At 40.1% G+C, this 72,089-nt stretch overlaps 4 protein-coding genes and 2 long non-coding RNA genes across 8 annotated transcripts; 3 read left to right on the plus strand and 3 right to left on the minus strand.

Moving 5' to 3' along the window:
• Positions 1 to 13,344: 13,344 nt before the first annotated feature.
• Positions 13,345 to 17,787, minus strand: LOC116802237. The gene is made up of 3 exons (XM_032726067.1): positions 17,608 to 17,787; positions 14,067 to 14,242; positions 13,345 to 14,002 (listed from the first exon to the last, which is right to left on the minus strand). Exons 1-3 carry the CDS (start codon positions 17,663 to 17,665, stop codon positions 13,715 to 13,717), a joined length of 522 nt encoding a protein of 173 aa, XP_032581958.1. The 5' UTR covers positions 17,666 to 17,787; the 3' UTR covers positions 13,345 to 13,714.
• A 1,263-nt stretch (positions 17,788 to 19,050) lies between these two features.
• On the plus strand, positions 19,051 to 21,415 carry LOC116802239. 2 transcript variants are annotated; one of them, XR_004362604.1, is made up of 3 exons: positions 19,051 to 19,386; positions 21,057 to 21,217; positions 21,280 to 21,415. It is a non-coding gene; the product is annotated as an uncharacterized LOC116802239 (long non-coding RNA). The 2 variants fall into 2 exon arrangements; XR_004362603.1 differs by lacking the exon at positions 19,051 to 19,386 and adding an exon at positions 20,646 to 20,985.
• A 5,093-nt stretch (positions 21,416 to 26,508) lies between these two features.
• On the plus strand, positions 26,509 to 27,272 carry LOC116802238. Its single transcript, XR_004362602.1, has 3 exons — positions 26,509 to 26,842; positions 26,914 to 27,074; positions 27,137 to 27,272. It is a non-coding gene; the product is annotated as an uncharacterized LOC116802238 (long non-coding RNA).
• A 7,124-nt stretch (positions 27,273 to 34,396) lies between these two features.
• On the minus strand, positions 34,397 to 38,910 carry LOC6618989. 2 transcript variants are annotated; one of them, XM_032725958.1, is made up of 8 exons: positions 38,663 to 38,910; positions 38,309 to 38,567; positions 37,960 to 38,178; positions 37,683 to 37,895; positions 37,318 to 37,623; positions 37,009 to 37,266; positions 34,605 to 36,930; positions 34,397 to 34,524 (listed from the first exon to the last, which is right to left on the minus strand). In XM_032725958.1, exons 1-7 carry the CDS (start codon positions 38,870 to 38,872, stop codon positions 34,616 to 34,618), a joined length of 3,780 nt encoding a protein of 1,259 aa, XP_032581849.1. In that variant the 5' UTR covers positions 38,873 to 38,910; the 3' UTR covers positions 34,397 to 34,524; positions 34,605 to 34,615. The 2 variants fall into 2 exon arrangements, with proteins under 2 accessions (XP_032581849.1, XP_032581848.1); XM_032725957.1 differs by lacking the exons at positions 38,309 to 38,567; positions 38,663 to 38,910 and having other exon boundaries at positions 37,674 to 37,895; positions 37,960 to 38,165.
• A 15,182-nt stretch (positions 38,911 to 54,092) lies between these two features.
• Positions 54,093 to 54,558, plus strand: LOC6618992. Its single transcript, XM_032725960.1, has one exon. It carries the CDS (start codon positions 54,182 to 54,184, stop codon positions 54,521 to 54,523), a length of 342 nt encoding a protein of 113 aa, XP_032581851.1. The 5' UTR covers positions 54,093 to 54,181; the 3' UTR covers positions 54,524 to 54,558.
• A 6,785-nt stretch (positions 54,559 to 61,343) lies between these two features.
• On the minus strand, positions 61,344 to 62,708 carry LOC6618993. The gene has a single exon (XM_032725959.1). The coding sequence runs from the start codon at positions 62,626 to 62,628 to the stop codon at positions 61,627 to 61,629; it is 1,002 nt and encodes a 333-aa protein (XP_032581850.1). The 5' UTR covers positions 62,629 to 62,708; the 3' UTR covers positions 61,344 to 61,626.
• Positions 62,709 to 72,089: the final 9,381 nt, after the last annotated feature.

Raw genomic sequence — 72,089 nt, forward strand, 5'->3', positions numbered from 1 at the left:
AAAAAAAAAAGCTGAAGAAGTGATGTAAGTGGTGGCATACGATTTTTGGAGTGTGGGGTGAGTTTTCCTTTTCGTTCTTTGGTGGGTGGGGTGTGTGGCAGCAGCGACCAAAGTATCAAACAAAATTTTTAATGTCTTCGTCCGAGTCGACCATTTTCTTTTTTTTTTGGTGTCTTCTGCCTGAGCACCTTGTTAAAAAGCCCGCGAAATTCTACAGCCCAACATTCCCACCCTCTTTGGGAAACGGCCTTTGATTTTTTCCGAAGTTTTTTAACTTTTTTTATTTTGGTGGCTACTGCTCTTCTTCGCTTGGCTCATTAGGAATTTTTCTTCGCCAGTTTGTTGGAAAAGCGATAAAAATTTTAGAGGCCCCCCGCCAAATGGTGTTTAATGATTTATGAATAATCGCCATTTTGCATTTGAGTGGTGGTAAGTCAGTCAGTCAACGCACACCCAAAAAAAAAGTCCATTTACACGTTTCGCTGGGAAAGGTGAAGGCTACTTTTTTTATTCGATCTTTTTGTTTTGGGCGGGGTTGACTACAATTTTGCGGCTCTTATCAAAGTTTTTGGTGGTTTTGTCTATATTTTTATTTGAATTTTTTTTTTTTTTTTTTTACAATTTTTCCACTTAGAAATTAAATATTTTTGACAAACAACAGGCGTCAAATTTCGTGCTGTTGGGGGTGGGATGACAACCTTGACAATCAAAAGGGAAAGTGGGAAAATTGGTGAGACCGCTAAAATGAATTGCTTGGAAATTACGATGTTTACCTAATTGAATTCGGCGCTTACTGCTGTATCAAGAAAAAATCATACATGTATAGAAGTCATATATCTTGCGTGTCTTTATTAAAATTTCCATTGAAAACAATGTCAGTGCATAAATTCAGTTCCCCTTCCTCAAATCCTGTTTAACATCCGATGAGGCATTCTTTAATCATCAATTAACCCACACCAATCATTTCCCCAGCGGTTAAGGAGATCAATTTCGATTCGAATCAAATTCCAAATCGCACAAGTCAGCTGCCATTTAACTCCTGACAAAAAGATCTTGCAAAAAAAACAAGCAGAAGAAAAGCCAGGATAATAAAAGTATCAAGCCACACACATGTCACACTCGCATTTGCCTATCAAAAAGTTTTGATCTTTGATTGTCTGGCTGGGCTTTCTACCTAATTTGCGACACCGAGAAGCCATCTCCCATTTGAATTTGCCACCCAACCCTGGCAGTTACCTTAACCCTCAATCACCCCCCGTACGCTAATTTCGCTCCACAGACGCTCAAACGCTTGGAAAACGCGAGAAAACCGCATGCAAAACGCGTCACATGCAGTCACTAGGGAATTAACGCCGCACACACGCACACTCACACACACGACCCTCACACTCCTCAAGAATATTTTGCATGTACTTGCAGAAATTCTACGTCCAAAGCGGAACAAATTATGAGACTTCACTTATAAAATCTTAAGGATATATGTAAATAAGTTAAATATTATTGACATAAAAATGCACACATGCACTTTACATTACTTTAGATTCATTTCAAAATGAAGGAATTTATATATATGTAAATGCATTTCTCTCTGTGCACTCTTCTTTTGTTTAAGCTGGTGGCAATCTTCTTCCCATTGACGACACCCCTGGCTTTATTTGCGCAATATTTTTCTGATAATAACAAATTCGCGAATATGTTTATCTGCGTTTTTATTGCCGTCTGTTTTCGTTTGCGTTTCCTTTGCCGTCTGCCCATTTTTTCTTCGCCTTCCGATTTTCTCACGTCTTTTTTTTCAGGTATTTTTTTATGTTGTATGGGAGCTTTCGTTTGGGGTTTTTATTTGGATTTGTCCTTTCTGCACAGGTCTTCCCGCCTTCGTATATTTTTTAGCATGCTACTAATTCCATTTGAGACGTAACGAAAACGAAAATGACATCAATTTATTTGTATATTGTTGTTTACTTGTTCCCCATTGTATTGCCCCCGCTTTCCTGGTTTTCCCACCGCTTTTCATTGGCCGGGACCGCCCTTGGCTTTTCATTTCTTGGTGACAATATCTTGAGGGGGCGTTGGATAAAAATAGAAGAGGGTACAAGATTCCATCGCCAATTGTTTGCCAAAGTCAGTTAATTGTGTTTCCTCCTTTTTTTTTAACAGGTTTTTTTCTTTTTTGGCGACACTGAAAGCGTGGGTGCATTCGATAAATTTCTGAGCTTTAGTGAGTTTTTAATTGTAGCCCTTTATCTTTTCTTTTCTGTGATTATTGAACAGTAAATAAATTTTACCATACTTTTCGCAATTTAAAATGGATTAAAAAATTTTTTTATTGTCTATTAGTGTCATTGAGATTCCCTTGTGCGCTTTGCATTTTATAACTAGATTTTTTTCATCATTTTGACTTTTGGTTTACCCATTTGCGGCGTCTTTGAGTTTTAAAATGCAAACAATAACAACAATTACACCCAAAGGATCAGTTGAAAAGTCAATAAACTCTCGCGGGCAGAATATATTGGAAAATAGGAAAAAAGGAAAACGCGGAACCGCAAAATAACCGCAAAAAGTAAACAACGGCGGAGAGCTTACTTTATACTTTACCCTTCCGCAACGCCCCCGATAAATAGCCACTATATATGTTTGTGTATATAGATATTCCTCGCCCTTTTTCCAACTGCCCCCGTGGCGCAACCTTTTCGAGAATTTTTTTCTCCGTTATTTACAAAAACCATAAATCAATTGGACACGCCAAACACACCCAGACAAACAAACAAATGCAAATCTATTTTTAAATGCGAAATAATACGGAACCCAAAAATAAAGTGGTCGGGGGGAGTGCGAGAAGGCAAAGCAGAAGACAACCCCTGAGGTTCATGCGTTGAAAATCGCGAAAAACCCGAGAAACCAAGTAAAAAAGGCTGAAAAAAAGCCAATGGTCGTAGGAAAATACCGAGAAGGGAGGGCTGAATAAAAGTACATGGAGAGGAGGTTGGAAAACAAGGAAAAGCGGGGCTGGTGGCAGGACAGTGGGCAAAAGGCCACGCGGGAAAAGCCGCTGATACGACATGTGGGAAAAGTCGAAAAGTCAATGGTAAAAATCAGGAAATAGTGAACACTGCGATAATGTAATACCCTGTACTCACTGAACTGTTAAATAAGAAGCCATATGTCTGTCTATGAGAATTTTTAGTTGATTGAAAATAGTTTTTCAGCTTTTAATAATAAAATACCTAAGATAAAATGCTTGTGATACCTTGATGATGCAAAAACTGAGCAGCACTGCAAAATACCCTGTACGCTTCAACTTAAAGCGTAAGGGGCATTCAAATATAGTCAGAAAGGAGGGCGTAAGGTGTGGTAAGGAGTGTGGCAGATCGACGGCTGAAGATGCGCCGCCCGCTGGCAATAAAAGAGAAACACGAACAATAAAAATTTTACATTTCACAGGCCCAAAAGGTGAGAGGAAAGCTGAAGAAAAAAGCAGGAAAAGGGGTGTTGTTGCAGGCGCACCGTGAAATGACACACTTTAAGGTCGAGTTGCGGTCTACCCAGAAAAAAAAAAAACCGAATAATAATAATAAAATAAATAAAACAGCAGAGTCCACTTCGTTTTACCCCACGGGGCCTTCAGATTTTCTTTGCTTTTCCAGCCCGAAGGAGAAGGAAATGTGGAAAACGTGAGCGGAGGCCATTGTAACATTAGTTTTGATAGACTTGCACGCATGTCCTTTTCGCCATCCTTGGACGTCTTTTTGTTATGCAAACAAATCAAGCGCAAGAAATGCCAGACACAAATCTGATTTCCGTTTGACGGCCTTTCACTTTAAGTCCCTCACATCTAAATACTTTAACCCTTGGCAAACCCCCGTATTCTTTGGATGGCAAAGTGGCTGGCTTATTGGCTTTCGACAAAGGGTTCCATCTGGGGTTCCTCAAAAAGGGCTACCGTATGCTAAACAAGTTCTTACCACAACACTCCTCAATAAATTGCAGGGATTACTCCTACATTTTTTGGAGAAGATATGGATATGTTGAAGAACTCAGATAGCCAAATCAGATTCTATCTGCATATGGAGACTGTCATTTTCCCGGTGCAGAATTAGTAGTGGAAAAGTAGTTGGTGCTTAAACGCATGACACGACAGAGAAAGGTATAGCTAGGGAAAAAGAAGAAAAAAAAAAAAGAGGGAAAAGACTTTCAAGCAAAAAAATTGATGGTGCGCACTTATTCAAATTAACATAAATCAAAAGAATTTTCAGTGCAGAGAAATGCAAAAGAAAGCTAAAAAAAATGGAATGAGGTGGAAAATGGGAAAATGTATTTTAAAATCCAGGGTGTTACAGTACTGTGTAACTAAAATATATCCGATCTTGATTGAACCAACGTGGGAGGTATCCAGAATATTGATATTAATACTTACCCCAAAAACTGTTGCGATGTAATAAAGTCCTAGCTACTAACCGTAAATTATTTATTTAAAAATATATTTTGTTTTTTTATACTTAAAGAATATGTTGAATATGTTGAAGGGTTTTGGTTCTGTTGAATTCTGCTTATACAATTCCATTATACCAATTCCATAAGATTTTCCCAACCGATGCGAAACCTCGAGGACTTTCCGTCGGAAAACCTCGAAAGTCCACGTCCGCTTTTCCAACTTATGTCGTTCTGTGTGTGACTAACGCAAACATTTTTGTGATTTTTCATCTTCATCTCTGTTCGCTCGTTTTTTCACACCTTTTGCGGCTTCGCTTCATTCGCCGTCGCATTTCCATTTCCATTGCCACTTCCGTTTCCGTTGATTTGTTGCTAGCGCCCCTAAAAAAAGGAGGGGCGTGGCAGGAAGTGGCTGCTTAAAACGCCGCACGCAGAAAAGGAGTAAAAAAAGCAAGAAAAAAAACTAAGTGTTAGAAGAAGCAGCAGCTTCAGCTTATGCTGCACATAATTTGTAACCATTTCACACCCTTCCTCTAAAATAGGTGGAGTTTTTTGTACTTTTTGGGGCGAGAAGGTGGATCTCTCCAAATTGCTCCAAATTTAAAATAAACCAAAGCCAGCTCCCCAAAAAATATCACTCTCCACCTCCATATAAACCTTATAACATTTCAAGCTCATTCTTCTAGCTGTTTCTCCTTCTAAATATTCTTCATTCTTTGCTTTTTTGTTTTTTACATATATATGCGAATATAAATGAAATTTTTGTTGTTTGGACGTGACACATTTAGTTTGAATATATGGCAACTCAGTCGTCAGTCAGACGAGCATCGGAACGTAGATGGTTTTGCTTTTGCGAGGGGGTAAAATGTTAGGGGATGTGGGTCGAACAGAAAAAAAGGGAAGGGGGTTGACTGACGACTGTTGATGACGTAAACGCAATTTGGTTTACAAAACAGAAAGAAACTGTCAGAAACCAAAGATGTCGATGGTTTTATTTTTTTCGCAGGTGTGGCCAGTGGCGTTTCATTTACAACTAAGCTTCGTTTGTCTTTTAAGTTAAAAGATGCAATACTTATATACTAAAAACGAATGGTATTTGAACGCAATATTTGATATAATACAAGTGACATTGATAAACGAGTTGAGCACCTGTTTAAATCGCAGTTGTGTATTATGAGTAAACCCCTTTTAGTAGCTTTATTCCCCCATTCGATTGCCTGACAAATGTTACACCTTCGCATACAGCTCAACCCTTGAACCCCAAATATTATTATGATTTCAACATCTCCGCTCTCGTGTCTTTGGCAGGCAATGGCAGAAAGAAGTGGCAAAAATCCAACATAAATCACAAGCACTCAATGTCAACTCAATGAACTGCTCATGCATGCAAGGACCCCTTTCCATTTCCCCCTCTATCGAATCCCTGGAAAATCCAGCAAAGTGAGTGCAAGTGGAGCTGGCATCGCGTTATTTGTGGAATTTTCTCGAGTACATTTCGATGATAAGGAGCAGGCTACAAGAGCTAGGGAACCACATGTGAGAGTGGTGGTGGATAAAAGGGCGGAAAAGGTCCTTTCCACTGCGCTTTCTTAACAATTTGTCATGCATGGAGCGCCAAATATGCCGAAAGTAGAAAAATGTATTAAAAGCAGCTGCGAGTCCTGGGTGGAAGTCCTAGAAATGCCACAAATAAATCATTTCTTTTTGCCATCTTGAGATATGTGTACAGATAGCGGTGAGTATCTATATACAGCATAGGTTAAGATAATAAGAATATGAGCAAATAAAAATATATTACCTGTAGATATTTTATATGTAACTAATATATATAAAATATAAAATAAATTATATATATGCAGTTTAAACATTAATTCATTTTAAAAGAACATTTGATGTCAAGATGCGCATCAGTTATCATGTAATACATTAGCCGAATTAACCTCCATCGTCTGAGCTTGTTAGTCGGTTCGGCTTTTGATTCGAATTGGGATGACTGTCTGAAGTAGTTTCGGTTTCGCTAGCACTCGAAATATTTTCGCGTGTCTCGTACAAATGTCAAATGCACACACACCCACGTAAGCACATACAGGCGCACTCGCACATAAATCAAAAAACGAAGGGATTGTGGCAAACGTATTGAAATGTAACGCATTTATTTTCATTACAACAACCCAAGCCCGCAAAAGTATGCTATGCAAAAATATTAGGCTGCGATGCGTCGCTAATGTGACAGACAAAAAAAAAAAAGGGGAAAAGAAAAGCGAAGCGAAGAAAAAGGGCTCGGCCATAAGCCACCGTTGCGATATAAGCACTTTATTGGATCATCAGACTTATTTTGATATGTGACCAAATAAATATGGGAAGAATTCAAGGGCAGGGGAAAAGTGTGAGCCATTGACATTTTGCAGCCATAAATTCTTGTCAGTGGGGAAGAGACATATCAACTTTATTCAAGTTATTTTCATTTTTGCATACTTGTACCGCGCGCATCTCGAGCACGTCTCTTCGCCGACTACTTTTTGACAAATCTACTTAGGCATTTCTCCTTGCCTTCGGTTTGTTTATTTATGTTTATTTGTGATTTATTTCGATAACATAAGAAATATCCCCAACATGCCGGCATGTGTGTGCTGCCTGTGTGATAATGGCATGTCTATTATATGCGAAAGGCATGTCTGAGCTGTAAATTCAAATGCTTGAATATTCAAATCACCTTCAGCGCTCATGAAAATAGGATCAGAGATCATCAAGGCCTTACTTTGATTTCCGTAAAACAAAACCCTTGGGAAAATAAATTACAACATTTATACATATTTGATATTTAATATATTTTATTTACCAATCCAAACGCATTACAAGTTCCAGCCAAAATGCCTTAAATGCTCAGCGTACAATTACCGTAAGACTCGTAAAAATTTGTCAACATTTGCATATCAATTGCCGCGAAGAAAATACATTAAAAATTATACACTAATAGAGAAAATCAAGTTAAGGACGACATCAACTTATCTTATCCACCCAGTTTTCTCCGCTTTCCCATTTGCATGCTTCATTAGCGCGGTCCGCGGAGCTCTGCGAATTAAAAGTAATGTTAATTGCGCCCCGCCGACTGCGTTCATCCATAATCAATTTTGGCCGCTGGCCCAGCAGCACAGGAAAAAATTATATGGAAAAAAAAACCGAAAGGAAACGCACAAAATATGACATAAAAATTTTTCATTTCCTTGAGGAAAAATGTAAGCAGCAACAAAAAGAAGCGTGAAAATCGACAAGCAGAGCATCGCCTGGTGGATTTTTCAAGCTCAATTCCCAGCGGACGACGAACTTTGGCAATGAAGTAGAAAATGAAGTAGCGCCACGCCCACTTTGCCCACCATTTTCCCCCCTCATCCACCAACCCACCACCTCTCTCAGTGGGCCAGTGAATGTATTCATCAATGCAACACATTTGCATATTTCGGGCGTAAAAATTAATCACTAATTTTAATACGCAACGAGGCCGAAACAGAAAGAGAGAGTGAGTGGGCTTTCGAAAAAAAAGAAAATCGAAGGAAAACCAAAGGAAAACCTCGCCCCCAAAACTTGTTAAGTGGGCAACACTAATGTAGCAATTTTGAAATTGATGAAAAAAAAGAAAGATAGCCAGATGTAAGGTAAACAAATTGCGCGATGGGGCGTAGTCATTTATAAGAGAAAAGGACCCAAAGATATTTCCTGTTCCCCTCATAATAATAAAAAATAAATAAATGGAAAATGAGAAAACGCAGCTCGAACATAAAAATGACCATGGCAATAGCAGCGCCAGCGAGACCAGTAAAATCGCCGAGGGGTTGGAAAATGGTTGGGGAAAAGCTCGGGTGAATCTATCTAGTCTATCGAAACGCTCGCCGCATTTTACCTGCAGCACTTTGATGGCCACGCGGATGGGCGGGATGGGCTATTCCTCCATTAAAACTAATGGGAAATTTGCTATAATTTGATTTCAGAGACCGAGAAGAAGATGTTACTTGGTCCTTGACGGCTCAGATAGATTGAAGATAGAAAATTGCTTGAGATTTGATTAATTGCAAATTGGAAATGAATTGGGCAGGCAAATCAATGACAAGACGCTAGGAATTTTGTGGCACGTAAAGCGGCACTGAAGATAACTGGATATTTTAAAAGCAATAATTGTTTTTAAACCATTTTTAATTTTCATATTTCTCCATATATTTATATTTAGCTATACAAACATTTAAGCCAATTGAAGTGAAATGCAAAATGCCAATTACTCCCCCTTATCTCCTTGCATTTCTCCTACCCTTTTTTTGGTGTGAAAATTTGAGTTGCTTATTCCAGGCGGGACGTCTAAAAAGGGGACCAAGCTTGAGGTGGGTGGGTCATGAGCGTGAGGTCAGGGGTCAGGGACCAAGGTGCACGGGAAGTGGCAACTTGAGTCTGGGCCAAGTACACGCGCCTGCACATGCGAAATGAGAAAACTTTTCGACCACAACATCGACGTGGTGGCAAGCGTTAACAGCCGGCGGCCCACACAACTACAACGCAAATACAAACACCAATGCTCGTGGAAAAGCGCCAAAAACCCAGCCACTGCCATGACCCCTTCTACATATTCTCCACCTCATCGCCGCCCCCTTTTTTCACAGTGCATCGTTGTTGTCTGCCCGCAAAAGATTGCTTTTAGAAATTTATAGTTTCAATAATGTGGCGACCGCGTTCCACGAACCGTTGCATTGTTAGTGGGTGGCGAATAGGCGGTAGGTGGTAGGTGGTGCAAAATGAGGAGGGGAGTCGGATAGGAAAAACAACCGTGCATGTGTGTGTGTGTGAGTGTGCATTCTCATGTGTATTTTCAATTTACGCGTCCATAACTTCAAGTTTTGCAACTTTACCTACCGAGCGAGCAACACCAGAACAAGTTGTCGACGGGCCGCATATCGAACACTTGAACAGCAGCCGCACACACATACAACGTACACACACAATGAAGCGCACTCACACTACTGCAGAGCTATAGTGTTGCAGCTGAAATCAGAGCTAAGATTCTAGCTTTACCGAAGACAAATCTGCACTGGGAAAAAGAAGATACCGAAAAGACAGGAAAATTGATATTATGTCGGAAGTACTCCCACTTAATATTTCAACGCTTAATTGGTAAAAAAAATAAACAAACATGTAGTTCTACATTTCCATGTGACATTGTTATGTTGTGTTTTGTTATGTGTTTTTTTTGAGAGTGCACAATCTGGAGATGGGACTTGGGACTTAAACTGCGACCGAAACTGAAGCAGTTGCCGTTTCCGCAATTACAAAACTTCCGCAAAAATAACAAAACACTCGCGCGGCAAGCCCCGCTGAGTGTCGACGAGGGGGCAGAATGGGTGTAAAAATGTTCGGGGAAAAGCTGGCAGCACATGTGAACCCGGCCCAGCAAACACACACACACTTTTCTGTGCATTTTTCTGGGACAGATTTTAATTTCTTTATGCAGAAAGGGCAAGCCGGTGGGGTTAAGTAGGTGGATGCTGCAGAGTGGGGCTACCAAAGGGTTAAGCACCGCCGGACAACTTTGTCTTTGTGCATTCGCAATGAGACAACACAACCGGTCGCATCTGTTGCCAGTCAAACTGCAAGTCAATTCGGTAAAACTGAACCACCCCAAAAGAGCAAGAATCTGATGGATGTCCTATTATTCTCCCCCGTGCCCCCGCAGCTTTTGCCACTGATTTTTTTCCCAGTTTTCTGAACTGTCATTAGTTGGCTGCCGCCCAGGAGCCATTAGCCTCGTTATCCCAGCTCAATTTTCTCGTTACCTACCATATTTTTATCCATATAGATAGTATACGCGTCTTGCATCAAAAGAAATTGATAATCTCTTAATAAGCCGAGAGGCAAACAGTCTAAGAATATTTTTCCTTAGCCGGAAAACCAACAAACAGACGACTTCAAAAGGAGTTTCCCCAGACACGTGTGTGTGTGTGTTTGTGTATGTGTGTGTGGGTAACTGAGATCCCCGATACTATTTCCCCGACCCAAACCCAAGATTCTCGGACAACTCCCTTTTGACACGCACACAAATCACTTGATTCAATCATCTCGAAAATTGATAACATGCTATTTACAAATGACATCACTGAAAAAAAGCAAACTCATTGAGGGTCTGCCACAAATTATTTATAGGCCAACGGCAAAAAAAAACAAGATACCCGAAAAAATTAGGACACGTGCCGCCAGTTGACCAGCCTCTTGGCCACGCCCCCTTTTTAGTCTCGGGTGAAAGTTGCACTGGCCAAGTGAAAGTAAAGCCTTGTGACCGCACACGGCACGCACCCAAAAAAAAAAACAGCCCAAAATAATGATAAAGTCTAGTGTCCCAACTATTAGATATCCTATACTTGACATTCCTTTTCAATAGTAGTTTTGTTTTCTATTGTTCTCTATAATTATCCAATCCTTTCTAGAATTCGAAATAACTACAACAATAAACAATCTATATTTTTTTATCTAAGTTCCACCAAGAATTCAAAGATACCCTCGCTAATACAGAGTATTATAAAAAAGAAAAACAAGAGGCAAGAACATTGTACCACCCCTCCTCTCAAGCAGCCTCATTTGGGATGCGTTGCACGCTGAGCTTTTCATTTCAATTTGAACGAATTTTTTTGCGGCCAAAACAAGGAGGGCAGAGTAAAATTTGAGGGGGATGCAGAAGGCTAACCATCACAATCTGAACAATCGGCGCAATCGGACAATTGATTCGAACGCATTTGCGTGCTTGCCTCAAATAACTGCAAATTATTTTCAGTCTTTCTTATTCTTTTGTTGTGTGTTGTATTTTTTCGGGGATTCCCCATTGTGCCATCAGCCTCATCAGGCGGCAAAATGCCAAAATGGGGGGTGGTCATGGAATCAAGTTAAGTGATTCGCTACGTGATGCTCTTTTGGGGCCAAGCATCGTAAAAAGGTTCCAGCAGAAAGTGGAAGTGGACAAAAAACAACAGAATGTTTTACCAAGAAAATCTGAGTGCAAGCAGCCCAAGAAAAATCACAAAAAATATGCCCAAAAAACTTATCAAATTAAATATAAAACACTAAAGTATTATGGTAATTAAATCTAAATTTAATATCATAATCCCAGTAATAAGCACACATTTAGAATTTTACATTTTAAATACATAAGATTTCCCAGAATTTAATTGAATTTAAATCATATCTAGTTTTCTTTGTCTGAAAATGTATTGGGTAGGAGTATGCTTCGTTTCCCTTTGGAACGAAGCCCCCCACCAATATCAAACTCTCATTATGACCCAAGGCTGGACGATCCATTGAGCATTAAACAGTTGACCAAACTTTAATTAAGAGCACAACGAAAACAGTCAAACAAAACCCACAGAAAAAGCCAAACAATGGAGGGGGGCTAAAAGAAAGACCTAACCGAAAAGTCAGCAACACTTGAGCCAAATGTCAAATACACAAATATCCGAAATGCGAATGGAAATGGAAATGGACATGAAAATGAAAACGAAACGAAAACGCCCTCCGGGGTGCATTTGCCAGCCAAACTAAGTGACCGGACCCTATAGGACGACCCGATTGAATAGAAACTATAACGAGACAAACAATAAGTTGGGCAAAGGAAAAGGTTAACACTCCATAACCCCAACCCCCACCACCCCTCTCTATTATGGTATTGATAGCTAAGCATACGTATGTTAGTTTGTTCTGGGTAAACCGGAGACAAAAAATGGACAAAGAGTTAAGGCCAAGTCAAAGTGACAATAACAAGCGCAAAATGGACACCACTACTGGCTGATGATGATGATGACAATAGACCGGGATCGAGGACTTTCTGCTCCTTGGGACGACTTGACATCCGGCATAAATGTCAAACGCTAACTTTGGCCGCAAATCTAGATGCTTGGGTCAATGCTTCGAGAAGAAAGGACAACCGATGACCACCAGCGCAGCAGCAGGGCAAATATATTCATGACGATTTTCGAGACAGGACCTGCACAAGTCCATCAGTTGCTAGGCCGAAACTTAAATATCTATATGTACATATATATAAATATATATGTGTACACCCATCGCATTTAAGGCAAATCTCGCATCCGCATCCAATTCCCATTCCCATCCCAAATCCAACCAAGTGCGTCGCTTAATTACAAAACGAACAACGCATAAAAACCAACAGAAACCGGGTTCGTCGATGGGCCACCTCCTACATTACCCCCAAGGAAGGACACTATTGTCTAACGGGACTCAATGCCATACCATGCCGTACACTGCGAGAAAATGTATTACTTCAATGAGAGATAAATACAAATTCAAATATGCATATGCTCTAACCCAGTAGAAAATAAATATTGCTGGCATTTAAGTCAAATCTTTATTGCATAATTTGAGTGCATAAGAAAATGACCATCGCGTTTTTGGACAGTTTAGTATCCCGTATCCCCCCACACTCTTTCACTCGCCGTCTCATCGTTTGACATTTGCAATATTTGACATTCAAGTAAAGGCATAAATTTGCCTTTAATGAAATCCAAAGGCGTCCTGGCCATGGGGATGTATCTCTCTATATGGCGGGGTGTCTGCACCATATGAATGTGGTTAAGGGGGGTGCTGGCCGAAATGGGGGTCCTTCGGTCCCATATTTCGTCCCCTTTGACGACCATTAGGCGGCCAACCGCAGCGACAGCTGGCAGGGCCAGCAAATTACAACAGCGGAAACGAGTAGAGTCTATTGAGCGGCCATTGAACATGATGGCAGGAACGTGTCCTTGGCTTTGCTTTTTGAATCACAATCGGTTTTAGGCTCCATTTTAAACATGCTAATACAATAATACCATTAAAGTGGTTTTCTTGAAACACCACCCAAAAGAAAAAGAAAAAAACTACAAAAGCAGACAATTTCATTGTAACAGTGTTATATTCATACAATTCGAAAGGAAAAAAAAAATTACATCAACAATTTTGGATAGGAATAGGAATTAAGGAATACCCCAAATCTACTGATACATCTCAAAAATGGGCCCTACATTTTTTCATGACGACGGATTTTCATAGTGTGGAGTCGATGGATATACTATAGACATCACATTGATCGACTCTTGATGTGCATTTCCTTATAAAAGTATTTGACTTTTTAAAAATATATATTAAAACAAATATTTAGACTTCGCTGTGATCTGGAGAAGTATTTGTTCGATTCAAGGGAGGATATACATTCTTATTCATCTCTGTGTGTTGAGGTGCTTCCGAGTCCTTTAAGTATTTATATTTATTTATCCTTTTTCTCATAGATAGTAGCGAGCTTTCTAATTTCTACTTGAACTCTACGGTTTTGCATTCTGGGATTTTTCTTTGTAGCTTTCATTCCATTGTGATAGGGAAATAGGCTATGTGCAGTATCAGTAGCATTCAGAAAATATTTTTGTGGTTGCTCGACATCCTCCATAACCTTTGGTGCCTTGACCCCCTTCGCAACTTGTGGTGGCTTGACCTCCTCCTCTTCATTTACCCGTACAGGTTTTCGATCTTTGTTACAAGCAGTTTTCCAAAATAAAGTCTAGTATTTTCGATTAAACAAATAGGATATACAGATACAAATAAAATAAATAAATCCAACTTACATTGTACTTTTGCACACTCATCATGAAAAATATAAAGATACTTATAAGACCAATGGCACATGAGGTCAATCCAAACACTAGCATCTGATCATAATGTGTCTCCTGCGTATTCATCATATAGTCATTCCCCATGCCTAGCTTCAGAGCAATCCTTCCTATAAAGCCTTTAAAGCCCTCTGGAATACATTAATCATTTGTATGGTAAAGCACGGGTAATAATAATAATATACGATCTCAAGTGGAAAGTTAGTGTGTTTAAATGGGTGGTGTTTTAGTGGGCGTGAATTCCTTGAATGGAAAAAGAGATTTGCAATTAAAAACTTGAAATCTGTGCAGCGAAGGCAAATAAAATGCAATTAGCAAGATTTGAATTAATTAAGTAGTAAGTACAGTCGTCACCGGCTACGGCAAACAAGTTGATATGGAAACCCCAGGCTCGAAGTTTCACATTATTAATAGCTGAAAAGTAGTGGAATACGGAAACTGGGTGTTGTGGGTGGGAGGCGAAGACGTGTGCCAGACAACTCATACACAAACACATGGAACAGTTGTCTTTTGTTTATCTTGCGCACAGACATAAGAAAAGTGGGAGGTGGATGTGAGAGGTGGACTACCCTTGCAAGGACGAAAAGGAGCAAAAGCAGCGGCAGCAGGAGCAACAACAGCAAAGTGCAATTATCGCAAAATACCTTAAGGTTTACATCGTCAGTGTGGCGGGAAAGCAGGGAAAATAGGAAAATTCACAGTGGCCCACAGGTGTGCCTCCATCGCCGCCACCGTCACACGTTTCCCCGCCCACACTGTCTGCTGGTGTTTACCCAAGTGCTTTGTATTGAAGTGCATTTTGGCATGTAATTTGTAGTTCTTTGCTATTTGATTTTTCAAGCTGCGAGCTTAACCCAAACCTGGATCACTTCCAAAGTTAGTAAATCGTTTGCCACAGGGAACCCCACGTAATGAGTATCGCCGGAAACTTCATTGATTTAACAATTAAAAGATCGCTTATACCGTCCAGCAATTCTTCCCAAGCAGCGATCAAATTTGTAAGATGATCAGCACAAAAACGAGTAAAACGACGAATGGTGGTGGTACAACACACAAAATCAAAAAAAAAAAAGGTGATATGGGAAGAGGGCCTTTGAAGTTCGATAATTGCAAATTCCTTGTGCATGTTTCAGTTCACATCAAATCGTCGCGCAATGATCGGATTTAAATCAGCGGCGACTGTGGCGCAACTAAATTGATCTTTTATCGCTTCAACGACACTGCTGCTCGCGGGAATCGAGGATCGTTTCGTATCAGAGATCGGAACGGAATGAAGCGGAAGGGGGATAATACTCCTATGGGATCGGATTGGATTGGTTCGCTTCAGTTTGGCTTTGAGGGGCTCTTGGTAGCCGGCGCGTAAGAGCTTACAAAATACGACAACGCACAGAAGCACATAACTCAGCTGATGGAGCAAAAGGCAATGCGAGCCACGAAGTAGTACGAGTAGTGCACTGGAAAAAACTTACTGCCATAAGACATATATGCATATTCCGGTCAGAATTGAGAAATAGTAAGCAATCACACAGCTAAAAAGCTGCCAAAAGTGGGCAAATTACTATATTAATTTCTTTCGGTGCAACACTAAAGCAGCAACCACTCAACCGATTGGAACATGAGGATCGACGACGACGACGACGACGACGTTCACGCGCTGGGATTAAATCGGAAGTTATGCGAATGTCAAAAGCTCGTCTCGTCTCCCGCCCCTCGAGGAGCCTTGATTGGTGTGGAAGCCACGAGATTCAGAGATGCGACCGATGAAGAGATGGCCATTCGGTTGCCGGGAGAGTGATGAAGTAAAAATTGTTACCGTATCGAATGCGGATTAAAATCAGCTAAACAAGTTGCCAGTCGCATTGGTCGCTCAATGTCTGTCGATCCTCCTCTCTCGCTTTGGCTCTTCCACAGCTTCTACAGCTTCTACAGCTTCTTTTCACTTTTAGCCATATTGATGGGCCACGAAGAGGGTCAAAGCGAATCGATAACGAATCAATTAGGAGTTGTTCGTGGACGAGTATGGGGGTAATTTAAAAACGCATTTAACTGGGCATATTAATTAACGGGTTATTAGGTTGCAAGTGTAACGCTTTTCCCTATATAAAATCTATATTACTAGTATGCCCAATTTTTAATAAACGCCAAGAAACGAATCGAAATCCTACTTTTTACTTCTGTTTCTTTCTCTAATCAGCAACATTTCAAGTGGCTGGGCAGGAAAATAAATAAAAAGAAATCGGTCGAAAATGAAAGGGATTAAACAAATAAATCACTTGGCTCCGTTTTCAGGACATTTTCGTCCAGATTTTTCACAACGAGAGGGTGAAACCAAAAGGGCAGAACAAAAAAAAAGGGTTGCCCACACCAATTAATGAGCTAAAAATTGTGCAGCATTGAATGAATTGGAAAGGATAGAGGCGAAGGATTTGCCGCTGTCCCGCAGCAAAAGAGCAAAATTAATGAAGATATTTCGCTGTCGTCGGACAAAGAAGGTGGGTGGGGGGCAGACTTTTGAGTTGAGGACCAAGAAAAAATCATTTGATTTTTAATTACGCTGATTTTTTATATTAGAACGGAAACAGCTTGGAATAGCAAACACCTTGGAAATTAACACGCCCCAAGTTGAAACGAGAGACTCGTCGACGACGACGGTTCTTGGTGACTGGTGACTTGGCCACTTGAGCCACTTGGATCGAAATATCTCGGGGGTCTGGAAAGTGAGTCCGGTACGGTACGGCCGTGGATTCGCGGATGGCACTGCCAACTGGCCCTGGCACGCACGAAAGGGTTTCAACTTAATTAAACCGTTTCTTCTTTTTTCGTACTTTTATTTTTCCCTCTTTTGACGCAATTGAAAATTGTCGGTAATGTGCCGGGGGGAAATGTGTTGAATGAGAGGGGGGAGGGGGGTTCTAAACTGGCAACTGTCATCGTATTGGCCACTGCGAAAAGTGGGCACAAATTGACATCTAAAGTGCTTAAAATTTTCTTTAATTAAGTGTGACAAACTGTGGGCAAAATAAGCCAAGACGGCTGATGAATGCTTTAGATGATGAATGATTTAGAGCAATGTCATTCGATTTTCTTTTTACCAAAGTAGGCTTTTAAATATGTCAAATGAATTAGAAACACGAATTTTACGCGTACATTTTTGTTTGCCAAAACCAGTTCGTTTTACGCAAATGACTCATTGGGTACTCATTGGTATACCAATAAATAACCAAAAAGTAAGAACGAGGATTGAGAAGCCAGCGAAGATAGGAAAAAAAAAAAAACGCGGATGAGGAACAGTAGTTGCCCACGCAGAAGCAGATAATGCGGACGACACTCAATGGTAGTAATTTGGAGCTCGTAAATAAGAAAAGCGCAGCATTAATAGTTGCTGATTAAGGAGCGCCGACGATAAATAAAAAATAAAGTATTTTGGATCCACGTATAAGAAGCGAACCCGAATAAAAGCTGGATTACGTGTACTGAAACTAGTGTAAGAACTTACCGAAGGCGCCTTCCGGGGAATTTGAGAAATGTAAGTAATCACGAAAAACCCTTTCCATTTTGTTTGTTTCGTTTCCTTTTTTCACTTTGGAAAATTATAAAACTTTTTTACTTTCCACTAAACTAATATATATTTTATGGTTTTTAGAGTACCCGTCCTTCTCTCTTACTTACAATTCTACGACTGACCTATAAGCCAACATTTTCCCCATATTTTTGGAGAAGTTAAAATTCAGGGCCAACTTAATTCACACAAAAATTGTAAGCAGCAAACTGAGTGTTTTAGCAAACAAAGAAACACAATTCAAAAATTCCAAATATTCATTTATATTATTCGTTTAAGTATTCCAAATGCCAGAACTACATATGTAGATCCAGCACTTCGCCAAATTAGCCAACCAAAAGGGGCAGAGGCAATTGGTCCCTATTCGACATAAATAATAATCAATTTGGTATCAAATCGTACCACCAAAAGACGACAATGTCCTTGCCGAAAAGCGAAAGAAAAAAAGGAGAATCAGAATTGATGATTATTGCTTTTTGACAGAGATTCGCCAAGGCGACAATAAAAACAAGCCGGGGCAAAGGGAAAGTCCATACTCACATGTCCTTATATGAGGATTCGTGAGTTTTTGTGTTAGTATCAATAAAATAGCCGCACACACACCCGAAAAATGGAAGGCCGAAGGAAAAATATTTATGTGCATGTTATAGTAAGTGCAAAATAATAGCCGGCGGTCGAAATTAGGGGGGTGGAGTGACGAAAAAAAAAGGGGGTGGAAATGGGGATGGGAAATGTGAATGTAGTGGCAAAAAGGACACAGACACGTAGCACGCAGACTAGTACTAAAATTGTTTCAACAATTACGGAGGAAAATGATATGTGCTTCTTTTGGTGTTTGCGTGGGTGAAGGCATATGTGTGCGTGAGCTTCTGTATGTTTTGTGTCTGTCTGTGCGTGTGTGTGTGTGTTGGCAATAATGCACTCGACACTTTTATTTCTTTTTCATTAGCCAAGAAGCGACTTTCTCTTCTTTCCTTTTTCTTGGCGTTTGCCATCTAATTCCCTTCCACATTTTGGGTCGTGACCTACACATGTGTGTCTCGCCACGCCCATCGACAAAACAAAATTGGGGAAAGAGGCACTGAAACAAACACATTTCCAACATCTGAAAGACATGTCAATAGTAATTTTCTTATACAATTTCGAATGATCCATATTCAAAAGATTTTTTTATATATCTTAAGCTGGCATTACCTTTTTGATATATTATACGTATAATGCCTGATGGTTGGTTTAAGGGTCATGCACATATTTATATATGACATATTTATATATATGAAATCAAGTAGGCATTCATAAAACAAAATACCTGATCAAACTATCTATGCTTTTTACTGTCACTTTTAAATTTCCACCTAAGCTCGTCGCACAAAACAAAATTCAGTGAACAACAAGATCTCGTAGGGATAACAACTAAATTCAACAAGACAAACATTCAAATATTTCGGATCATTTTTTGGCTTTTTTTAATACAGTATTTGTACTTAGTTTTAAATTAGGTTTAAGCAAAAAGTATTGAGAGAAAGAATATAGAAAACAAATTTCACCGTTTAATATTTAATATTAAGAACACGTGAAGAAGACGAAATCGCTTTATGCTGCTACAACTAGCAAAAACGTAACCTTAAGACGCACGACCATATAGAATCTACACTTTTAATACACACTTTTAACACACACTTTTAACACTTTTCACACATGTAAGAGCTGGAGTAAGTAAGTACCTATCTAAGCTGTGTTATTGTGTGTATATATTTAACCACATGTGTATTTTATCTTGCAAACAGCTAACGTAACTAAGAATCGATGGTTGATGACTCATCCCATAAGAAGACATGAAACATAAATTCGCAGTTAACATTTTTGGAGACTAAGATCAAAATTCATGGAAAAGCAAAGTACTTTGGCAGAGCAATGATATAAGCTCTCCATTGATCAAGTAATATGGTAAGTTGTCAATAACTAGCTCGCGTTGCTCATCTCATAAGACTTTTGCTATATTATTTCAGGAGAAGCATGACACCTGTCATAATCGGCATGTAAATCGGAGCTCCACAACCTCGACCACCTACCAGGCCATTACATTCCATTGGACCACGTCTTTGCTTTTCGCATCCTAGTTGTAAAGAAACAAAAATACACTTTCCGAAGAAGCAAACCTCCTTTTGTCTTTGTGTCTTTATATAAATTCCAGGATTTACGGGGAAGGCGCAAATTGCCCGGCGCTGTCATAATTTCTAATACCCCGAACCCCCAGAAATGTATGGCGCTCCATAACCCTACTTTATTGGCATTATTAGACGCAGTGTGTTTCCCCAATAGTTTGCAATTAGATGGCGGGCAATAAAATTGGCATCAAAATAGGAATAATCGAGAAAAATCGTACGGTCATTCGGGGCATTTTAATTTGTAGAGTTGTAGCAAATAATTGAACATTCCACGCCTTCTATGTTTTTATTATCAACAACAACAGCACACATTTAATAATTATCAATTCTAAAATCGGAAAAAAATCGTATGGTTATTGGAAGTCAATATATGCAAAGTTGAAAAATAATTGATAAATATGTTTTTATACATAGTTTCGTTTGTAAATGAATATTGCTGTATATTCAAAAACAAAAATCAGAAAAAATGTAAGCACATATTTTTATATAATTTTATTAAAAAATTTTAGAGGTATGCCACTTTAAAAAAGTAAATCATGTCTGAAAGACATGACAATAATTATATTTTTTTTACAATTTTGAATGATCCACATTCAAAAGATTTTTTTTATATCTTAAGCTGGCATTACTTATTTTTATATTATACGTATAATGCCTCATGGTTGGTTTAAGGGACATTCATATATATAAATGCATATATATATATATGAAATCAAGTAGGCATTCATAAAACAAAATACCTGATCAAACTATCTATGCTTTTTACTGTCACTTTTAAATTTCCACCTAAGCTCGTCGCACAAAACAAAATTCAGTGAACAACAAGATCTCGTAGGGATAAGAACAAAATTCAACAAGACAAACATTCAAATATTTCGGATCATTTTTTGGCTTTTTTTAATACAGTATTTGTACTTAGTTTTAAATTAGGTTTAAGCAAAAAGTATTGAGAGAAAGAATATAGAAAACAAATTTCACCGTTTAATATTTAATATTAAGAACACGTGAAGAAGACGAAATCGCTTTATGCTGCTACAACTAGCAAAAACGTAACCTTAAGACGCACGACCATATAGAATCTACATTTTTAATACACACTTTTAACACACACTTTTAACACTTTTCACACATGTAAGAGCTGGAGTAAGTAAGTACCTATCTAAGCTGTGTTATTGTGTGTATATATTTAACCACATGTGTATTTTATCTTGCAAACAGCTAACGTAACTAAGAATCGATGGTCTGATGACTCATCCCATAAGAAGACATGAAACATAAATTCGCAGTTAACATTTTTGGAGACTAAGATCAAAATTCATGGAAAAGCAAAGTACTTTGGCAGAGCAATGATATAAGCTCTCCATTGATCAAGTAATATGGTAAGTTGTCAATAACTAGCTCGCGTTGCTCATCTCATAAGACTTTTGCTATATTATTTCAGGAGAAGCATGACACCTGTCATAATCGGCATGTAAATCGGAGCTCCACAACCTCGACCACCTACCAGGCCATTACATTCCATTGGACCACGTCTTTGCTTTTCGCATCCTAGTTGTAAAGAAACAAAAATACACTTTCCGAAGAAGCAAACCTCCTTTTGTCTTTGTGTCTTTATATAAATTCCAGGATTTACGGGGAAGGCGCAAATTGCTCTGCGCTGTCATAATTTCTAATACCCCGAACCCCCAGAAATGTATGGCGCTCCATAACCCTACTTTATTGGCATTATTAGACGCAGTGTGTTTCCCCCAATAGTTTGCATTTAGATGGCGGGCAATAAAATTGGCAATCAACATAGGAATAATCGAGAAAAATCGTACGGTCATTCGGGGCATTTTAATTTGTAGAGTTGTAGCAAATAATTGAACATTCCACGCCTTCTATGTTTTTATTATCAACAACAACTGCGCACATTTCCCACCGCAGAAATCTATTAAAAAATTCGGTAGAAAGTAGCCCAAAAATAAGTTTCATGTGCGCGTTGTATCGTACAAATTATGTAAACATCGTGGGTCGAGGGGGTGAAAAATTATGAACCTTGAGGCAGATTGAAGATAGGTTTTTTTGGGCTTTTGGGTAGGAGGGCGGTAAAAAAAAACAGGGACAACTGCGGGCCCAGATGAAAAATTCGACCCTAGGCAATATTTACAATTAAAAAATTAACGTAAAACAGGCCGAAGAAGGTCCATGACTTGGGGTTGTGGCTACGAGGTTTGCTGGAAATAAAAATTTGGGGGAAAAATTCAAGGAAAAAACTGTGAAAAAGACCTAAAATCAATAGGAAAAAACCTCAAGTGGAGTGAGCTGTGAAATATTTGACAATGTCAAAGTTTTGCATACATACACTGCGACAAAATCCAATTTCGACAAAAATTGTCAATGTTCTTGGACATATAACGTTGCACATCAAACCAATTTTTAATATATTATTATCATCAAGCACTTATTACTACTCAATATTTTCATATTGAATTGCCAACTGTTGCTTTACTTTTCCGTTTTACTATATCTATTATTTTATGTATAATAAATAATAATAGAATACCAAACAGGATGTGTTGCATACATACATACATATGTATATCGATAAGATGACATTTTTGCTGTGCATTTATATGGATAAGAAAAAGCATAAATGTGCTTCCAGGGGATTTTCCACGAGGCCTAATGGAAATTGTATTTATCTCGTTTGAAGTTTTTCTTGTTCCACCACCGAAAATTGTGTCTCGCACCTTCGCCCCACACCACCCCCTTTTCTCCACCCACCCGGCGACACTTGGCCTCACCTTGCGCCCTACTCCCAAAAAAGCCCCCTACCCTTGGCCCATCAAGAAGCCTCAAGCGTTTTTTATAAATTAACAAACGAAGCAGCAGCAGCGAAAAAAATGATCAGAAAAAAAGCATAAAAAAAAGGAAAAGCGAAATGAATATTTTTTTCTGATAATTTCTCTACCATTTTTATACTCAGTTTGCGGCTGTCAAGAACGCAGGGGAAAATATTTAAAATATTTTCATAGGTAGTTCGGTGGTGGATTGGGATATCTTTTGATCCTTGGTGTTTTTTGGGCTAATTTAAGCGTTAAACCGACTCCGGACAGCCAGATATATAAAAAAAGGGGGTAGCTGTAAAATGAACAGTTGGCTGAGTGATTGGGCGGATGGCAGGTGGGTGGAGGGTTGGAAATTTATGGGATGGGCTACCAGAACTGATTATTTAAATCCAGAAATTTGTGAAGCCAATTTGAATACCTCAACTAAAGTATCGATGGAATAATTCCAAATAACTTATTCTGAAAACATAATGGAAATTAAAACAATTTTTTGACTGAATCAGTTGAGTCATGCGGTGAAATTAGCCTTAAAATAGATTAAGAGATTTTCCGCATCATTGGTTCCGTATGCATAAAACAATGTTATTAGATCCGTTTAAATATCTTCTGAAATGCATAGAAACTCGTTCCTAAAACGTTTTGGGTCTGGAAATTTAATGCTGGCTTAATTTTTAAGACCAATACCACATATCAACATAAAATAACAATTTATACGCACACGTACGTTTCAGCGCTTGCAAAACACTTCACAAAATAGCCAAAAATTGCCAATAAACTTTTGCATAGATGTACAAACATACATACACAGGGAGTTTCATAATGAATATTCCCATTTACAATCGGACACGTAAAACGTGTGTGGTGTGGCCAGGACGTGCCTGTTTTGGCCAATTGCCTCTTACGCTTCGATGATGGGAAAACTTTTTCGATAATACTCAAAAATAAGTGCGAAAATTGTTGAAAATTGCATATGCAAAACACACAAACAATTGACGGAGATACTGACACACACTACATATTGCATTCGATTTTATTCATTTTATTCAGTAAGAGGGAAAATCAAATGAGTTTTCAAGAGAAAAGGATTGAGGAACTTGTTGAAATTCTTTAAATGACTAAGCGCACATAGTTGTGTATTGCAAATTGACTTGAATCTCTTATCTTTCACTTGTGAAAAGTTTCGTCAGACATATGCGCCACATGACGTCATTGATTTTGCATATGGGTTCAACCAATAATCTTTTATAAAACTGAAAGTTTCTTTAGAATTAATATTAAAACAGGTTTGCATATTCCTTAAAGTGTAAACAATAAGCTCGGTTGTAGACACTTGGAGAATGTGATAGAGGGTCGCAATCCTTTCCATCGGCTTTCTTAAATGTGAGCATCCGTTTCCGCCGGGAAATATTTGCATACTCCGAGCTATTCGAGGAGGATGCCAATGGGTGGGCAAATTTGTGGGGTAAAAAGAAGGCCTGTCAAATTTTATGATATCGCCAAACATAACTCATTGACAGCTTTGCATTTTCACATGCCGCCTTCGCCACGGGGGGGCGTGGCGGGGATAGGGCCTGATATTTTCCGGAGGGTGGTAGACTGTGTCGCCTTCTGCATATTGCACAAAGTTATGAGCCGCAAATGATAAACGGCCTTGAGGATTTTCCTGCTTTACAGATTTGGAGAGGGGGAAGTTATTGATTTTTATGTTTTGCATATTTAAGAAATTTGAAAATATCAATAAAATGACAATTTTGAACACTTCTTTGACCCTGCCAGTGTCAACAGCACTTAAATTTACATTTTCCAATTCCATTACGTACATTCTTTCCTTTTTTTCGAGCTCATCAGCAGCGCGTTTGTTTTGTCATCAAGCTAATTAATTAATTAGAAGCGGCAACAACAGCCACCGCACCGCAAGTGGTGTGAAAAATCGCCGGGACACACCTCGAAAGGCACACACACCGCCTCCCTCCGCCGCGACCTTCGAACTCTAAGTGAGTGTGCAATAAAATGGTGTCCCCGGTCTAATTAGATGTGTAGTTGTGCTCTTGCTGTTGCTGCTGCTACTATGCGTGTAATTCATCAAATGTCAAAGCCAAAAGCCAACTGACATCGACTGCACCTTTTGGGCGTGATGTTTTAATATGCGTTGTACCCCTAATATAAGCTCGCTTTGTACCTTTTCATTTCATTCATTTCACTTTTCAATTGAAGGGGCAAATTGAACGAAGATCGAAAATCTTATACATTTATGTACTATTATTGTTTTTTATTTTGGTAAAATTGTTCATAGTTTCTACAGTTGTCAATTCCCTCTATATACACATCCAACACGCCAAAGAATAATTCCCACCCAGCAGCGTAGAGATGACTTCATCTCGAATATGAGATCAATTTAAAGCAGATTGCTGTATATTAAACCCTTTCCGATTCAATGGCCCTTCAACTGCACCCCTAAAAAAATAGAATACGAACAAAAAACACCCAGACAAGCCGCAAAATGCTGTTAAATCTCTCGCTCTCCTCGACGATTTCCGTCTTAATAAAGATAGCATATTCTCATACATCCGGAGTTGTCGCCAATTCATTTTTATTGCTTTGCTGTCAGTCCTTTTTTTTTTTTTGGTTTTTTATAGACGTTTATAGTTTTTTATGTTTCATAAATTTCTTTGTAGACAAGGGCAGCAGTTTAGCCAGCATAAAAGGGTAGTTCAATTGATGAGGAGGGTTTTTGGATTTTGGGGCATTTTGTCAATTTCGATATTAGCGCGTGCGCCAAAAAATATGCAATAACAATTGTCATGCATGCAAATGACTTCATTTGCTGGCAATATTTTCGTCATGCTCTCGCTATATACATACCCCTTCCAAAAAATGTCGCCCCGCAATTTTCCTCTATTTCCTTTGGCTGTTCCGGTTTTTTTAGTTGGTCGCCACTTTGCATGATTGAACCGAGTTCTCGAGCTTTTGCATAACCCCCCGCCCACACCAATTCCATTCCAGTCGAACTCATTTGATTTCTTTACAGTCGCTGGCTTGGAGTTTTATGAATTCTTGAATACTTTCAGGCGCTGACCCCCCCCCCCCCCCCCCACCTACCACACGTCCTTGAGTGGGGGTGGTTTTTGGGTGGCTACTAGTGAGCGAAGTGGTTCCTTCTATGACCAAGTTATGTATGCAGATTGCGTGACGCACGTAAATTTATTTAATTGTATTATTTGAAATGGATGGTACTGTGTGTGTGCGAATAAAGAGTGAAAAGAGGGCAAGTTGAAAAGTGAAAGATTAAAGCAAGCTTAATAATTGAATAAATCATTCCGTATATAGATTATAGATAATATTACATTTCTTTCGGGTCACCCTAAACCGAAGCCAATTTTTCACTACAACCTATAATCAGCAGATCATAACAGGATCAAAAACAAATAGGTCGTCAATATCAAAAAAAAAATAAAAAATAATAATAAACGATTAACAAAAATCAGAAAAAAAATGTAAGCACATATTTTTATATAATTTTATGAAAAAAATTTAGAGGTATGCCACTTTAAATAAGTAAATCATGTCTGAAAGACATGACAATAATAATATTTTTTTTACAATTTTGAATGATCCACATTCAAAAGATTTTTTTTATATCTTAAGCTGGCATTACTTATTTTTATATTATACGTATAATGCCTCATGGTTGGTTTAAGGGACATGCATATATATAAATGCATATATATATATATGAAATCAAGTAGGCATTCATAAAACAAAATACCTGATCAAACTATCTATGCTTTTTACTGTCACTTTTAAATTTCCACCTAAGCTCGTTGCACAAAACAAAATTCAGTGAACAACAAGATCTCGTAGGGATAACAACAAAATTCAACAAGACAAACATTCAAATATTTCGGATCATTTTTTGGCTTTTTTTAATACAGTATTTGTACTTAGTTTTAAATTAGGTTTAAGCAAAAAGTATTGAGAGAAAGAATATAGAAAACAAATTTCACCGTTTAATATTTAATATTAAGAACACGTGAAGAAGACGAAATCGCTTTATGCTGCTACAACTAGCAAAAACGTAACCTTAAGACGCACGACCATATAGAATCTACACTTTTAATACACACTTTTAACACACACTTTTTACACTTTTCACACATGTAAGAGCTGGAGTAAGTAAGTACCTATCTAAGCTGTGTTATTGTGTGTATATATTTAACCACATGTGTATTTTATCTTGCAAACAGCTAACGTAACTAAGAATCGATGGTTTGATGACTCATCCCATAAGAAGACATGAAACATAAATTCGCAGTTAACATTTTTGGAGACTAAGATCAAAATTCATGGAAAAGCAAAGTACTTTGGCAGAGCAATGATATAAGCTCTCCATTGATCAAGTAATATGGTAAGTTGTCAATAACTAGCTCGCGTTGCTCATCTCATAAGACTTTTGCTATATTATTTCAGGAGAAGCATGACACCTGTCATAATCGGCATGTAAATCGGAGCTCCACAACCTCGACCACCTACCAGGCCATTACATTCCATTGGACCACGTCTTTGCTTTTCGCATCCTAGTTGTAAAGAAACAAAAATACACTTTCCGAAGAAGCAAACCTCCTTTTGTCTTTGTGTCTTTATATAAATTCCAGGAAATTGCCCGGCGCTGTCATAATTTCTAATACCCCGAACCCCCAGAAATGTATGGCGCTCCATAACCCTACTTTATTGGCATTATTAGACGCAGTGTGTTTCCCCAATAGTTTGCAATTAGATGGCGGGTAATAAAATTGGCAATCAACATAGGAATAATCGAGAAAAATCGTACGGTCATTCGGGGCATTTTAATTTGTAGAGTTGTAGCAAATAATTGAACATTCCACGCCTTCTATGTTTTTATTATCAACAACAACAGCACACATTTAATAATTATCAATTCTAAAATCGGAAAAAAATTGTATGGTTATTGGAAGTCAATATATGCAAAGTTGAAAAATAATTGATAAATATGTTTTTATACATAGTTTCGTTTGTAAATGAATATTGCTGTATATTCAATCCAATTTTTAGTACAGTCAAAGCATATTCTTTGTTTTTAAGTGCTTGTATTTGTTTCGCTTTCCCCCGAAATCCAACTCCGAAAAGCCCGCCCCTCTGCGTTTGGTTAACCCTTGTCGAGTCGATTGGCCGGATTGGATTGGGGGAAAAGTTGGCCCGGGGCTATCTGCCCCTTTTCATCGGGCTTCATTCATCATCCAAATCGACTTCCGTTCCAACAGAGAGCGATGCAAACTATCGATAAGGCCTGTCGGGCGGTGCTTTAATGGCAATTTTATCGATAATGTTCGTGCTGAATTTTCGATTTTGTTTGCTTGCATGTCGTTTTAGCCAAAAGCGAATTATGAGCGATCGACACGCCAACGCGACAGCAAGTACCAAGAAATTGTGCAAATCCCTGGTAAAACTGACCCGCGACCGTTCAAAATCCCAGGTCGAACCACCCTTTGATTTAGTAATTTAGCACACAATGTGTTTGTGGATTTTACCGTGGCATTTTGGTGTTCTAGCCCTAGAAATTCCCGCTCCACTTTTGCTCAAATTATGAACACGCGACTATATATATCGAACGGCTTGGGTGGTGGTGGGCGTGCCCGCCCTATCAATTAGAACTGGCGACCGAACATCTTGATAAGAAATTTCCTAGCCCAAACCGAAATACAAGCCCGAAACTCAAACCCGGCCCGATTCGCATTCGTACGTAAAATAAATAAAAATAAAGTGCCAACAACGAAATGCGCTTCAAATGGTCATTAAAATCGTTCGCCTTTGGCCAGTTCCTAAAAGCATGCACCGCTAATTGCCACATAAATAATAAGCCCAAACCAGGATCCGAATCCGAAACCAGTTGAAGCCCCATTGGGGCTTACCAATCGAATATGGGGAAGGGTCATAACAACGTATATCATTTGAAAGGACAGGAAAATCGGTAATTATTGGCAAGGACAGCAAGTAGAACTTGTTATCGCTGGCTGGAGATCTTCCATTTATAAAGTTACTTAGGGAATATTAATATATTGATAATTATATATTATATATATTAAGGACTATAAAATGTATACTTATGAAAATCGCCACCTTTTGCCATTCAAGCACAACTGTACTTCAGAAATAGCATCTTGTTATGCAACTTTCTCCACATCTCTAAGTATTTCCTTGTGTCTGCTGTGTCTATGTCGCATTAAGTTCAATTTCGGCTACTAGATCAGAATTTATGACATTGACGAAACGATAAAGCTGTTAGCTACTGTCCGTCGACATAAATGTGCATTACACACAAGCGGCCAATAGAGTGGTTATTTCAGGGGGGCGCGGAGTCGACGGAATTGTGTGGCCGGCCGGCCAAGGGGGTGGCCATATAACTGACCAGGCAACGGGAAAATGAAATGCGATGCCACGATGCTGGGACGAAAGCCTAAAACTATTAATTTCAACCTACGTGGATAGCGGGGGAAATGGAGAAATCTATATTTACGATTATTGAAGTTTATGACGAAACGTTTTCGTATCATTCTGCGTCGTCACATAAAGACAGAGAGTGGCTTGACTAGGATGTCCTCCACGGGGTTGGGAATTTCATAAATGTTTTTGCACGCAAGCTGCTTATAACATTCTTGCGACCGAGAATGCACACGAAAAAGGCAGTGATTCAGTTGGCATATTTTTTGATTTGAAAATCTATTGTGACACTAACTTAATTATTTTTGCCAAAAATGTACCGAGTTATCCACAGAAATGATTACAGAACACTAAAAAATAAATCGATTTTATTTCGTAATTTCTTTCAGTGTACACCCACACAATCGGTGGGCGGACAGGTGGCACAGCCTTCAGTAAACAGTTACAGTTACAGCTTCGGTTAGTCGGCCGTTCGGTTCGGTTATTGTGGGATAGTTATTCGTTTCGGGGTTGCTGATGATGCTCTGATGTCCTGATGCCCAGAATGTCCTGGCTCCTGATCCTTGATGATGGCCGCAAAAGTGCAGCACGCTCGTAAAACCAATGGGCAAATAGCCAGTGGCGAAATGCCCAAACTAAGAATGTTGTGTAATTACGTTGCGTTACGCACAGATAGACGTTTGGACAGGCGAAAGAAAGAAAAGGTTTTTCCTTGTGGGGGGAAGCGAACCGGATATGCCACCCCTCGATAATAACCTCCCAAGGCTGTTTTGACCGCTGTCAGTTGGAGAAATCATAATTAGGCCTTCGGTTCCTTATCCGCATCTGTATTTGTATTTGGGCGTGTGTTCTTTTTATTGTTTTAATGAACACACGAGTACAATCTAGGACAGAAAATGTGTTGGTCACTTAGGTGGATGTTCTCTAATTTCCAGGAGGTTGGGTAAATATCTCCCCAAGATACACCATAATTGATGCTGTCGATATGAAACAATTAAAATGGGAAGCTCATATAAAAAGCAACTGACACGGTCTAAAGATAACTTGTTACAACAACTCTGAATCTGTAACAAAGCAAGTAATCCAGCAAAGTATTTGAAAAATAACCATATTTATTATTTTTCACCCACACCTTATACTTTAATTAAAGGAGAATCCTTTAAATGTAATCAGACAAAAAATAAAAAAAAAACACCCCAAAAACCTCAGCCAAACCGCACTTGCAATCCCAAGTGATCCACTCGACGACTCCAGCGATGGAGCCGCAATAACAACAATGCAGAGATAACATTTAAGCGAAATCGCTTTAAAATCAATTAACCGTAAAATCACTCGCCTATTTGCAAACAATCGAAAATGCTTGGGGGATACGAGGCGGAGACTCCAAAAAGTGCCGCAGGCGTCGGGAAAATGGACAACAATCAAATGTGGTGGCAATAACATTAGCCCCGGTCCCCAGGTTCCCCCGATCCTCAGATCACTTGGAATAATCCCCACCTATCCATCGTATCCTGCAAAACTGCAGATGCGAACCCCACGACACGTTGGACATATCGCACAACCCTTCTGTTTTGATGCTGCACTTGACCCTTTCCGCGGCATTCTGGACGTGCTGCCAGGTATTAACCTTCATTTAATGTTAAACAAAGCCGCGTTACACATGTGCGATGAACGAGTTGGCGAAAAAAATATGCATATATGTGCATATATACTCAACGCCCCCCATTCAGGCCGCCAAACATTTCGATTAACATACGCAAACACGGGCTAAAAGAAAGGCGCGGTGAAAAAGTGAAAAGTGGGAGAAATGACCGGCATGGAAAATGCAAAAAAAAAAAAATATATAATATTGGGTGTATGAGTATAGAAAGCCGGTAAATTGAATTGCTGGCAAACAAGCAGCTCCTGCAGGAAGTGAGATGGAAAAAAAATCTAAAGGAATCAAAAAAAGTTGTTACGACTCAAAATATACTCTTAAAAATTGTTCTTCAAATAAAAAGAACGAAAGTTATATTTCTTATAAAAACAGTACAGCTTAATATAAAATTGGTTCTAAAACTCCATGAAAGTATAAAGTACCCGTATAAAGAGTATGGGAAAACGACCAAACATATACAAGCATGTGTACATGCATTTATCTGAATACGCACACACGTTATATACGAACGTAAATGGGGAACATGAGAATCATCATCAGCTCCATGGTCATCAGAATCGTTTTAAACAAAACGGACTAATTAAGCGCACGTTGGCCGTGTTGGTCCTTGAGTGGCTAACCAGTAAAAGGGGTAGTGTGTGGTGGGTGTTGTTACTTGTGGGCTTGTGGGTGGTGCTACCAAAGGTGAGCCAAGAGCGTCAGGTGTTTGGGTGTGAACTGGCTTATTAATGGGTAGTCGCCTTGAAAAGGAAAAAAGAACGAGAAATATTGCGCATACTGCCAGATGCCTCATTTTCAATTGGCAAGTGGCTAGAGACTAAAGGATTTGCCATCCAGTCTACTCCCAAACGCACAGCCAGCATTTTCCTATTAATGAAAATGGCTTCGGTGGCACATTTAAGACAGGCAGAAAAATCGCTTTTAGAGTAGTCAGTTCGTAGGAATGAAACTTCTGCCTTTCTCCGGACTAAAGATGCTTTGATGTATGTGTGTCAAAGTTTTTTTTTCATACTCCCGCCCACTCGCAGCAAATCCATTCCCATATGTATCGCCCCGCTAAATCCGTCTTTGAATAATGATGCCGTTGATAGCTAGGATTATTCTCAGGCCCACATGTACTATATATATATATATATATAAATGCGGTACACTGTATCCAGGCCATTTATTTATTATGCCACAATATTCAATGACCCTTAATGGCATTTCGTAATAAAAATATTGGATTAGTTTGTTAGTTTACGGGGGCAGAGACAACCGTTGTCTATCAACCACCATAGAAGCAACCAGTCTGGAAAATCACCCAAAAACCGGCCACTCGTCATCACTTTATCAACTCGGTATGTGCACATTACATATTCCATTAAACGGCTAATGAGCCCATTGTGCTTCTGGACGAAACTCTGTTATTATGGGCAGGATGCGAATCAGGTGCCAGAAGGAGGAACTACTTGTGAAATTGTATCCAATTAAAAAAATATATATACATATATCGGGGATTGATAAAGGAACTTTATTATGGTCTCATGGTCAATGTATTTGTTTGAACTTAGTTTAGAGGAATTATCTCTTGTCGCCCGACATTTTCATGTGGCTTATTAAAATATTAAAAATCTTTGGCCCGTAACCTATTGGCCAGATGCTCTGGCACGTATTTTGTTTGGAGTCCGGAACAAAGTTGAACCTGGAAACCGGATCCGTATCCGAGAGTCGAAGTCTATGTTTTAGTCCCGGGCGTAAGCATGTGACATAATAAATATTAATAACAGCTGACCGACCGGCAAGGAGATCCAAATACCGCCCAGTGGGTGGTGGCACACAGATGATGATGTGTGGTGCAAAAGTTGGGTGATTCGGTGGGTGGTGAAGGTAGTGGTGGGTAATGGTTAATGGGTAATTCGGTGGATGCGTTGACGTCGACACACATTCGTCATGTGACAGATATATTATGGCAATTGATCGGATGCCGACACACCTATGTACATTAGAGATGTTAAGCTCTATCGATATATTTAAGATATAAAGACCGTAATGGGTATTATTGATTGCCAACGTGTGGATTTAAATAGTCACCACTGCGTTATGGGCGAAAACTTCCTTACATTCTGTTTTTTATAATTTATATCAAATATTGATCGTTAATAGATCTTGCTATTATTACCTTGAAGGCAACATAGACACACACACATCTCTCCAGTAAATGCACCCTCACTCTTAACCCAAAAATGGCCAGCAGAGTTAACCCTCCAATGCGCCCACGTTTCATGCCACTCCTGTGCAGAGATCATTTTTCATGTTTTCCCCTGTATTTACGCCTGGGTTGCGACATATGTGCGTTGTCTTTGCAGAAAGCCCAACTTACTACTAATAGTTTTTCTTTTTCCGCCATTTCGGTCGTTTGGTGTGAGTTCGCAATCAATAAACGTCTCTCGTAATCGACATATTCAAAAATGACCAAATGGTCTCTGCTGGGTTTTCATTTCGATTGATGAAAGACGATACCACCCACTGGCCATCCTGCAGGACATTAGTTCAGAGTCCTGCGTGTTGACTTTCATTAGAAGCCAGGGCACAGGGTCATTGTCAGGGCTATTTTTCAACCTCGTCGAGATAAATGCGAGGTCATCAATATCAGGCGAAATAGGTCGGTCGACCAATGCATATGAAATCGTAGATCCAGGTGGGACATTGGTTGCTATAGGAGCTCATCTTGTGCCCAACAATGTCGTCAAGTAACCGCAATAAGTCTGCTGCTACACTGGGAGAACAGCTTTTCATATTTGTTTAATTTAATTGTTCTTGTTGGTAATGTATATACTATATAAAAGTGAATAATTTCAGTATGAAATTCCAAGTCAACTCAAATTGTGTTTAAATTTCAGATAGCTCTTGGTTGGTTTTGCTCAATGCCCATCAATAAAAAAGGCAATACACAGGCATCACAGATTTATTTACAAACAACGGTCTTAAAGCCAATTTCAAGAAAATAAAAGAAACCCCAGCAAACAAAGTAAACTCCAAACGACCCCTGCTCCAATTGGTATCGGTAGCGGGGTGTATAATGCGCGTGTATAAAGGAATCAAAAATCTTGATTTTGATTTCAGATACTCCACCCCCAAGGGAGCTTTCGTTTACAGGGTCTGAGGTCAGCGAGGGGTTCGGGTCACAAGTCAAGTGGCGCTTAGTATCCAAAGTCCGGAGTCTCCCAAGTCCACGGCTTTCTATGAATTCCACTTCAATGAATTGAAAAATTGCCTCGAACAAATTTGATGCGCTCTCTTTTTTGGCTGCTTTGCATTTCAGTAGAAGTTACTGAGTATTTCAGATACGCGAGATGTTCCAGATACGAGATACCCAAAAAAAAAAAAAAACAACAACAAATGGGGAGAAGAAAATAAAAGTGGAAGCCTCGCCGAACATGACATTTGACATTTGATAATGTCATTTGCCGCGTAATTGTTTTTTGATTTGCTGCCACGCATTGCTTATTTTAAATTTCCCATTTTTTGCTTTGATTGCTTTTCTGACGATAGCAAGAAATTAAATGATAATAAATAATCTAATGGTTTGTCGCTCTCTCGCAGTAAAATAAGAAGTTAATATAGTATTGTATTTTTATACCCGCCACCACAAGTGTTTTTATTGAGCAATATTGAGGAATATAAAATATAATTAAAGTATGTATTAAAATGATAAGCAGATTGCCTGCAAATATCCTTCAAGGTGTCTTATAAAAAGGTTCTGTAATGAAAATAAAAATAAAAACGATAAATTGCTTGTTCATATGTACGGAAAAGATTACAATAACTTTAATATCTAACCTTCCTGTAATTTAATCATCATAATTGTCATCACCAGAACTATTGGGATCCTCATTCAACTTATTAATGTATCGTACCTCGATAAAAATAAGCTCCTTAAAATTGTTTGTCACCGTCGCCATTGTCTCATAGTCGATGGCCAGATAGCTATCTGGATGAGTTACAAGCAAATCGTTTACACCTTTAAACGTGGACATTTTCACAAACGTCAATAGAGATCTAGCCTTGACACTGCGATTCCGGCCATACACAAGAAGTCGACATCCCGCAACCTCGAGTTCATAATCGGCAATAGCTAGCCAAAATATATACAAAGTGTCTAGTTGCTGCTTCTCAACGCCTATTCCCGCGGAAGGTTTAGGCGTCACCTTTCCTTCAACTAATAATCTTGAAACCGGAGCGAACATAAGGAAACATGCTCCATGTTCAGCAAAGTATAGATATTTCGTGGGTAATTCCTCGTTAATTACAACACGGGGTACCGGGACCGTCTGTCCGGGAATTTTGGCCAACAAGGCGATTACACAAATACAGTAAATCTGATTTGTGGGATAGGAACACGGATAGAACAGTAGAATCATACGATCTGTAAGCCAAAGTTCTTCCAATCGTCGACAATGATCGGACAAATAGTGTGCCATAAGAATCTCGGAGCACAGAATCGTTTCGCAACCAGGAATAGGGCACACAAACGACATATGTGGATATGTTCTATTTCTCGGATAACGCATTTTGTTGAACATGGAATTAATGGCAAGTGCATCAGGTTTGGGCAATACGTGACGAGTGTAAAAATCCTTAAAGCACTCCAAATTTGGGGTACGTATAACCAGGGAGGAATCAATGTTAGCCCGTTGCTCGGCATAGTACAAAGGCTCGTCGATCAGCTGTTTAACGCGACCCTCGTGTTTGATGGCCCAATTCATAAGTCGCTTACAATCGACCCGATTTTTCAATATATTTCGACCTCTCTCCTGTTGATAGAGTTCAACTACAGAAATGGCCGAGCGACATCTGAGCAAATATCTATCTTGGATAGGGTACTCAACCGATGTGGCTCTATGATGTAAAACTCGAAAATAAGAGGTCACCATTAGGTGCGCCATTTGCCTTGTTAAATGTATTTCCTTCTTGCAAGCGTCATTTGCCACATCTATATACTGCATAATCTCCTCATCTATCTGCTCATCTGAAACGTTTTCCAGTTCCTTGGAATTTTTCACATTAATAAGATAATGAGCGGGAAAAAACCCCTCGCTGACGAACCAATGAAAGAATAGACAATCGTCCTTTAAATGTTTCCAGTAAAAGTAATCCATATAATTAGTAATCTTGGGATTAAATTCGAAAAGATGTATGTCCTTTTTGGGTTTCATATTTGACATTAGATGCAGGATGAGTAGCGATACGCAATCTATATCGATGAATTTCCTAAAATCTACAATTTCTTTGGATATATCCTCTGTAGTTGACCTATCGATTTTTTTTTGAAGTGGTTGTATTTCCTCGATTTTTGATAGGCTGCTAAAAATATGTGGATCGCTTGGTTCTTGACAGCTGAAAACGCTCTCCGTTTCGTCGACTAAATCGTCGCGCAAAGCGGTTGAGCTAGGGGTCCTTGACATCGTGTGTTTGGCATCGTAAAATATAGTAGCAAGTGAAGCTTGCGAACCGGGCTCGGGTGTCATGTAATTAGTACTACTGATCTTTAAACCAAAGCTAGTAGGTTTTTTTTTTAATGGCTTTGGTTTCTTTTGATATATTTTCAAGGGCTCAACTTGACGGAGAATCGGTAAGTAAATGGCTTTTAGAGGATTCTCTGGTGGTATCAAATGGTCCATATTATGTTTTTGACGACTCAGCCGAACTCTGTCTATTAAAAGATTCTTTAACCACTCACCCCTGTCTAGTGACGTGGTACCCTTATCGGGAACTTGTTTTGGGACCTTTTTTTCTTCAACAGGTCGATGGGGTATGTTTATTTTTGGCATGGGTTTGGGTTGTACCGGCTTGGTTTGGTTACTGATAACATTGAAAAGTCTACGTTGAATGTTACACTGTACTTCTTCGGTCAATTTTATCCTGGGCTCGGAGAGATCTTGTGGTCTATAAAATGATAGGTACTGATCCCTTTTAAACTTGCGTTCCGCTTTAAGCCATTCTTTTTTCGTTTTATATTCGCTACAGAATTTTGAGCACATGTTTGGCCTTTTTATAGACACAGATTTCTGCTTTGGTTTCATCACGGATTTCGGATCTAACGGTTGTAATTTTCCATATTTGTACTTCTGTGCTTGTTGTTGCCTTCGTTTTTCCCTATTAAATTCTTTGATAAACAAGACGATATCAGATTGCTAATCCTCAAATACGTTTGGTTGTGTGGTCGTATCTTTTCGTGACTTACCTTTGGCTGTTAATAACTGCCACATGTTTAAGACACTTGATTCGCTCTTCTCGGGATCCAATGGATCTTTAAATTGCTGATAAAATTTTGCATGTGCCGATGTACTGGGAACATCATCATCAATGGGAGTAGAGGGTCTAGTGATGGGTGTTGTTGGTCGATAAACGTTGGTGTCTTTTTTCTTACATTTTCTCTGTGTTTTGAATGATTTACGGTATTCGGAGTTCGGAATAACAGTTATCAGGGATTCGTTTACACCTAAATAAGAAAATATTAGGAAATCGGAACATTTTTTTTTGCTAAACCCACCAAAATAACCTTCTTCATCCTCTGTCACTATTTCAATCGAATCCGTAGCATCAGTGTATATATCTTGACCAGTATCGGACACGCCCTCGGCCTTATTTTCATCTCGAATTTTGTTGGCTCGAAACTTTTCTATATACTCCATTCCGAACTCACAATCTAAATCTGTTGTTGGTCGATAAACGTTGGTGTCCTTTTTCTTACATTTTCTCTGTTTCTTGAATGATTTGGCCATCTCAATTTCAAGAAACGATGTGTCATTACGGTATTCGGAGTTCGGAATAACAGTTATCAGGGATTCGTTTACACCTAAATAAGAAAATATTAGGAAATCGGAACATTTTTTTTGCTAAACCCACCAAAATAACCTTCTTCATCCTCTGTCACTATTTCAATCGAATCCGTAGCATCAGTGTATATATCTTGACCAGTATCGGATACGCCCTCGGCCTTATTTTCATCTCGAATGTTGTTGGCTCGAAACTTTTCTATATACTCCATTCCGAACTCACAATCTAAATCGATTATGTCTGGCAATTTATTATACGAATTTATCTTACTTTTGGCTAAACGATGTTTTTCTACAGGGACGAAAAGATCTGATAAATTTAAATGTTTTTATGGTGCTATATTTATCTGACTTACTAGATGGATTGTGTTGCTTTGGCTCTTTAAAACGAGATTTGACAGTAATCGTGTATTTTGCATGGCCCATCTGATCTATTTGGAATTCCTGTTTAGGCCTGGATTTGGGTATAGCTCCAGTGGAGGGGTTTTTAATGTTTTCTTTGGCCATAGAATGCTCGCTCAATTTAAATATTCGCTCTGTTTGCAGTACCAGACTATCCACCAAACTGAAGAGGTCTATTAAATTGATCGATAGTTATTGATTACTTTTGTTAGGATTTTATTTAAAAAATAATGTTTTTGCATTGTTCGTGTGCATTGTTGATATTGTGCATTGCGGATGTATTTTTGTTTATGGATTACTCACACTTTACACGATTTTCCTCGTTTTGTGAAATAAAATCAGGGTATAGAAAGGGCGTGTCGAACCCCTGGCCCATTAGCTTGGGTTGTGTGCAGTTGCCCACTGAAATAGGCGTTGGGATCAAGCTTTGGTTTCTGCGGTATGGATACCTTCGTGATGGAAGTTTTGGAAGATCTTCTAATTTCGAAGGACTCGGCGAGTCCACCATTTCGGCGAGAATTGGATGGTTGTTAAGCTCCTTTCGCTCCTCCCCCACCGCCTCCTTGGGCAAGTGCACCAAAATAACAATGTATAATATTAGGAACTCAATTTAAAATACCCATGCAAATGAATTGTGCATTTGGACGAATCGTTTACCTGAAAACATGGCAAATTTTCATCATCGATCTCATAGATACTTTCGCCGCCAAGATTTTCCAACTGGGTTTTTCCGGGACGATTGCTGATCAGCAGCTGGTGAAGTAGCTCCTGCTCCTTGAGAAGCTTTTGTAAGTGGCTCTCTAGGAGAGTTTCCGGCGAAACTGTATTGCGGTTTCTTTGCCGAGCTCGTCCTCTGTCAATCGGCATTTTTTCTTGCACAATACAAAAAAAATACACTCACAACAAAAAAATCTTTCGGTGCCACGCCTGCAATAAGTTATATATTTATAAATAGCCATCGGTATTTGCTATTGGCCACGGGTCGTAGGGTATTGTTTATTGGGTATCGATTGATTCGATGGACAGGCGCAGTAGAGACCCGAAGGCGGTTCCCTATGGAAAGAGAGCTCTTGTTTCCGTCTTTTTTTCCATTGTTGTAAATTTAATCAAACACCCAACGAGCGCATATAGTGCATCAGAATGTGCGCAGCAAAGAGAAGTGGAAATTAGAAACAGGACATACAATCGAATAGAATATACCCTTTAACTAAGAGTGCATTCAATTAATATGTTTTAAGCTTAAAATACACTTAACCGTTGTGTTTTTCTTTCGTACTTAGTCAAATGGAATTAATGTATGCGGATTATATTTTTCACGATAAAGTATACCCAGAACAACTATATAGGGTATCAAAACAATGGGGAAAAGGGGGAATCGGGAGTCAACAGTAGAAGAAGATTGCTGAAAGAGATGAAAGCGATGTGAACAAAAGAGGAAGAGCATAGCATGAAATTGGCAGTCGTTTTCCTTCCTTTCACTCCTAACCCCTCTATATGTCCCCTATGTACTCGACCACCTCGTTGACTTTCATCTGGGTTTTGGCCCCACCATACGGCAAACCGTAAATTGCACTGCATTTTTATTTAGTTTTCGTTTTCGCTGGTCAGCCAGCCGATGTCAATTTCCATGCTGCAATCGCAGCGATGGAGTTGAATACCTACTGTGCGTAGGAGAAAATCTATGAAATGTTTATCATATATATAAACATATGTCAATCCAATCTTGGTATCTATGAGCAAAGTAGGTGTACCATTTGTTTTGATATTCAATTTGTTATTCATAGGTATGTAGTCAACGTATTACAATTCACATGATGCCTCTCTTCCACAGTAACTAAACTTGCGATTATTATGTAGTTTTCCAATGCTACATTTTCCGGTTCCCCTTTCATAGCTGACGCTTTTAGTTTATCAATGTTTTCCGCTTCCACCATTTTGGGGCATTTTTTTCGAGTGCTGCCCTAGACATTTATCGCCGCTCTCGTGTTCACTCAACCCATAGAGCCCCCGACTAATAACTAACGTGGCTGGCTCAGCTCGAACTGGTGCTACCTCTTACCCGTAGCGCCACCAAAAAGCCCCCTTTTTTTTCACCATCTAAAAAAGCGGCCAGCCCTCCCTGCGCAACATCAATTCTCCCTAGACACTATCAAGCCCCACCCGACAAAGTTAGTTTACGGCCAAAGTTTAACATAAAAAAAAAGATAAATAATAAAAAAAATAAAAAACAAAAAAAGCGATCATAAAAAATTGTGTGCAAAAAAATCGGAAGGGAGTTGAATTTTTGGTCAAAAGCTAGTCAGAAACCATGCAGGGAATCATGGTAAAAAAAAATTGGTAAGAAAAAGCGAGAGAGAGGAAAAAATTGGTTTGCAATGCATTTTTTTCGCGCGAAGCTTTTCATTTGGCGCTGGCATCCATTAGAGCAAAAATCAGCAGCATCCATGGGCGTGGGGAATAAGGGGAGAAGCTGGTGGTGTGCTAGCTTGACGGTGGAAAGGGGTGAACTAAAAAAACTGGTGAGCTGTGTGGTTGTTGCTGCCACACATGTGGAAATTGTGCGCGTTTTGCAGTTTTTTAATTGACCAACAAATTTATTTGATTCGTTAGCAACGCGAATATTTTCTTCCACTGTCCTGGCTTTCACCTTTCGAACCCACGGTTTCCACCCCATGGCAAACATCGCTCCCTTATGTTTAAATTTATAACTGCATATGCATACAGTGCGTTTCATTAGGGGCTTATATTCTAGGCAGTTCGCACCTATTCTGAACTAAAAAATCCATTATTACTACAATTCGTAAACTAGGCAGTATAAAGATTACGAATCCGCAACGCACTATCTATCCTTAAAGGTAATGCCAATTCTCTAATATCTGTCCCTCTCCACGAAAATCGAGTCAAGGGTAATTGAAATTCAAAGCAAGCAAACCACCAAACCAGCCAGCACCCTAAAATCTGAAATCTAAAATCGAAAATCCCAGGCCCAACACCGATGCCGAAAACCGAAAACCCGACACCGACAACAAGGATACGCACAGAGGATAGCAAGGAGATGGTCTCTTGTTGTTTCTAAGGATTACATATTGGTAAACAGCGTTTACAACAACCAAGTAACGATAACTTATTGTGCTACAAATTGGTTTGTTTGCCCTGCCCACCGCCCCTTTTTGAAGAGTGGGGTCGGTGTTTTCGATGGGGGGAATTGTTTGATTTGATTGTTGACTTTATTGGTCAACGCAACGACGGCCTTTTGGGTATTGTTCTTTGGCCTATATTGCCGTGACCCCACACCCTGGATATCGTTGTTTAACGACATTTAATCTATGATTAAAATCAATTAAATGCTACACTTGACTTAATTTATTGTCGCCGGCGAAATCAGACAAGAAATTTGTCGGTTTCCAAGACAAGTAGCCGCTCATATATGCATGTATGTATGTTTGTGTATACGAGTATAGTATCCCAAATATCCGATGCAAAACAAAATGGAATGATACGAAATGAAATGCTCGTAAAAATCAAAATATTTCCTCTCTGTCTATCACGTTGGTCAGTTAGCCAGTCATCCAGTTGGCTATCTCTTTCTGCCAATAAAAATCTGGCAGCAAAAATCTACGAAAAAGTCGGAAACACTTTGTCGGTGGCTTGGCTTGTTTTTCGGGGATTTGGTTTTGTTTTGCTTTGTAGTCTTTATCTTTATGGCTTGATCTGCAGTCTCGGTTTTGTGTTCTCCATTCCCCCATCCTCCCTTCCACTCACTCGAAATTCTGGGTATTGCCTTTTCATAGAGCAGATAATTGTCCACCTTAAACGGAAACGGGGGAAGCAACGGGAACTTGTATTGCCGGAAAAAAAATGGATATTATAAAACCATATATGATAATAAATCAAAATATTATATCAATATATGGTATTAATGATATAATAGGAATTTAAGACAACTAAATATATAAATCTTAACGCATTAGTAGTCTCTTAAAAAGGTGTAAACATTTTTATTCAGATTTTATATGTTGGTAATGCATTAACTAAACAAGCCACATCTTATTTGCTAAAATGCCTGTGAGTAGAGTATTTAAGTAGAGTATTATTTACATAGGCAGTTAATCGTTTTTGGGGAGCGGCACTTAAGTTTTCTGGAATTTTTCAAGCCTTTGCGTTTAATTGATCAATGAACTCTACGGTGGCCTTGAATGTAACAAACAAAACCACAGCTTGGAAGAAAAATCTCGGGAGAGCATCGCATCAAAACACATTTGCATAGAGGGAAAACTGAATCAAGTTCGCGAAGACAAAAACCAATCGCATGCAAATGAAAAGGTTCAAAAACTGTGGAATACGACGTGGGGGAATCAAAATCAAAAATTCCGTTTAATGATGCAATTGGAGTTTGATGAGTTGAAAAACTGATGCGACAAACATCCTATATCCATATCCATTCCATTCGCTGATGGAACGCAATCAATGCAACTGGATAGGATGAGTTCTGTGTTGGCCGCCAGTTAAATTGCAACCAATAATAATGAATAATTGAAAATCCAATCAAACACCAAATGAAAACGGAGACCAGTCGTCGTTCGCTGGCTGGCTGGATGGCTGCCCCATATCCCCATATCGCCATATCCATATCCATATCCCTAAAATGTGGTGGAGTGAGCTTGTGTCCTTTGGTGGCTGGTGGTGTTGATTTTGCCGGCTTTATCGAAGGACATTAGCAAACGGTCGTTGGGTTTTCGCCTGCAAATGCAATCAAACGCGTGAGGCAATAGCAGCAGCAGTAGCAGTAGCAACAGAAACAGCAAAAACAACAACATACCCAGTAGCAGCAGCAACGTGCACGGGAGCTACATGGAAGGATAAACCAAAGCAACCTGCATAGATGACACCCCAGGGACGTGGCAAAAGTCAATGAATGGTAATAGGTGTCGACATGGTCTTCTCACACATACCCACATAGACATCCATACACCCATACAAACGCCCATACGCCCACCTTTGACCAGAAATTGGAGGCGTGGCACGAGGAACATCCAACGTGTGGCGGCCTTTTGTCCTACTGTTGTTTTTGCTGATTGCCACTTTCGGCAATGGATCGAATGCCTGGACTGGACTTTCGCAATGGGATTGGGAATGGGTATGGTACTTGAACTGAAGAACCCAGTAGCAAGCAGAAGAATACATTAATTGCCAGTTAAATTGAGTCTGAATGGAGATTTTAGGTGGAAGTGAAGTGATCTAATGCCAATCGAATCAAGATTCAATTTTGAGATGTGACAACGTTAGTACGTTTTAATTAAAACATGTTATTCTTTTTCCTAAGCATTATTTGGTAATAAGTATTCATTGTGTAAATATCCTTAAAAACCCGGTTTATTAAAGTAAGCTGAAGTCATTTAGGTGCTGCGCCGAAAAGTAGGCACCGCCGAAAATGAAGAGGGGTCCCTGCTTACACACACACACACATACAGACATCGGCTGTTGCAAATTACCGATTCGGAAAATTCGAGCCGCCGGCGAATCAGGGAAAAATTTGGCCACCGCACATCTCCGGCATTTCCAGGCAAGGACCAGGAAAGCTAGGACTCCATGGACTACCCGAAAAACCGAGTAGTTCACTGGTATGGCCGAAAAATGTTAATTGATTTATGTTTATATTTGTGCAACATGTTGATGCCGCACATCGCACACCGCCACATTTTGCAGTCGCCGGAAAACGCTCGCGGTTGTCATTTTGCTGCCAATTTCGCGATGTGTGGGGTTCGCCGACAGACAAGCCAAAACAAAAACAACCCAGCCACGTTAATTGAACAACATTCGACGGGCAAAACTGAAACCGAATCTGCACAAAACCCCCGAAACCCATGTCGAAACTCAATTTCAGGTGAATTTTCAGCGTTAGCGGCATATTTGCTTGTAATTATATCTATCAAAAAAATATATATATGTGTATGTATGCCATTAACTTTTGTCTTTCAGCTTAGGGTTGCGAAAATGCAGGAAATCGGGTGGAAAATATTGCGGAAAACCGATCCCGCCTGTGGCAGTTTCAATATTTGTTTGTTTATTTGTGAAAAATCAAATTATAAATGCTAACAATTGGTCGGAAGTTTGAGAAATAGGCATTTGTTTTATTTTTGCGGAAAAACTTTACAAACAGCTGGAGTTATTCATAAATATAAACCATATTGAACTATTTTTGCAAGAGGTTCTATGCTGTCAAACCATTGCATCCGACACAAACGAATTATCCTCACCAATTATAAATAGTTTGCTTTTACATTCGTTCAAATATGCAACCAAGATTTTTCCGCAGTCTGCCCAAGGGCAAGGATAATACTCGTAGCGCAAGCAGACACCGAAAAAGGAAAACTTCAGGGAAGATTGGTTTGGATCGATGGCGACACAGATGAAGATGAAGTCCACAAGAGCAATAAATAGATATGTATATATATGGGTATATATCCAAATGTATGTACATGTATTTAAATATGTGGGAATGGAGACAATAGGACACACATGCCGACAATTACTTGTCCTATGGAGAACTTCAACTCCAGGACCAAAAAAACGATACTGAGCCAAACAGAACTGAACCCAAAAACTGAGCCGAACCGAAACTTGTTTCATAAATTTCCTATTCAAAATGTAATTAAACCCTTGCGTAGCTGCTGCTGCCGCTGCTGCTCTCATCTAACTACAACAAAAAGGCGACCATTTCGGGGATACGATTCGGCAGGACAGAGGGGCGGCTACGCAATATACTCGATAATTGCAAACGAAATGGCAAAAGGCTTTGGGCCTGAGCGCCCAAGACTTTGTCTATTTCCGTAAATATCTTCAAAGTCATTAAATTTTGCACATGTTGGCGGGACAGCACACAGAATTGTTTTAATTTTAAAATTATTGTCATTAATTGATTTTTGATAAAGAATGTAGAGCGCTGTTGGTAAAAGAAGGTCCCCGTCCCGACCATAAATCTCCATGTGTGTAAATCTAAAAAAGGGGGTTGGAACTTAAGAGCACCGCAGCAAATAATCACTAGACTCGGAAAAAACGACAGAGCCCAAATAAAAAGGGGTAGCTACATAGCTGGCTTTAATGGCTCTGCCTTGATTATTGAGACCATTATTTTTGTTTAATTACGTTACGGGCGTTAATGTGCGGATAGCACCAGCTCTCATCGTTGTGTGGAGGCCGAATCCCGAATCTAGAATCCCTGAATCCTGAATCCCGGGAAAGCTTAAGCAGAACCACATTATTTTTTCAATAGTAAAACCGGTATATATATTTTTAAATTGAATAACACATTTGCATATATTTGTAATAATAATCTTTAGTTCGTGTTTCGTAAACTTATGTAGTTCGGTCTCGAAAAACGTATCTGTGAAAGTCATAAGGTTAATTCCCAAGAATCATAAGCTAACCTAGAACTAGTCTAAAACAAAGTCAAGGCAATCTGTAACCATACCAGGACTTTTATGCTTTTTTTTCAGATGCCTGGTTTACGTTTATAGAAGTCCGTAATGGACCGCTCCGTAATCCCGGAAAGTGGGCGAACGCGTTGCCATTCCGATTCCGCTCGACGTTCGACGGACAAATTTGCGACACGTTTCCGACACGTTTGCCATGTCGATTTTTCTTGAGCCAAGCGTTTGCCGCTTGTCGCCCCTACTCATATATATTTTATAACTTTAGACGACAACGGCGATACATATAAAGTTGGCGGAATGGGTGGCTAAAGGCGGGTGTCGGGAGGCGGGGCAGGGGTGCATACCTGTGTTTTCTGATGGGTGGTGGTTGAAAGATAAACGTCGTTGCCGTTGACTCATACGCAAATTTTTACTCGCATGATGGGGAAGGGATGGCATTTTTACACAGAAAGAAATTCTTCGACAAAATATTCCAGATAAGAAATTAAGCCACATATTTTAAACTATTAAAAATGTCTCGTGTAATTCGATTTTTTTTTGTGATCCTAGGCTATCTGTTGCCTTGCGTATATTTTCTTGCAGTGCATATGTAGATGGCAGAACTGTCCCCGTCCTATTGTTGTTTTTGTTAATGGTTTGATGGGTTTAAAGTCGTGTAGCTCCGTTTTTAGTTGGGAGGGGGGGTTTTCTAGAGGGGGTGCGTCAAAATGTATCGCTCACAAAAAACACAAACTCACAGCCGCACACATATATAATAAATTTATCTGTACGTATATGCAAAATATGTACATCTTTACATACGAATATATAAGATATTTTGTGTTTTTTTTTTTTGTTTTGTTTTCTTTTTTTGCATATGGACGCCTGGCTGGTTGGGCATTGAGATTGCATTGCGGGCGCCCGTCCGCCTGGCTGTGTATCTTATGGCTTTAATAACTTTAGTGCTGGTACGTGCCATTGATCCTTGATGTACGAGCAAGGATGTGGCCCATTTGGCCATTTCAGTATATTTCACTGGGCTACATGACATCAAGGAGAATGTTGGGAACTCAAAGACAGATTTTTAAATCAGCGAAACCGGGGGAAGTTAATAATCATGTTAAAGAAAAGTGGTATATCCATCAGGAGTGCTTTGAAGTAACTCGAAGAAAGGATTAACAAGTGATGTGTACTTTCGGACACCTCCATATTCTCCTCAACACAGGGCATATATGATTCGTTTTTAATTTTCAGCCGCGTCTCTGTACTTCTCATAGCAGGAGCTGAATGCCAGAGGAGGAAGACCCCACCACATAGAGCCACCCATCAATTCATCCAATTGCTCTTCCTAGTTTGGCATTTTCTTTTTCATTTTTTTTTTTTTCATTTTGAGTATTCCTCTTCAGTTTTGCCTTTTATTTGCCGCTTTTTTGATGGGCCATTCGCCTGCGCGCTTTTCGGCATTATGCATAAATTTCATTTTCGCCTCTCCCCCGCGCTTATTGTTCATTTTTTGTGCATTTTGTATTTCTTTTTTGTTATTTATTTACGAGTGTGTGCGCCTCTATGTTATTAATCTTCGTGGGAGTTATTGCTGCTCTTTTTTTTTTTTGGTGTTGGTGGTGTATTTCTCGATTCGCGTTCATTTGTGTATGAAATTAAAATCACACCCATGAGATGTCCCAAAAAAAAAGAATGCGTATTCTTCAACATTTTTCTTCGGCAATTTTCCAGCGAAAAAATGGCCGACCCGTGGGCAATGGAATTCCACTTTGGTCAAAGAAAATCTAACACAAAATAATAAGAAAAAAATAAGAAAAGAAGAAAAATTGCCAGGAACAGGGAAAAACGCCAGCAAATATAACAACTGTAAATTGAGTTGTTGCCCTTTCGCCACCGAGAGGCAAACTTTGCCCACCGACTAATTCATTCATGAAAACCGTTGCCCCAGCCCCGCCCCCTTTTTGAAGACATCCCCCCTGCTCAAGACCCTTCCTTCCATCCAAAAATAAAAAAAAATATATATAGAAAAAAAAACGATTGCATTTGCTGCTTAGCATACAATTGCCACATTAACTTGCCAGCCCAAAGATAAATCGCATGGCCAGACTGCAAATTGTTGCTGCGCCAGCAAACTACCAAAATGCACCATAAAAAATATTTAATTATGCCTACCGCATATTGCTTGTAATATTATAAGTAGTTTCTTGTTTTTTAGTATAAAAAAGTTTATTAACTGATTTAGTAAACATTTGATCATGGGTCAAATATAAGTTATTTGGGAAGTGAAAGAGTTTCCAAATGTTCTCAGTGTACCGAACTGGCAACACAGCATACTTGCAAGTCCACAAAGAGAGCTATTTCGCACTAAAATCGCCTCGGGGCAAGCAGCAAAAATCGAGACAAGTTTGGGGGAAATGTTTTTTTCGCAAAGTGCATTTGAGGCCTCAGGCCCAAATACAATGGTTATGGGAAAAAAAGTTAACAACGTTCGAAAATCAAATACACTACTTTTTCGAAATGTTCTAGTTGGTATTTTATTGGAGTTCTAATCAGAATAGACGCACCCCAATTAATTGGGAATATTCTCCAATTTAATCAGATCCCAAGCAGATCATTACAATTAAAGCAGTTTAGCCAATTAGATGATGCATATCAAAGTAGTTCATAAAGTATTCTCTTTAAAGCAGTTGATTGTGACAGTTTATTCTTATAGGAAATTATTAATTTACCAATCAGCATACGCGTCGCATTTATAAGTGTAAGAAATAATAAAAAATAAAATATTATCAGGTGAAATTTCAAAATCTTCCAACTGTTATAGATTTTGGTTGCTATTCAATTCACTAAATTTCTTAGTGTATTTTGCCAAACACCAATAGCGACAGCAACAATCTAAGGCAGTTGCAAAGAAATAAGACGAAGACGAAGAAGGAGCAATTTTTAATGTGTTTGCGCTTTAGCCAAAAGTTGGCGTTGGGCCCATTTTTCTTTGGCTTGTTAGACGTTAGCAACCGAAACGGCGTAGAGATTCCAAAACACTTTGCCACAAAGGTTCCCCAGAGGAGCTTGTAGTTGGTTGCTGTTGCTGCGTCGCAAGTTGCTAGTTGCTAGTTGCTAGTTACAGGTTGCAAGTGCAAGAGCAACATTGCGATTTTGCTGTTGTTGTTGTTTATGATACACCAGTTGTTGCAGTTGTTTGAAGAAGTTGTAAGAAATATGTAGGCTTGGCTTGGCGATGAGCTGCACAAGGGAGTCGAAGGGCGGAAAATTAGACAAATGATCGCCAGCACAGTGAAACGAAGCCAGGTTGAACAGTATATCTATTAATTTGTATTTTTAGAGGTGACTCAAAACTGCACAACTAGGGGGTATTAAGTGCTTGTATAAAAACCAATTTACAAAAAGCTTTAACTCCTGGTTTGCTGCCATCAAAAACCACGTACAGCCCTATATTTAAGAGCTCCTTCTAATTATAGTATGAAAAAATATTTGCATTTTTTTGAGTGCACCCGTTGGAATATTTTTGTGCCCTGAGCTCATGCAAATGCAATGCCTAACGAAACCCAAACGAAATCTGGTGATGGATTACGAGCTGCCTTTGGGGCAACGGGAAATGCTCGTCCTCTGGAAACACTTCTTTGCATGATGGAAATGCAGCAAATTCTGCGGAGGCTGGAATGGGAGACAATTCATTTATTAAACTGCACTTAACATCAACACCACATCATCATTAATATTAACCGGCCAGCGGGATGGGGAAAGTCAAGGTGTTAACAATGTTATGCCGTGTCTGAAATCCCAACTGACCATCAATTTGTGGCAGCTATAGCGATTTGTGACTGGAATCAGTGATAGAATGACAAAGCAAATGAAACAAGTAAAGTTATATTTATGCATTTAATGATTCTTAAAACAATGTTGTAATATATTATTAAAAATATTATATTAATGAAAAATTAATTCTACAATTTAAATGATAGTTTTGCACACAGGCATTTTCTATCAAATCCAAGGTCAGATCAAATCAATAGGCTGCTACAAAAAAATCCAGTTGCCAAGGCCCCTTCTCCAACAGGCCCCCTTAACCCCTTGACACCCCAAATAAATCGGCGGAGAGAGAAAAGAAATGTCAAGAACTCATGTTCAAATGTCAAACTGAACCGACAAACCGTTAATTAGCAAATCAAAGATATGCCACGCCACAGACACATATCCAGAACGGGGGGCACAAAGGGGTTAAACGAATGGTTAGAAGTGGGCAGGGAGAGAGCGGTGCTGGCTTAAGCAGGAGGAGACGGGAGCTGAAGAGGGGCACCGTCTCCACGGCAGAGAGCCACTGACAGCTCACAAAATCCGACAGTTGCGCACATTCGAAAAAAGATCAATGAGAATTGTGAAAGAAGCTGAAGAAATCCAGCAGACGGCGAGCAATTAAAAGGCGAGGGGTGTAGTGGAAAGCTCAGGTGAGTTGCAGTGCACTGCAAACAAATGTAGTCAAATTTAACAGTTTAATTTATTAAATTTATAGCTTGGTTCAATATTTCGTGATACGTATTACCAAATTAAAATCAAAATTTATTTGAATTTTTAGTTTTAATTTCTTCAAGTGTGATTTAGCGGAGTGGTGAGGGAGGCAACCGAAACGTTTAAATCGCCCAAAGGCCGTCGAGCTGTCAGGGATTCGCAGATCGCCACGGTTCGGTTTTCCGTTCGGTTCAGATCTGTTCGGTTAGGTTTTGGTTTGGTTTTACTTGGGTTTGGGTTCGGGATTGGGACTGGGACTGGGATGGAGACTGGGATTGGGCCTGCTTGGGCTTACAGCGCTGCTCAATCCAGCCGTTGTCAATCATAAGCCAGGTCCAGTCTCTCTTCCACCAAGGAATCCACATGCACACATCCCCATACCGAAGGGGAAAAGCGATCTAAGATCTTCTAACAGTCGCGAGTAGAGCGAGTTGTAGAGTCGCATCTGTCGGATTTGCATTACCGCGTCCGACTTGCCTTGAAATTATGTGAAATTGATCAATTTCAACGTTGCCCGTTCGCCGTGGCCACTTTCCGCGAGCTCTGGGTGCAGAACATTTAATGTAAAATGTCAATCAAAAATCGCACAGAATGGAAAAGCAACTTTGAAAATTTAATTAGAAATGTGTACACGTCTCGAGCATTGCAAACCGCATGGGAAAATGGGAAATCTTCTCAATTGAAGCGATGAGAACCGAACTGCCAGAACTCCAAGAATCCAAGGAAAGTGTCAGGAGTTGTACTAATTGTTGCAAGCGCTCTCCGTGAAGAATTGCTGAAACTGATTCGAAACGATCTTATAAGATTTAAAAAGCGACGAACGGACGGAACAGATAGTTACATAAAAGATTAAGATCAGATATTAGTTGAAATCGGTGGCCGTGAATAACTAGCATCTAATACTAATTTTCAAAAGAACATAAATACCTTCAAGTTCAGTAATAATCCTGTGTAGTTTCCTGAAATTCATACTCCCTCCCTTTTTGGTCACGACTTTCCATTGAGCTCAACTAACATGGATTTATAAAGACATAACTCTCAGTTTAATGTCTATAAATTCATTGCCGCGTATGAAATTTTCGTTGGAAATTGTAAAAGAGGCGTCTTAAATTATAATAATCATAGTTGTAGAAATAATCGTAAAGGGAATGGTGAGAAAAGCGTAGTTTTTGGCTGTGGTAATCAAAGTATGGACCTGGTTTTTATAGCACTAACCAGCTGTTCGGTTGACTTCAAAAAGGGTTTAGTTTCATACGTATTAATTTGTCAACCGCAGAAAAAAAAGTAAAATAAAACCAAGCCAAAAGTGGAGTTATCAATGGGCGGTGGCTCCATGCTAATTTAGTTATGTTATTTTTTTTATATATCATATTTCTCGTTTGTTTCGAGATGGTTCGGTTTAATGCTTCATTTCTTTGAATTTCATAATTACACGGCTTTGACCGCTCAACGACGGTTGGTAACTGTTTTTGTCATTGTCAGCCGTAGCTTTTCTTGAATGAACTTCAACTTTGGGCCAACTGGTTTTGTTGCCCGTTTGTTTTTTTTTTACGTCTTCTTGCCTTAATTAATTATTGTTGTATAATTAGTAGTTGGTCGGGGGCATAATAATTCAACAGAAGTCCGACTGGCCGGCCAACTAAGCGATTCATTCATGGCTCTTTGCATTTTCACACATTTCCGGTACAGTTGGTCACAAAAGCGGATAAACTGAGCGGACCATTTGGAAAGACCGCCCCAAGTTGGCAAAAGGGCGTCGTGGGCAATGTCAATCAATTGGTTCGCCGACTTGGTTGGCTGATTTCTTGGCCAGATCCCCCCCAGTTTCCAGCTTCTTCAGCTGCAGAGTAGTCTCGAGTCTCGAATCTCAAGTCTCGAGCCAAGCAAAAATGGCAGCTGACTGACAGACAGATCGAAAACGCTGGTTCAGTTCAGTTCAGTTTGGTTGGACCCTGGGCGCTTATAGCTTTTTTGTTTTCAGCTCTTTTGGCCTGGCCAACAGCAGCCACGGCAGCAACAACTACCAACTACCGACTGAAATTGTGCCGAGGACTGGTCTCTGAATTGGTCGATTTCAACGGCGGCAACGTGACACGAAACAGCGGCAAAGAAATCATAAAATGTATAAAACTACAAGAGTGCTATTTAGTTAATAATAAGATGTTGCAATGTTTTCGCAAAAATATTTATTGGGAAAGCATTTCTGATTCATACCCATCATATTTTGAATGGCCCCTATAGAACGAAAAGCTTTCTCATAAAAGTGTCATCACTGAAAATCGGATCTGCAACTGGAACTGGAAATTGGGTTCAGGCTGAGGAGGTGGGGCTGCCACGATTCGCAGCCAGCCAAATCGATTGAACTGCCTTCATTAAAAGAAAAACAGAGCGAAAAATAAGAGCAAAAATAAAGGTAGACCCGGCCAACCTCTGGCTATCCCTTTCTGTCTTAATAACTCCTTTCCTGCCGCCGATTTTGCAGCAAAAGTAGGAGCAGCAACAGCAGCCGTGATCTCCATCTCCGATTTTTCGCCTTTATTTTTTTTCGATCGCCGTCGCTCCATTGCTCAATTAATTTCCATGTTGGCCACAATTTGACTTCTGTTCGCTCATCGCTCCTTCTCTTTTGCTCCCTCACCTGGATATACATATATATACTCCTTTTTTTGTATTTTTGCAAATTGCCAGGCACGCAATTTGCGCTTGAATGGAAAATAAAAACAAAAAGGGAAAAAACAACTGCAACAAATTGGAAGCCAATAATCAAATGTCAGTCAGGATCCGCCTGACCAGCCCCCCGCGATCTCTTTTGGGGTTTTGTCAGTCAGTTAGTCATTCGCTCAGTCAGTCAGTATTTTCATTCTGTCGGTTCACTCAGGGCGGTCAGTGAAATCGGTATTTGCCACGGCTCTATCTTCAGAGCTCATTATTCAAACTCCAACCAAAACTTGCTCTTGAATTTGGTTCTGCACTGCTGGAAATCTTATTTTTGCAATGATTTTTAGTGATTATAGGAATAGTTGCAATACTATTTCCGAATTCAATCAGCAACAGGTGTATTAAAAACTTTGGTCAGACTGTTAAACTTTGTATTTAAGCCTAACAGCGAAATGAGTTTTTCCCAGTGTATAGCCCAGCACCTGGATCTGGGACTACAACTTGTCGGCTTGTCCGATCCGCCTGTCTATTCATTTGAGTGTTTTTCGAATTCGATTTTGATTTGATTTCAGATTCGGTTTCATGCTTGCCTGCCTTATACTTTAATTAGTTCGGCAAATTAATTCCCAGTATTCCCCAAAGCAAAACAACAACAAAAGCAAATAAAAAAAAGCGAAAGAAAATAACAAACGATTAATACCGAATTTCAATTGCCAAGCCGATATTGTTTATTGGTTCCACATTACGCCCGCCGCGTATAATTAACAATAAAAAATTTCAAACACATTTTGACACAATTTTAATAGTCAATAAAACTCAATGGAGAGCATGATGATGAGGGAAGGGGGGGAGGGGTCCCCTTGAAACGGGGTCCCAAAAGCCCCATCAAACCGAGCAACAATGAGCAAATGACATTTTGGCCGCTGATGTGGCCATTGTTCGACTTTGTTTGCGGGTTATTGTTGTTGACAAATCGATAAACAGCTCAATTAGCATTTTTGTTGCTCAATCGTTAAAGAACCACTCCACTCACCCTTCGACTGCCTGACAAGCTGACTGACTGACAACTGCATGGCGATCATAAATCAAACCATAAAAAATATATATCAGGAATTCAGTTCAATAATCGATTTGTATGCGCTGCCCGTCGCGCCGCACAATTATGCAAAATGAGCTGTCAAACGAGTGGGGTTTTATACCCCCTTTTCCCCTTGGAATTTATTCTCGGAAAAGGAAAAGCCACATGTTTATTACTTGTTCGAACTCATGTTAAATTAATTTGCGTCTAACTAATCAAGGAATGTGAACAGAAGTCACCGAATATGCTTAAAAAATGTAATATTTGCATATCACATATGAATATACAATTATTGACGAAATAAAAGCTTTAAATCGAATTCAAATTTAAATTTGTCTAACACTTTTGGTTTTACTACATTCCAAATAAAATTGTATTAATTCTTCAATAAAACAAAGTTGGCTACGTTGTATATACAAATACTGGTATTGCTTGCCAGTAAATGTTTTACAAAATTACTTTTGACAGCACTGCCAAATTATTTGTTTTAAATCAATCACGATGGACGGAGATCAGATCCGGAGGAGCAGCAGTGATCGGGACTTGGAATACAGTCGATGTCGGCGTAATGGTGTCCATTACGCCACCATTACAGATTTTCTGGCCAGCCTCAATACCAATGATACCACCTTGGGATCGGCGCAGGGAAGAAATACATTGAGCCTAGAGGAATACCTACAAATCGTAAGAGGCGGTGCCGAAAAACAGGCTGGCGATGGGGATAAAACTATCGGAACGCGAAAGACATCGGTCCAGGATATTAGCACACAAACGCAGGCAGAATCAAAAAGTTCTTCCAAACCGAAGCTAATATCTCAGTTTACCGAGAAAATATGGATGTGAAATTAAAGTGTACCTTAGGATCATAAAAATTAATACAATTCATGTAAATTTTAAAAGTAAATATATGTTTACATATTTATAACTATACGTTTATATAAGTTATATTTGCAAGCCAAATAGAGGTCTGCTTTAAGAAACTACATGGGATTTGAACTCTAACTTATTTCAATAATTCAATCACGTGGTATCGTATCGAATAATTGAATAAGTCATCGTGTCGAGCGACACAAATTTCATTTCAATACGCAGAACGTTTAACGAATGAATCGGGCCTCAAAGACAATCGCCGATGATTGAACGCTTGAGGAAAGGGTTGGCACAACAAAGGGGGTAAGGGTAAAGTGTTGCGGAGCTAAGGGGGTCTTGGGAAGGGGGCTTGCGGGAACCTGAGACGGAACCGCCAAATGGCAACGTGAGTGATTGTCGCAAAAGCTCAAAGGCGACAACAGCTCTTCGAATTGTACTGATTTTTATTTATTTTATGTTTGAACCGAAACGCTCACGGAATCCCAAATGAAATGCGACTGCGCTTTTTTGTTTGTAGAGGGAACTCGGGAACCCGATAAATCGGGGTTTTGGAACTCCCCCCGTCTGTCACCCTGAAATCACCATTCGATTGCCAATTGGTGTGGGAAAAATGCGTCTGTGGTAACAGGCGTGGCGATCTTTCATTAACATGTTCACCTCGTGGCGATTTCAATCGAATTTTAATTGCCCGAAAGTGGATCTAACCGATCGGGGAGAGATTGTTTTGGTTTATGTGATTTCTTCTTGGTAGCTTGGGAGCAAGACGTATTAAGAGTTCAGTCAATATAAATATCAAGTAGCTGGTTTATTTTATATACCCAATAAACAATATAGGGCTTGAAATATACTTTTATCATTGAATTTATCATTGAATTCAATATAATATTTTAGAAATAAGCACGCGAATTTTTTCTTATAAAGTCTTTATTAAGAACTCAAAGCAACTCCTTACTTCCATCTAAAAGGACAAGAATTACCTGAGAAAAACACGTAAACTAGGTCGATAACTGACCTACAGAACGTTTAGGAATGCAACTGATTTCAGGGAGAAAGAATGTCGGATCGATTGTCGCCCTTCGATAGATTTTTGACATATTTTGATGGGCACATTGAACTGTTCATTCTGCCTTTGGGCCATTCACACGCTTTTTGGGCCGTGGGAGAAAAATGCAGTGCAGTGCCATCGAATCGAATCTGTTCTGTTCGGTTTGGAAGCCGAAAATTGTGTGTGTGCAGAGCGGAGAGTTAAACAAATCAATACGAAAACGATGCAAATGGCAAAAGGCATGTCAACAATGCTGCCGAGTAATTGGCAGTGGTCGGCTGATGACGCTTGCTCTGATGTTGATGATTGCACATTGCTAAGCCTTAAAACTGGGACCTCTACTTCAACCTCAAAGTGAATCTGAACCTCAAGCTCAGCCTGAGCCTGAACCTCGATGTGATTGCGATCGTAGGAACTCCTCATCGAGCCGCCAAAGTGCAGCTAAACATCTGGAGCAGGCAGCTCCAAAAGCAGTCGAATCGAGCAGCTCCACCCATCGCCTGCCTTGTGAACGCCGATCACAGATCTTTGCCGACGTGAAAACACTGAGCGAAAATGCATTTCATCTATGAATATATTTGAATAAATTTTTTACAGATTTGGGGTTTAAGTATAGAAAAGGAGGACTGATAACAGTTGATTGTCCTTTACAAAATTTAGATATAACAGATACCAGTTGGTTCTTGCGATATAAACATCTTTGTAGTTGGACTTTTTTTTGACATTTTTCTCAATGTGTAGAGGCCATGGGCTTTGATCTGTCACCGCTCGCCAATCGAATCACGGCAGACGCGAGCGGCGGCAGATAAAATTATTGAAATTACATTGGCAAGACGCCGTCGATCAGGCAGAGGGTTATGTTGGGGACATCGGGGCGTACCAGGGAATACCGGGGATTGGGGTTGGAATGGGATAGGATGGGAATCGGTGCAGCAAACAGCTGCAACAAACACTGCCGCGAAACACGATCGCCAACACTTACAGCGCCGCAAGTTGGCAATAATTATCGCTTTTAGTCCCGTCCCCGCCTGTCAATGTAATTCGAAAAATGTCGTCAGTGCCGGGGTAGTAGCTCATCATCAGTGGGATACTGGGATACCGGGATATGGGCATACTGGGATCCTCGATCTCCGATTCCCCGATCCCGATTCCAATCGAAATGCCCATCACCCAGGCCTGTGATTTCACTCATTCGATTTCGTGATGCCATTGCAGCGCTCGTTGTTTTTAAAATGTAATCATCATTAAAATATTTATGGGTTATATCTCTCGCTCTGACCAACGGACCTTCAGATGGACTGGTCGGTTTGTAATGACCATACATAGCAATTGGTTCTCACGTTCAGTCGACAAAAACGGCGAAAAAAAGACAGAAACAGAAACGCGTTGCCAATTTGGCGTCATCGTTCAACATGAAGTTGAAGTTGCAGTTAAAGCTGTGATTCCAGTTGAATCGGGTGCTGAAGTTGTCATTGTCATTGTCATCGTCACCTGTGTCTGCGATTCGGATTTTATGTCTGGCAGCTGCTGAAAGTATCTGGATATCTGGAGGAGCATCTGGGCGAAGATCGATTGGGGATTTGCGATTTACACAGCAACAGTATTTTCTTACGCAAATTTCTCGTTATTAACCATTGCAATACGTTTATTCAATTAGATTATTTAAGCCGATATATAATATATAAATTATATGGCCATTTCCTTTCTCTCAACTTAATGGGTTAATATGCAGTAGCTTCGATTTGTATGTTCATCGGGGCGTGATCACAGTCACAGAAGGGAACTGAGAGCGGGGAGCCTGAGATCGCTGGTCCACCCCTAAAAAAAAGTGGCCACTTCGATGGCTGTCTTGTCATTTTTCTGTAAAGACTATTTTTTGTTGTTGTTTTTTTGAATGGAGGAGTCTCGAATGTTGCTGTTGTCGTTTATCAATTATGACAAATCTTTGCGCATGCGTGGCCAGCGCCGTCGTCAACGCAGCTATTTATAAAGTTGGTAAAACTCTGGCCCCTCAAAGTCCCCCTATATCATCTCAAAGCCCGGCTCTTCCTCATGTGTGTGTCCGTCTGAATGTCTGTCCCATTCCGTGTTTCATTTTAATTTGTAATTATTTCTTCAGCTTTTTTGCTGCTGCCTGCGTTTTTCCTCCCCTCTCGTATTATTTCAAACGATTCCGTGGTCGCTGTTTGTTGACTTTTCTCGGATGCCTTTGCATGTCGGTTGGTTTTTTCGAACTTCATTTGCGCTTCGGTTCGGTGACAAATAAATTAAGTGGCAGCCTCAACCAGAGAGGGAAAAACAAGAGGCAAAAACCAAGAAAATAAACAGTGCCCCGGGGCACTGCCCAGTATTACAACAAAATCAAACAGCCAGCAGCAACAAGTGGCTATCCTTGAGATAATAAGAAACCCGGTTAGAAGATACCATAGTTTTTATTGAAATGATTGTTTTAATAAGGTTTAAAGCATTTCGTTGGTAAAATGTTAAAGACTCTAGGTTATGCAGCTAATAAATAATTATATGAAGTACATTTTAAACTCAACATATAATCTACAAATTTGATCATACCCAGTCTTAGTCTTCATTTACGCGCTATAATAATCACAACAACTAGTTGCAATTAAGAGTAAGTTGCTGGGTTGCTGGAACTTAAGAACGCCCCTTTGAGATTTATTAAATGTTCGGTGATAGGAGGAAGGTAATTACTGATAATGGCGACTCAAGAGGTTAAATAAATAAATGGTTTCTCCTTTAATGGAGAGCTCAAAAAAGTCCAATATATATATTATATATATAAACATTTTGGATGGGGAATATTTTAAAATCACAGATTTAGAACACTTATTGTTTAATTTGGCTATTTTAATGGAAATATTTGGACTACAGCTACCGTAAGACCTCACACATCTGAAGTGTTAAAGTTGCTTTGCCAAGAAAGACTACTTCTGACTTCACTCATTCGCGCTCCATTGAAACCCACACAGTTTAACCGACAACTCATCCACTCAATCAAAGGACCGATTCTGCCAACTTGAAGCCAAAATCAGCTGCTACTGTTTTCGGTTCGAAGGCAAAGGTGCATTTTGGCCAAGTCGTTTATTAATTTGGCATGTGACAAATTGTGCATTGGCCAGCAATTAGAATTGTGCCTGGGCGACGGACAAGTTTTGAGGATTCCCTGGTAACTTGTCTTCGCTTTAGCGCTGATTTCACGAAATTTTACTGCCGAGACACGTACAAAACGGCTTCGATCTCTGGCGTTCTGGGATTTTCTGTGCGGATTGTGGAACTTCTGGAAGGAAGGAAACCGGAGGACGAGGAGCGTCAACAGACGACAAGTGGCACTTTGGCGCATTAAGAAAATCTGTACAAGTGTCACTTTGGCACACAAATACACAGGAACAGAAGGAACCAGAAGCAACCTCGCCACGAGGAGAACTGTCAGCTGGAGGAGATCGGGGCTATGGGGAAATAAAGGAGAAACCCCGATTGGAGGTGGGCTGGTAGAATTATAACGCCAACGTTCCGGTCCCCCAGTCAAATGCAATTCCACTGCACAGCAAGGATTATGCTGGGCTTGTTTAATCACCACAAAAAAAAAAAATAAATAAAACAACCATAATACGAATTTGTCCAGTCATCGGCATTATTTAATGAGTTGCCAACAGGTTGCCAGGCGAAGCCAAACCAAGCGGAAAATCATCGGCTTCAGGTGTAAGCCTTCGCCTTGGCTTCATCATCTTCAGTTTCGGTTTGAGGTTCAGGTTCAGATTCAGGCTCGGACTCGATCTCGAACTGGGATTCAGGTCCAGATTCAGCTGAGTCAGCGCCGCAAACAGAAGCCAACAGCCAAGTCCGTCAGTCAGTCAAGCGGCCTACGCCCGGAATAAAACTCAGACTGGGACCGATTCCAAGTCCGAGTCCAAGACCAGGGCTCAATCCAAGTCCAAGTCCAACCAGAGGTCTTGGTGCACTGGCAGAAAATATCAGGACTGTTATAAATATTTAATCTAAGCTATGACCTTCTTTTTTTGGAAATCAACAATTAATCTACAAATGTCCGCAGATGTTTGAAAACTTGATAAAAGGGTATATCTGGCTTGTTATTTTGGTCAGTGTATGGACGCAGAGCTTGTGATATGTAAATGCAACTTTTTGGTGATTCTGCCTCTGCCGGCACTTGACTTACCCTCTGCCGGCGTCGCAGTCGCGTCGCTGCGTGTAATGTCAATTTGACAGACAAACTGTCGACCGTTTGAAGCGTATGTAGCTACTGTCTACCAGCCACCGATTATGATTTGTTTGACGTTGTGCACTTCTTCTTAAGATGCCGGGTATGTGGGACCAGCAGAAATGCAATTTTTCCTTCTATCAATTTTCAAAAAATCCCAGTAAAGATGTTTAGAGTGCCATAAGTATATCCCGTATCACAAAGCCATAAAATACTATAGTTTGTCAATTTAAGGTGAAATGGCTTTTAAGAGAATTTAAAAACCACATTCCAACAATTTCGAAAAATTTTATACATGCCTTAAAGGACTCTAATAATCTGGCTTCAAGTTTCGATGCATAATTTGAAAACCTTCCCCAAGGGATCCTGCAAATCTATCCCCAATCCAATTCGAGGAAGAGGACTGGCAGCTTGCCTACCATAGGCTACCACTTCACTTGGAGAAGTACTCGAAGTGCCACTCCACTTGGTCTTAGGGATTACACTTGTATGGTAAACACATACGAATATATACAGCGAGATGTCTGGCGTTGGCATCTACAGCATTCAATAAAGAATGTTTGCGATTTTTATCTTGCTGCCGCCGCGTGCGCCTTACATTTGAGCTCTCTCACCCCAACGATCGGTGATCGGAGATACCAGATACAAGATACACAGTGCGGCGTTCGAATCACCCCAATCTCTCCATGAAATACCCCGGAATACTCCCGAAATCCCCATTCCCAGCGATCCCCATATGGACGGTTGGCCCCTTGGCTTAATACTCATAATTGATTAAAAAGAAAATTTCCATGGCATTTATGCGTACCACGCCACTCATACACACAATGTCGAGTTGTTGACAGCCTCCGATGGAGTTGGTTTAGTGGCGGGCTGCACTGCCAGAAATCTTTAAATGTAAGCATATGTTATTAACTTATATTATTTAACATAAGATCATAAAACTAAAATTAAATTCAGATGAAGGTCACTGTGAATTTGATATTTACTTGTTAGCTTCATGCAGGCCACATTAGTATTAATATATACCAGTAATTTTCCCCACTGCAGCAAAAGGGAATTGTGGTTTTGTGTGGTGGTTCTGAAGTTGGCACTGCTGTATTGTTGCTGCTGAGAGAGCGTTCTTTGGAAGTAGTTGTCGAAATGTTTTTATTTGTTATCGATTAATCGCTCGAATCAACAGGCCAACAGTCGTCGCAGTTGTACGGTGGCAGTTGCCCGATTCCGATTATGGTTTCATGATTCAGATTCGAAAACTGAGAAACTCATCCCCTAAGATATACAGATGTGCCTGAACCTTAAAGATACACAGATACTCTCGGCTCTCGGAAATGTTGCTGTGTAATTGTTTTGAAGTCTCGACTCGCAGATTGGTAGCAGACTGGCTGTCAGCCAACTCGGCCTCCAGACGCAATCCCAATCGCTGTTCCAAGTCCCCAGATCCAAGCCAAAACCGAGTCGGTGATTCCGAAACCAACTCACCCAGCGATTTGCGGGCCTGTCAAATCGCTGATTGATCGATTGTTTGCACACGTTTTTGTGAGCGCATTTATTGAGTATTTTATTAATTTCAACTGATCGATGAGCTTGCCGCCTGTTACAATTGCCGCTCTTTTTCCTCGTTTAACTGCTGGTCTTTTTAATTGCGTGAAATCGGAATAGGGGGTCTTGAGAGTGGCGTTTTTTGAATGAACTTTTGATTTTGATAATTGACCATTTGCGGTGTGCTTAAACAATTCTTTCCATTTACAAGTGACTTCGGCCCTTCTTGTAAAGACGATAAGTCTTCAATTAAGATAACTAATAAAGACTGCTCGAACTATAATAACGTCTTATTATCGGCCTTGTCTTTAAATATTCGAGATTGAGATCCGACTGGGATTTGGTTATCCTAGGCATAAAATCGTCAGAAGCTGAGGAGTTCCATGATCGCTGTGTTTCGGGATCATCATTTACATAATCTGCGTAAAATTCATCCGATGGCAACGGCTCCTCCTCGCGCACATCCCATTCCTTGTCCATCGCATCGGATTCTGAATTCAAAAAAAATTTTGTCCTGGGACGCTTCCACCTTGCAATTAGCTTAGCGTCCGGGTCCTTTCTTAGTCCAGCCAGTAATTTATTGCTCCAGGACGGGAGAACCTTAGTCCACCGAAGTAGCTTCTCATTTCCCATCTGCGAGTCATTACGTTTCACCATCTTGGCAAAACGACGTCCATCTATCCAGGAAACCAAGCTAGTATTGGTCCATGTGGGTGCAAAATTGCGAGGCTTACTGTACTTGCACAGAGGCTTGATCAAAATTGATGACCCATAATACAAAGGATCATAACCCACGGCTCCCTCACATACGGGTTTCTTCATGAACTCCATTGACCGAATATATATGTCCGGCATTACGTAGTCAAAGATTTTGTGTGTAATATAGGGCCAGTGATTAACCCGCAGAGTTTTGGGCAACTTGGTATCTAGCAAAACGGGCGGTTTGATTATCTCCGGATAGGGAAATTTGCTTAGATTCATCAGCATTTCCTTGCCGGTAGTCTCTATATTAAATTCTTCACCCCGCACATGCCAGTCTCCATAAGCAGATGGATCATGTTGCAACAATGGTGACGTTAAACTGCTCCCCGATTCGGAATCAATATCAGAATCACTACAGTGCCAAAGGAATGACCACCGCTCAATCGATTGCCGTACCTCTTCGGGAGTCATATAATAATCGTCTGTATTTTCTTCATCAATTGTATGTCGTCGCATCTTGCTAGATTGCTTCTTTTTTATTAAATTACACCGACCCATTTCGGGTGTATTTTTTTTGTGTTTTCTGTTGATAATATAATAATATCTAAGGTTTCAATTGTACTGTCGGATATTTTAAAATGTTGACTCACAGTTTACTCTTTTCTCAAAAAAAAATTCTGACGAATATACCATAATTTAGAAGAGTAGGACTTACATTATACCTTACTGTACATTATATGCACCTTATGTACCTAAGCACATAAGCGTTTTCCTCAAAAATAGGGCCTACAAAATACCCCGAAATCGATTAGTGCGGGCCAACAAGTCGATAAGATCATAAAGAAGTTATAGGTCTTGCATATAAGCTGGAAGCTCTTCTGCGAAGCGATCGATTGTGTGTGGCTTCCATTGAAAATTGGCTACCGACCACACCATATGGGGCAAAACTAGATCATAGCCCATTGTATCCATTTAATGCTTGTAGATCGAAGGGCTAAGATAGCCGACAGTTAGTTGGAGAACCTTTTGGTTAGTGGGTTAAGTTTAAAGGCGACAATCTCGTGCACCCGAAACCCGCTACAAAAACGCGGAAAAAACGTATTAAATACAAATTTCCTGGTAATAAAACAGAGAGACAACTCTGGCCACTGGATGCCAAAATAAAGAAATAAATCTTAACGCCCAGAGGGCCAGAGAGAGAGAGAACGAATCGGAATCGGAGTGACTAACGTATCGCCGCTGCTTCCAGCCTTTATTGTTACTTTTGTGTATATATTCTTGTATCAGCGTGTAAATCTCGCTCACACACCAGATGAAATACGGAGAGTCGGCCGAAAACCGAACTCAAGTCGACAGAATTTTTATTGGAAATCTGTACGCAGAAATAGTCATCATCCCATTCCAACCCCGTCCATCCCCATCGTCGTCATAATGATCTTTGGATTCGGATTCGTATTCGGATTCGGATTCAGCCGCATCTTCATCTGCCGCCTGATCTTTTTCTTGTTTCTGATGCCTCAGATGCATATCGCTGTTCGCGCTGGCAATAAAAATATATATGAGCTGTTGATGACTGCATATAAAAAAAGGAGGGAATGCTAAAGTTGCTCGACTATCGGATACCCGTTACTCAGAGAAACTTATTCCAAAAGGGTGCACGGAAGAGGCTTGTATGCATTAAATGCATGCTAAATATCGAACCTGATCAAGAATATAAATACTTGATATGGCTGGAAAAGCTTGCCTCCACCTCTTACTTGTTTTTCAACCAACCTAGTATACCCTTTTACTTCACGTGCAACGGGTATAATTATACGAAACTGCCAGCGAACAAACCCTCGGATATACTGTAATATATGCGTGCCGATGTAGTTGACTCCGGGACCCAAGTCGAGGAATTCGGAAACAGTCCCCCTCCTTCCCAAAAAAATAAGCGCCAATATCGAAAGGAGTCAGAGATTTCTAATTATTTAGGATAATAGGGGTCATTTGTATAAATTTATTAATTAATAAATTATTTTGTGTTAAGTCTGAAAAACTCTTGGCCTTTGTTTTTACTCTAACAGGTCACCAGTTTTAAACACCTGATAAACTGTAGGGTTAACCATAACGAACTCAGTCGAAAAGAGCAATGAGCAGAACATTAAGTAAGTTATCGAATTGCCACTTTCATTGATGCTCCTCCCCTTTACAGTAGAAACCGCAGTGAATCTAATCCCATTTCGCATTGCCAAACCAACTGGACCTTGGTCAATTCCGTTCAGTCTTCTTCTTTGCCGGCATTTAATTTCTATAATTTTTCAATTGCAACAAAAGGCAAACGGAGACAATAAGCCAAACAAAAGGGCTTGACAAATGCGTATCCAAATGGGAATAGGTATACAAATCGTTATCCAAAACCGAAGGCATTCAGGCAGGTGTATGAAGATAGAGAGAGACGGATACAGATAGACGGTTAAGATTTCCTGAAATCAAATCTAGCAAATCAGACCAAAACCATACACCGAAAACCAAACTAAGACCGATGTCTGTCTATGGCCAAAATGCTGATTGTCAGCAGAAAACTAAAATTTTAAATGCTCTCCAGGGGCGTCTAAACTGGGAGGGTTTTTGTGGGCGGCCGGTTCGGTGGGCGGTGGTCGGAAAAGAGGGAGGGGCAGATGAAAAGCTAGGCGGCGGAGCGTGCCATCAATATGGCAAACGACGACAAACGCAAACTTAGAAACGACTGAGTGAATCGACGATAGCAACTACTGCGGCGAAGGCATTGAACAGAAGCCAGAGCAACATATCTATCCCCGTACCACCCCCTCCACCATCCGCCCCCAACACTCAACGCCCGCTCCCCATCCCTTCACCCACGGAAACGGTATGCTCTGAGGTACAGATATACATGTGCACTGCTAAAAAGGTCAATAAGGTTAACAGTCAAAAGTAAGCTAAAATAGACAGTTCAACTTTTTCCTGCTGTATTTTTAAAAACAATATTCTGTAGCAAAGTGCAAAAATATACCATCTAGCATTTTATTTTGAATTTTTTCACAGTGTTGGCTGGATCGGCCTTGTCTAAACTGCTGCCTCAGTTGGCAGCCAGTTGGCTGGGTGTACAATTACCTTAACGCATCGACAATTATACGAATGGTTGGCTGCTGCCACTTGGGCCTGGGTCTTTGGCTTTGGTTCGGAGCATAGCAATCCGGCCAAGAAAAAGATGGTGGTGTAAGTGGCGGGCCCAAAAGGGTGGAGCGGTTTTAGCCGGCTGTTTTGAACCAGCCCATCAGGTGCGATATGCGATACGCAAGCGACGCGTCGACGGTTGAGACAATTGCGCCACAAAACGGTTGCGACTGGATGCCCCAGAAGATTGCCTGCCCCACTCTTGAGCCACAACAAGAAGACTATGAGGACCCACCGCCCCCAAAATAAGAATGGTGCCACAAAAAAATTGTCTCCAAAAATACTAGAAAAAGTGATTACAAAAAAATGAAAATGAAAAATACAAACTCAAATATTATATTGAATCTGTTTCCTTTTAAATAAATCATATACATTTTTTGCATTTATTAAAACTGCACAGAACGAAAGGCCTTTATTGCCTTTAGCGAATTCACTTGTGCGGGTACAGTGGGCGAAATATCGCGGTTGCCATGGACAAATCTCCAACCACTGTGCGGCTTCTCCAAAAAAGAAAACTGATTGAAGTGAGCCAGGCACTTGGGGCATACGAAAAATGATTCCATGAGTAGGGGGCGTGGCAATGCCTCTGGCATTCATCAGTCGAAAAATATATGTATGTATCATGCATCTATCCAAATGTACAGTGCAGATTGGATTAAATTGTATTGAAAACTTTTGCGCGCCCACAACCGAAAAAGATTCTTCCTCTCTTTCCACCACAAGATACCCCTCGCAATTCAGACAGAGATGGGGTAAATTGGGTAGATATCCAGCAAAAGGATGCAGGCTCTATTTACTTTTTAATTGGCAAAATTAATGCAATGCAATGAAACGAAGCCCGTCGCGATGATACGGGATATGGACAAAGTTTGGGGGGGGGATAAGGGATATGGTAGATGGAATATGGGATATGGGATACGGCATATATGGGACTTAAGCCAAGCCAGATCGGTATAAGATGGTGGTGCGATGGTATCGTATCCGTATGAAACACATTCGACGGGGGATTCCGATTCGGATTGGGGTTGATTCGGTTTGGTTTGGGGGGACGCGAGATGCCAACGGCACTTTGTTGCTCTGTTGCTGTTTTGTAATTCTTAGAAATTCAATTTTCAACTTAAAATCCCAACACTTGCCGTCTCGCTCTCAACAAGTGATTAAGTGAAAACCAACAACAAAAACAAGAGCCAAAACCAAAACAAAAACAAAAAGAACACGACTAAACGAAGCACATGCAAAAACAAAAACACAAGAACAAACAAATAAAGAAAAACAAACTAAAATTTGCATGGTGCAAATAGAAATTGCAAATACCCTTCTAGGACTATGAAAAATTACATATTTAGCTAGTCAAATGGGGAACTCTCTTTAGCTTTAAACTATTAAATTCAAATAATTAATACATATTTATTAGTGAAAACCAAAATTAAATATATATTTTAAATAATTTGACTTTCTCCAATATACATAAGTCAAGCTGCAGATATAATTGTATATACCCCATGAAAGTTTCTAAAAAAGAAGCAAGCAAAGCGACTTAAATGTTGTTGGCGGCGTCGCGGTTTTGATCCACTCGCATAATGATAATGAAGATCATGACGATGACGATCTGGGACGACGTTTTGGCATTGGCATTGCCCTGCGATCTCCATCCGTCCGTCCGTCCACCCATCCATCCCTCCGTCAGTTTGGCCGTCTGGCAGTCAGTCATTCAAGCAAGTCAGTCACACATATTGAAATAATTATTATCTGCATTTCGAGATCGGCACAGCGCGACTCCGTAGCATCGGCATCGACTTATACTTCGACTCGGAGAGTTCGGCATTTGGCCCCACATCCACGGCGAATTGAAGGCCATAAAAAATCAACGCATATTGCACACTGTCAATCCAACATCTCTGGCACATGTACTGAGAAAAACTGGATGGGGAGGGCTAGGGAATAGGAAACTACACTGTAAGAAGTACTACGTGTAGTTATTTTTGAAATATACCCAGCTTTCTTCGTTTTAAGAGGTAGGATGAATTTTTGAAAATTTATTTATTACAGTGAAAGTATTATATTTTTGCTGTGTATATAAAGGGAGTCAGTTACGGGCACACCTCATTAGCAGAGCTCTGCCCCCAGAAAGGAACTCGCTCTTTACTCTCTCTTCGCTCCTTTACAATATCCCCCCAAAAGGAAGTGATAATCCTTTGACAAAGGCAGCCACTCCCTATCACCGCAACTCCCCCTCCCTTTCAAAACCTGAGAGATTTCGCGCATTTCGAACGGCGCGTGAAGTGAACAAGAAAATCCGTGCAAAAAAAAAAAAAAAGAAAAAATGAGAGGCAACCCCTTGGCCCGTTTGAAAATTCCCCAAAGAATCGGAGAACCGAAGAACCAAACCAAATGACAATACTCCCCCTTGTAATGCGACGTGTTTGCCTCAATTCGAGCATATGAAAACGGTTTATTTTGCTCGATTAAGTTGCCTTTTGAAATGAGAACCGAGGCAGCAAACACACAAAAAAAGTAACATGAAGAGTAAGGGGAATGCGGCAGGATATCCCAGGAAGTTGGGAAAGCACGACAGGAAGCAATAAAAAATTGAGCTATAGGAAATGGCAGGGCCAAGATATTGAAAATCGTTTTGGCCAACGAAATTTCCTTTGAAGCGATTGAGGAGGATGTTCAATAACAATGGGAACAATGGCAATTGAAAATGCTAATAAATTGAAGAGGCTTATAAGAAGTTGCCAGAAGTTTGGTAAGAAAATTTTCTTTTAAATAATTGATTATAGGCATACAAAATGACGTGAATTCAGCTGATTAAAGAGCGGTCTCTCAATTGCAATGATTGACCATCGATTAAATCAGACATAGAAATATTGATGTCTTAGTTTAAAAGACAACCTTTATAACTTTGCTGACCTGAGTAGATGAGTGTGGCGAAAACCCTCTGTATCATTAGATAACATCTTGAGGCAATAAAAGACCGATCGCTACCGCTTGGGAGGACCGATGGGTGTATTTATGTACCTAGGACAGTTACGAGCGTAACAAGCCATAAAACTTTCACCGATAGTCCGATAAACATCAATGGGCGACCATTTCCCTCAATGGGTAACAAGGGCAACAGGTAGCCAGCCCATCGCTTTACGATCGCCATAAACCGATCCGAAAGGCAGGGAAAGGTTTCAATTACGCAAGTGTACATCGATATATCGAGAGCGGGTTATATCCGAAAGTAGGACCGATATGATGGTAACAACTGATCCGCCGCAGACAGTAGCCGCGGCGCCATAAAAAGAGTTTTGAAACTGGCGATCATAAATCCGAAGAACTTTTACGAGTGCGTGCGATATTTTACGACTTTATTAGATGTCATGGTAAATGTGGGATGGGAAATGGGAAAATGTCAGGGGGACATTGGGAAAGACGAAAGCCGGAGGTAACGCCTCTTCGGATACAGATGGGAATATAAGTGCTATCTGATTTAGATGTCCAGTATATTTGAAATTATGTATATTAAAATCGAATAGTTTATACCATAAAACCCGGTACAAAATTATATTTTTTATACAGATACATGATCTCGTATCGAATCCAATTTGATGAACTTTTCTATTCCTATAAGAAAATCAGTTATGAGAGTAAATCATAATCTCCTCGAGGCAATTATCCTTCTTCTCTGGCGAACTTTAGACCCCTCCTCGGTTTCACTTCACCTTGTGGAAACATATTTTTACTCGCAACGCCCACACAAGGATCACCGTACGATTTTGAATTCGCAAAAACATCGGGCCAAAATCGCAAAAGAGCCAACAACAAGGCGGCGATGACGCCCCTCTAGGGACAATATTTATAACTTTTCTGGCGCGTCTCAATTCATTTGGGTCCCGCTCCTCCTCTCTGTTTCTTTCTCCGATTTTTGCCAGAGTGTCTGCCACCTACGTAAGCGTATAATTCGTTTAGCGTCAAAAAGCAGCACCAGCAAAAAAAAAAAACAATACAAAAAACCGAAGAAAAAACTGGCAAACGCAAACTTAATCAGTCACTTTAACACCCAGCAGCCGCCACTTACACACCACCAATGGAGAGAGAGATGGCCTTATGGGGAATAGAAAGAGAGAGTCGCAAAAGTGCGTGAGCGTCGAGAAAGAGACGGGGCATACATATATGCACAAGACTGGAGGATCGGTAGACTGAAGAAAGACTGGAAGACCCAGAGACTGCGACTGCGTCTGTCATGGTCGATATTGCGTTGACACCAAATTTGCATTAAAATGCAATTGTGAACGCAGATCTCGCGACGCGTCTCTCGTCTCGTTTCGCATTTGGATCGGATTGGTTTGGTGCACCGGAAAAAAATTCTTTAAAAAAAAACGCACTTCGAAAAAGTTGAACAACTCAAGACATTTAAAGATGTATGAGAGTTAAGTTTTATGATAGCAAAAGTAAAACCTTGTATTTATGACTACTAGTTCAGATTAGGAGGATTATTATGAAGAGCTAATTTTTCGCAGTGCAGTTTCTTGAGTAGTGGGTAATGCATCTTTAGTGTCTATTGAGCAGGACATTAGTCACGTGGCTGCTCGTGGGCAGCAGTGGAGTGGTAGGGTTAGTGGGAAAATGCCACAGACACAACGCCGCAAAATATCAATTAAATAGCAGAAAATAGAAAGTGAATACTTTTCAGGCAGTCAGCACCGCTTTGATCTTGCCTGGTTTACGATCTTCCGGGAATCGCAGGAAAAAGTTCGGAATTTGGATTCGGGATCGGAAAAGGGAAAGCAAACGGAAAACAGGGACTCCACTCTGACTGACTTGTAACACCAATTAAAAATAGTTTTGACACATCGCAAAGTCGCGCCATCGGGGCAATAAATTAATTACGAGATTGCCAGCAGAGAAAGAGAGAGCGAGAGAAAGATTGCAAAGAAAGCCCTGAAGATGAACTGAATTGCATTTGGAGATTTTCAGATTTTATGGCCATGGCTCTACGCGAATTGTGACAAGGTGGGCGTATGGCATTACATGCAAGTGTGTGTGAGCCTGCGTGTGTGTTTGTGTGTGTGCACTCCAAAAATCAGAAAAACTGCCAACTTGTGTGGGGGCGTCTTGCAGGCTTCCCCACACAGTCTTTCCGCTCCCTCAAAATCTTCCATTCCTTTTCTCAGGTCTTTAACACAACCCAGGAATTCAATTTCTGCACAGAGAACAAATTTACTAGCTTTCGTGATCTCTGAGATATTTATTTGCCTATAAATATTTAATCATTGTCAAGTTGACTATCGGTGAGAAGTGTTAAGTCCCTAGATTTGCCATAAGTTATTTGTACTTTGAATGATATAAGGTTTTTAAAATTAAAAATGAGTTTATTTTAGTGATAATAAAATCAGGGAGCAGTTAGGCTTTCTTCTCCCCCTTTCTCACTTTTATGATGATCTAGCAGGCTCTTCAAGGTTTTTTTATGGAGTGTTTGCTAGCCTGTTGTTGGCAGACAACTCAGCCACTAGGCTTGAAAGTTAAGCCAGCAGCTTAAGCCGAGGAAAAGCTCGTGCTTCCTCTTCGCTGAGCTTCCCCTTAACCCTTTAAATACCCTTCCCCCCTCACAAGAAAATTCAACCTGCTGCCGCTTTCAATTATTCACACATCATCAATGGGCCAAACATAAATCTAAATAAATATACATATACATATATGTACAATGTATACGCGGCAATCTGACTTGGCTGAAAGCGTTTCTTGGCCACATTTCATTGTCTGCCATCTGCCAGGCGACCTTAACTCTCCTCTCTCCATCCCCCTTCCGACGAACCTACCGAACGTGTCTGCATATTGTTTCGTTCATGTCAAATTATTGACCCGCGCCAGGCGTTTTGAAATGTTTATGCGTTTTCATGACTGAGATGTGCAATTGATAAATCCCCAACTGGAAATTATGAATATGCAACGTGCCAGAGTGAATCTTGCTCAGTGCCAAGCTCCCAGCTTCCAACTTCTTCAGACCCTGAATTCCCAGTCCCAGAGGATCTCAAAGGAACCACCCGCTGGCATTTGTACCAGGTCGGTAGCCAACACTAGATACGGTCTACGTTTATGCGGGAATATATATTATATACTAAGTTACAGTTTCAATTAAAGTCTTTATGAACATGTCACTTTTCATATATGATTTAGTATTCTCGAACGACATGTAATGCTAATTCAAGATTTCATTTCATCAGTAATGCATAAACTGATTCGTAAGCCAGAGGCTCATCATCATAAAGCAAGCAGTGAGAGCAAAAATAAAGTGTCTCGCATGGTGTGTCAAGCCTTTGCATCTCGCATCTGCAACTTTGGATCCCACTGAGTCCCCTGGCCATTTGTTTGTTATCAGGAACAAGCGATCAATACAGCAGCAATCAATATGGTCAATAAAGTTCAGGACCGACTTTGGTACGAGAGCTTACTGATACAGGGGGCGGCGGGTTAGGTTTAGCTTTTGGGGACCCCAGAGAGACGTTTTTGTTCGCTTCGAGCTGCGATGGCAAACAAGGCGACGTGATGTACAGCGCTGAAACCCTAGAAGCCTGGCTCACAGATCACACTGTGTGTTGCATATGGAAATGGTTAAGATTCTGGGGACTCAGAGGGTTAAGGGGTAAAGACGGGTGGAGGGAAGACAGCGGGACATTGGGCGTCCCGTCACCGGCTCTTGTTGTCACTGTTGTTGTCGCTTGATCGCAAATTTGCCATGGCAAGCTTGACAACTTGCAGCAAACCAACAGAAATACACCGTGAGAAATAAATCACAAAATTAACGTTTAGTGCAAATGTATCTAAGAACTTAACTTAATCACGGTTTCTACACA

The sequence above is a fragment of the Drosophila sechellia genome, chromosome X (assembly GCF_004382195.2).
Source record: "Drosophila sechellia strain sech25 chromosome X, ASM438219v1, whole genome shotgun sequence".
NCBI classification, from domain to species: domain Eukaryota; kingdom Metazoa; phylum Arthropoda; class Insecta; order Diptera; family Drosophilidae; genus Drosophila; species Drosophila sechellia.

What these genes read in the sequence shown, in the direction of transcription:
- LOC6618993 (XM_032725959.1), bottom strand. Translation starts at nt 62,628, where the DNA reads ATGGGTCGGTGTAATTTAATAAAAAAGAAGCAATCTAGCAAGATGCGA.
- LOC6618989 (XM_032725958.1), bottom strand. Translation starts at nt 38,872, where the DNA reads ATGCCGATTGACAGAGGACGAGCTCGGCAAAGAAACCGCAATACAGTT. An exon ending in CGAGGAAAATCGTGTAAAGT is followed by an intron (nt 38,179 to 38,308) that starts GTGAGTAATCCA and finishes TCAATTTAATAG; the next exon opens with ACCTCTTCAGTTTGGTGGAT. An exon ending in AAAGCAACACAATCCATCTA is followed by an intron (nt 37,896 to 37,959) that starts GTAAGTCAGATA and finishes TCGTCCCTGTAG; the next exon opens with AAAAACATCGTTTAGCCAAA.
- LOC6618992 (XM_032725960.1), top strand. Translation starts at nt 54,182, where the DNA reads ATGGACGGAGATCAGATCCGGAGGAGCAGCAGTGATCGGGACTTGGAA.
- LOC116802237 (XM_032726067.1), bottom strand. Translation starts at nt 17,665, where the DNA reads ATGGAAAGGGTTTTTCGTGATTACTTACATTTCTCAAATTCCCCGGAA. An exon ending in TTCCCCGGAAGGCGCCTTCG is followed by an intron (nt 14,243 to 17,607) that starts GTAAGTTCTTAC and finishes AATGTATTCCAG; the next exon opens with AGGGCTTTAAAGGCTTTATA. An exon ending in TGAGTGTGCAAAAGTACAAT is followed by an intron (nt 14,003 to 14,066) that starts GTAAGTTGGATT and finishes CGAAAATACTAG; the next exon opens with ACTTTATTTTGGAAAACTGC.